General features: G+C 43.2%; 1 protein-coding gene across 1 annotated transcript; it reads right to left on the bottom strand.

The window, feature by feature from the left end:
• Positions 1 to 6,862: 6,862 nt before the first annotated feature.
• On the bottom strand, positions 6,863 to 52,838 carry LOC146801715 (aquaporin-3-like). Its single transcript, XM_085624034.1, has 6 exons — positions 52,589 to 52,838; positions 38,315 to 38,441; positions 27,376 to 27,513; positions 16,631 to 16,749; positions 9,786 to 10,003; positions 6,863 to 7,853 (listed from the first exon to the last, which is right to left on the bottom strand). The coding sequence occupies exons 1-6, from the start codon at positions 52,703 to 52,705 to the stop codon at positions 7,664 to 7,666; spliced, it is 909 nt and encodes a 302-aa protein (XP_085480160.1). The 5' UTR covers positions 52,706 to 52,838; the 3' UTR covers positions 6,863 to 7,663.
• Between the last annotated feature and the right edge of the window lie 19,251 nt (positions 52,839 to 72,089).

The raw sequence follows: 72,089 nt of genomic DNA on the forward strand, positions 1-72,089 counted from the left end.
GGATCTCTGCCGGGTACATAGCTTTGAGTGCCATTCACCGCACTTGCAGGCACCCTCGGGCTGCACATGCTGAAACACGGGATGGCAGACTCCACGGCAGAAGCCATCTGGTCGGTGCAGGTGAACCTTCCTTCTGCCTTTCGCGATGCCTTCACTCGCATTCAAAGCGTGAAGTCACTTGTGTCGGCGTGACCTCACACCTTGCTAAAGTAGGTTTTGGTGAAGCATGAACACAGAAAAAAGACTCACCGCACTTCTGACCTGAAAATAACACCCTTCTAACGCACACACTAACGGTCCATACAATGGGGTTAGGACCCAGGGCTGGCTGAAGATTAGCTAAAGACATGCTTGGCAGTGCAGCTATGCCTCTGGTGTCCATACGGCATGGCGCGCTGCCAAAAATAAACTAACAGCCTTCCGTTCATACCTGTCATTTGCTGAAGTAGACACTCGTCAACGTACCCATAATTATGTTATAAGTGAGCGTCAGCACAAGAATCACTGCCAGAGAGTTCCCAGCAGAACGGTCCATAGTGCGAGTAGCTTGGGACAATGAGCTCGGGGTTCATCATGAACGATGATAAAGTAAACAAGGTGAACGAACAAAGGCAGATGCATGCTGGGGTACGTGTCGGATTAATGAAAATAAGTGTTAAAATATGCACGATATTAGAAAAAAAAGACTAATGCGTTTGACTAAGATAAACAATGGCGTGGCTTGCATGAACAAGCATTGGCCGCACGCGCGCCTCGCGCTTAAAGTTAAAAAAAAAAAAAAAAAAAACAAGTCAGGCGGAGCGTGGCACGCGCTTGGGGGCGGGAGAGCGGACCCTTTGAAGTGCTCCCAAAAGGCGGATTGCATGGCGGCACGATGCGCGTGATTGTGCGCGTGCTAGCCATGCAATCCGCTTTTTGGGAGCACTTTTCAAACCCGCTCTCTATAGTCTCGCTTTGCGATCGCTTACGCGATAGCAAGGTCGAGACCTAAAAAAGGAATGCAGACCAGCAGTCCCCAGGGGTACTGAATGGATACTGACGCAGTAAAGGTTGATGGGAGTGGTAATGAGCGTTCCAACAAAATGGATCTCAGGACTAGTTCCAGTTCTGGGGGTGGTCGTTGTGCAACTCACACTGGAAGAATGGCGTGTATGGTACTTAGTGAATGTGTATACTACACAGTACTTCCACCATGTTATGTATGGTTAAGTGTTTGTTACTCTTATTTCTATGCTTTTTCTATTTTTTTTTATTGAAAATGTTGGATTGTAGGTGATCATGTTTCACCTCTCCCCAAGGACTAAAATATATGACGAGGTAGGTTTATGAATGCTGGGAGAAACGGAGAAGGGGTGTGTGGTGAACGGACTCTGCAAAAGCTGGAGTTATTCTGCAAGAAAAAACTCCATTTACGGAGTCTGCGGTACGCTTTATCCTTAAGGTTACACTATAATACAAAAAAAAAAAAAATTGCATGCGATTTATAAAAAAAAATAAAAAATCTTCACTTTTTTTTTTTTTAAATGGGCCCTTGGCCTACTATATGGCCAAGAAGGGCATAAAACTACTTCTTGCGACATCACTTTCTATGACGTCTGTTATACCTGCTGCTCAGCTGGTGAGAGAATGTCATTGTGACTGGTCTATGATATTTAGTCACCCTCTACCACTATTTTCCTTAGGAAAAGTGCCCCCCTTATAGATATTAAGATAAAGGGGATATTCAAACAAACTATGGTTTCTTGGCGATTCGTGGGATTCAAAAACCTGGTTGGATCTTTGAAGACCGTTTAAAAGTCTGGCTCGAGTTTTGTCGCACTTAAAGCATCCTGCGCTTGTGGCTTGATGGTTTAAGTGGAATGAATTCACGTTGGCTCCTTCCATCACTGTGCTCATTCCAGGGGGGGGCGGCATTCAGGTATATTATCTTCTGTACCCAGAACGAGCCTAGTCCATCGCTACTTGGCACCCAAAATAGGCAACATGACCTGAACAGCAATAGATGCATACATTGTATATGAAATGTTTATGGCACTCCAGTCGGGTGCTTAAAACCATCTGGTCTGTAAATACCATTCTGTGTTTAGGGTCAGATGTAGAACAGAATATGTACAGAGAACAAGTTCACAGAGAAAAGACGTATTGACACAAGGAGGTTAATGCACGTTACTGGGACCAAAATAATTCACTTAGCATAAAGAGTGGTAGTTTCAAACAGATCTAGCCACAATTATTTCTAAAAATGACTTTGCAGGATGTGGCAAATAATAAGTAAACGAAAGCACAATGATAGTGTCCCAAAGCCCCCTATGTATGTAAATACGTATGTATTTATGAGTTTTAAAAACATCTTGCTGGAGAGACATGTAAAGTCTTTAGGACAGACCTAAAAAAAACAAGGGATCTGAATAATAGCCTCCCTGTGCCAGTCTGTCTCCATTTTTTTTTTAAACTTTACATTGGTCGGTAGTCTGAATAATTGATTACAGATACTGGGGCTCGTTCTGTCTTAGAACATTCACTCCCTACGACAGATCAACCAAGTTTGGTCACAGTGCTACTCAGATTGAGACAGGTGTTAAAATGAAATTACCACAGGATGTCTGAAAACGTGCAGGTGTCAGATATGTACATCACATGTTGCATGCTTGGTGCTTGTAGACCTCCCTGCAGTTTCTGATTAGGTGGACCCCAAGCATCTATTGGCCTTTAGAGGGACAGTTCAGGTATGTGTCCGTCCTAACCTGTATCTTAAAAGTACTCGTATGGTGTCGCTTCGGTATCTGGAAGCAAAGCTTATGGTCACTATACAGCAAAATTCAGGAGACAACCATGCCCTACTCAAGGCCAAATATAACAAGCATTTACAATGCAATAGGACTCGCAATGACATTGTTTTGAACTATTGGCACTGAAAATGTTATTCTTTTTTCCTTCGTGAAGCATTAAGTAAGGGCGTTGTAAATGACAATGTCTTTTACCCCCTGTTGACCCCCGCATACAGACATAGAAACCGCACTACAAACGGACACACATGCATATGCTGAGAAACACACGCACCCCGTGAGACAGACACACTAATACACAGAGGCACACTGGTGCACCGAAGCACGTGATCACACACGCAGGCACACTGAGTCACAGGCACACTCAAGCTTTGGGTCTGGCAGACTAGCCGACACACCAGACACTGAGTAGAGGCGCACACATGCTGAGATACGGATCACACGAACACATGAGGCAGAAGCACTCTGAGAGACTCGGGCACGCGGGATCAGCAACGAGGAGACACAGGGTTCACTCAGGTGCGGATCATTTGGGGTCACTGGGACACTGAAGCGAGAGCATCCTGGGGCATAGGGTTGGATAATAAAAAATTAAAAAAAATACAGAGTAACCAGGACATTTGCTCGGTGAGTCAATTCCACACCAAAACACTGTCGCACGCACTCACACAAAAACTCGAACGGTCTGAATACCTGATATGGGAGAGAGTGCGGAGGGGCACGCACTTTGTCATTACCAAAGAAGCTGTTCTTGTATGTGTATACATTGCCAGCATCTCATTTCATAAATCACTTCTTCTTTGAAACTGTGCAAGTGCAACCTAATAACACCCTATCTCCTGTATCCTATTTGTTCAGCCCACCAAACACTGCAGGTAGCCACTAACGCAAACTATTCCAACCATTACATCAGCGCATTTCAGCAGCGAGCGTTACTCAAAGATATAGCCATTACTATTTCTCGGTGGGTTAATGTTCCTATGGTAGAAATCTGTGGCAACCTAAAGCGTACAAGTTCCTACCACGAGGTTATCAAACTCAAGTTTACAGAGATTGTTTTGGACATTTACATGCATAAACCACGCCTCCTATAAAGGATTCTTAGATCCAATTAGCTTTGTAAGGTAAATAAAATAAAGCATTTAGCGAAGATGGGGACCGCGCGAGGGTCTCTGACCTCAGCCTCCCCTAAATAAAAATCCGTATTCCTAGATTTTTGCCCCGAGGTGTGCCCTCAGGGCAGCACTTCACACATATACCCATAATTTATGTTGTTTACAGCAAGTACTACACAGAAACCCACTCAGAAAAACATGGAGTTAAATTTCGAAATGGCTGCGTAACTGTTGGTGCTATATCACACTCACGCAGCATGTTCGTAATAAAAAGGAGCACATGGTGCAGTTACAACCGGATGCTGTTGGGATGCATTCGTACTCGCACCACATCTGATCTGACATACAAAAAGCATTTGCAATGCAATAGGTCTCGCATTTATGCGAGTTTGAGCTATTGGCATTGTAAATGACAATTACTTTTATTTATGTTTTGGTTTTTAAAATGTAAATAAAAGGCCTTGTCATGTACAATGCCAATAGCTCTAAATCTCGCAATCGCGATACCTATTGCATTGCAAATGCTTGTTGTTTCTGGATTCTTTATTGTGTTATCAGTCTTTGGTAGGAGTGAGCTTTACCTGCGAGATGAGCGAGTACTTAAGAGGACCCTGATGTATGCCTAGGACTATGCTGACTAACTGCTGGGGTGGGTGGCGGGGAGACTACAGGGTGCAGATTTCAGAACTTTCCAATTTTCCTCCGTGCTCTCTGGCTGCAGGTTGAGTCTTTGCGCACAGTGTGACCTGCGGCGCACGGCACCAGCCTGTCAAGTCCCCGCCCCCACCACCCTCCTGGTCACCACCGGTACATGTCACCGGAAGGCCCGGTAGCCCTAATTATGATGGTATTGGAGGGAGGGAGGGAGGGAGGGGCAAAGTACTTTCTAGTTACCTTCCGTGCTCTGAATGCAGAGTGAGTCCTTGCACACAGTCTGACTTGCGGCGCACAACATCAGCCAGTGAAGTCCCCGCCCTCCCTCCCAGTCACCACCGGTACATGTCACCAGGAAGCCTGGAAGCCCTTGATGCAGCCAGACTGGTAGAAACACCAGCACTGGCTTGAACCCTCCACGTTAAAAATGGCCCTGCAGCTCCAGAGAGCCCAATGACCACTAGCCCATGTAGAGCCTTAGCGCACCGGCGACCGAGCAATATCACGAGGCGCTGCCCGCGCCTGGCGGCCCCGAAAGAATAGGCTGATTGTTCAAAGCACTCCAAGTGGTCCGACGGGCCTTTCCAAAAGGGAAACTGCCCAGGATGGCGAAGCGGTGATACATGGGGAGGGGGGGGTGGTGGAAGGATCTGAACAGAGCCCAGCAGCTCCGGTGGGTTTGTTGGGGGGCAGGGGTATAATACAGCATGCCCCCTCCGGTCAGAATTAGTGGACTGGACCATGGTTACCAACAGTGAGCCCTTCACTTGCACAGCCGCCTCCAGCCAGCATCTGTCAGCCACGGAAACGGTCAGCCCCCATCTTCCCAAAATTAAAAAGGGGGGTGACTGGCGAGTGGCACATAAGTGTCTGACGTGTATGAGAGGGTAACCAAGGGCTGTTGTCTAGTTTGTTTTGGCCCCAAACTGGGCGCCCGGATGTTCTCACGATGCAGGCTGTGCTGGTTAAAAATATAACAACAATGCTAAAAACGACACAGGGCACAAAGAAGCTGGTTACACGAGGCCAAGAAAAGCACTCTCCCATTAAACCGATTACACAGCATAACATCGCGGGTGACAGGAAAGCGCCGCGGGTTCTTCAGTCAGTGCCTCCAGTCACTATGATTCATTCACTCGGACAGATGCCCTGGGCGGAGAGAGGGCGCTTCTTTAGAACAAGAGTCGCCAAGAGAACAAGCGCTCGCCATCTATTTTCACTCAGCCACTTGTTTATATTTGCATCACGCTTTCACTTTAAGTGAGTGCGATGCAAAAAAAAACAAAAAAAAAACAAAAAAAAAAAAAAAAAACACGGCTGAGTGAAAACAGATGCCCCCCCACTAAAGATAAGAAATTGCTTTGCGACAGCCGCAAAGCAGATGAGCCAGTCCAGATGGGCCAGACGAAGAGGCGGAAACAAAAATACCCCATTTCCAATAGCAGGCCACAGTTTAGCATAAACGGTGACGCAAGCCAATGAAAATGAGGGGAGGGGCTTAGTCTCCTGCTGAAAACCCCTCATCCACAATATCTCTCGCCGAGCGAGCAGCACATGCACCGCAACGCTAGGCGAGACCTAAAAATCAAACACGGACGCAACTTAGAATCGAAGGTCAGGCCAGTGTCTGGAGCTGAAACGTATGCCGCCCAGCTTGGACAATGGACAAATCAAACTGGTGGAAGTCCTCTAAATAAAATACCCCAACACCCTTGAAAGTGCCCTTCCATCAGTGGTAGGGTTTAATACCGATGTCTGTTGCTTTGATGATATCACACCTATCGTTGCATGGTCTCTAATGTTCTTTACTAAAATAACCTTTGAATATGGCGGAGAAACTGCTTCTCTCTGGGGGGTCTACAAGTCGCCTGCAGTAAAAATAAGCTCAGACGGCAAAGATTTAAACCCATGTACTAGCTTTGCCATTATGTTTCGCCCCAATAACCAGGGCCTCCTCCTCCTCAGGGATTATTCACAGAGAATTGGATTACTGGAGTTTAAAAACAACTTCAGTTATGACATGGGTAGACCCACATTGTTGATGCTTATATTATCTCATGTTTTACAGTATACTTTTCATGCTGGACATGGCTCCTAATTTTGTGTTTGTTCATAGTTTTATTCCAGAGTTCTAAACTAACCAAATATTGTGTACTTTGCATTATTTATGTTGGAGCCCAGTGTCATAACTCCATTGCATTAATGCCCGCAAGATATGGTACACTTGCCTTGGAACCTTTCAGTACAATAAAATAATAAAATATAAATATATCATGATTGTGCAAGTCAAATGGGGGAGTCCTTAAATCTTATAATACAAAACATTTTTATTGAGCATATACAAATTAAATACTATATGAGAATCGCATGACAGGAATGCACACAGATACTAAACACTTAAAATGTTAAGAGAAACCGGAGACTGACAGGAACAATTTAAAGGAGAAACTAAAGTGTATGAGGACACCCATTTGTCATTTGCAGCAGACTGTCTTTACACATCACAACCCAATTTCTGCTGCATATACAGATCCACTCTTTATTGAAGCTTGCATGTTTTTTGTAATCTAATGCCTAGAGCAAAGCCGCTTTACTTTGAACTCGTGTCAGAGGGGAGGATATTTTCTTGCGACTGAGTTAGGCAAAAAGGTGGCCTTGTTGCTCCACTGGAGGAAAGCTCAGTAGATAGCTTTATGGTGCCAAAGCTCCAGGCCTACATAAACAAAACAAAACGTGGAAGAGAGGAACATTAAACCACTAGACTGCATTTCAATCCTTAATACCAGGAAAACACTTTTTCGGTAACGCAGGCACCTCAAATTAATGTCAGCAGTGAGGTGGACCCCTTTAAAGTCCCGACAATTCTAAGAATCCCACATATTTTTGAAGACCATAGTGTAATATAGAATTTAATATTTGTACATAAAAAAATACCACACCTCATCACCTCTATGCAATTTTCAGACCTCCCTCACATTTATTCTGGTTAGCAATTCATAAATTGGCAAAGAAGTGGTAGACGCCATGAGCCTCCATTGGATCACACCCATAAGCATCCGGAAGATCCAAATCCAAAGAAAGAACCCGTTCCTTCCTTTCGGAATGCACCTATGCTGCGCTCTGAACAAGTTCATATTGGGGACAACGAGTTGGATGATCAGAACAGTTGTCATCCAGGACCTTTTTTTCGGGATCCAGCGGGTGATGGATTTCCACGAACAGCTCGTAGATAATGGCGCCGATCAGGCCACCCACAAGGGGCCCCAAAACCGGTACCCACCACCAGTGGTTCCCAGCCCTACAAAAAAGCCACATTAATTAGACAGGCACTCTCACTCATTAGGATATGCAAGACAGCTTTTTATAAATGAGGTTAGAATGGTGGAGGGGCAGAGGGAAAGCTTGTGATTGTTCCAATCGAATACTTTATTGCGGCTGAAAAGCACAAAGACATACAAAGCGAGTCACCATACACAGTTTTAAAGCAATAATTCTGTAATCATAAAAGAAGCCTCAATTGGTTTACATTAGCACAACTAATCTAGTCATAGATATCACATGAAGATTGATTTTCTGTGTAGGCGTTCCTCCCCGCATAAGAGGCATACAGTGCTATGTATAACAAACAAAGAAACTACTTTGCAACTCTTACTGGTTTATGGAGGAACCCTACCTGGTTTATGGAGGAACCCTACCGGTACAAACTACCATAGCCCCACCACCCCCCACCCTTAATCCTTATTGCGGCCATTCAGATTCTTGCTAAACACCAACAAATCGAGAATTGAATCATCAAGATGCTTAATGAGTCAACCTACAATTACAATTCTGTAAGTCTAAAGACTTGAAAGACTGACTATAAAAAAATCAATTTCTGGGCACCCCATAAACTTTTTAAAAGAAAAAACGCGTGATGTGTGTGGAGTTCGAATCACAAAAACTAAATCAAACAGGTCCATATAAAAAATGCCTCTGGAAAGCATCAAAGACTAGGTAATGATCCAAAACTCATTTTGCATTACAAAATGTTCTGGGGCTCCTTTGCTTTGGACGGCTGTACTTCTGGCCCCAAATTCTTTTTTTTTAAATGATGTAAGGCAGAATAGTGGGTTTAGTCAGCTCACGTGATTCCCGTACCAAGTTTCTACGGGTTAAGAAGCACTCAGTTACCAGTTTCTCAGAATATTTGTTGCAGATGATCAATTATGCCTTTTTGGCTTACATCGATAAACACGTTTTGGATGTACTACAGCCGGGGAAATAGCACTAGCTTTATAAAACTCTTAATACATCAAACAAGATCAACCTACGTGTTTAAGAAGATTTTTTTTTAGTGGGTGTTCCTAGAGCACAGTAGGATTCTTCAAGGAGAGACCCCCTCCTCCCCCCCCCCCCCCATCTAAGCTTTGCCCGTCTCTCACTTTTGTGGTTCATCCTTGCAAGGATTGTGGTTGTTGCTCGAGTGGTGTTTCCACCGCTCTCAATCAATAGCCAAATTTTTTACAAATCTCTATTTGTTCACTCACCAAATAGGCCAAGGCCAACAGAGTAGGTCTGCCTCTTCCTGTCAGGTGTTACTGGAATCATATCTATATGTAGCCATATTATTACTATATGTAACCTTACTCTTTCACAACCGTTCCAGAATGCTAATCCAAGCCGTTCTGTCCTTTGCACCTTAAGGGTTCAGTACTTGAAATTCAAATATGTATATCCTTCTGTAGACATATAGCTTTATTGTTCTAGTACTTCCAGCATACATACCAAATTTGGCATTAACAAGTGCAAATACATTTCTTCTCTTCGCCTTCAGTATTTACATGCCTGTATATTCAACCCAACGACTAACTTCAAAGGATGTCTATGCCTTCACAGACTTTTCCTCTTGGTGAGAGATCATACTATTTTCTAGTTGGCATCACCCAATAACTGGTGTTACTTTGGGCACAGAGTGTGACTTCTGAAGAGCTCTACTTTAATCTGCACATCCAGACACACGTTGCAGGGATGATCCTCCTAGGAAGAATGCAGCAAGGTGACCTCCATGATAGCATACTTTTTAATAGGGTCCCACTCCAAGAGAAGGTCCATCAGAACAGGTTTCTCCCATGCAGTTATATTGGTCTCTCCCCACTATTAATAGCGCGGCATAGACAGGACATGCAAGTAATACAGCACTTCGAAGAATGGGTAACAGACACTACAGCATCATCTATACACATACTCTTACCTAAACACTTCAATACCCCATCCAGCTATGGCAGTGAAGAGGCGTGGCCCCAGGTCTCTGGCTGGGTTGATGGGATAGCCACAGTTGAATCCCATAGCAAGGCCTACCAGCAACACCATTAGACCAATCACAAATGGCTGCAGTCCTCGTGGGGCAGCACTGTTCCGCTCATCCACCACGGCCAGAATGCAGATCAGCAGAGCAGCCGTAGCAATCACCTGTGCATGTTCAGAAGAGAATGACAAGACTTAGAAATGTTGAGGCACTGCCTCGAGGGCACTATTTGGCACGGTCAGTTTAATGTGTTCCTCTGTCCTCTCCCTATGACTGGTATTAAGCTAGTTGATTTATTTTTCTTAACACATCAACCACAGGAGGGCATCTTGGTGCTGGTCTTCAATTCACCTAATACAAATGGGTTTTAAGATGATAGTACTTATAGAAACAACGATGAGGGTTACTGCTATGTGTGCACCAGAGAGTATAATCTAGTATAATAATATCCTTACTTGCAATTAATGGTCTCCTGCTCACTCCTAGTGGCCCACCGTTAAAGCCACTTAAATAAAGAACATCAAAACTATAATAAAAAGGAGCGGAGTAATGTTACATGTTATAAACAAATGTTGTAGTACAAAATGAATTTGTGTTATGCTTTTATTTCTTATTCTTTATAATTATTTGTGTATTTCCTTCCTAATTGTTTCAATTATTCAAAAGTATTCCAATAAACCTATACATTGGTTTCCATCTTAACCATCACATGTAGAACTGATGCATTGATTCATTTATACCAACAATATTCACAATTATACACTTTGTAATAAATCAATTCAAATAAATGATGCTTAGTATATACAGTTGTACAGCTTAATGCTCAATACAATGCTCAATGTATACAATTATACAGCCAACGCGTTTCGTCCTATCTAGGACATCATCAGGGCTGTAAAAAAAGAAAAGAAAAACATATCAATATACATTGTTCGATATATAAATCCTATCACGATACCTATACAAGGAAGAAATATATCCACAATATACAGAATATACCTATTTGACAATACAAACTTGTTGATCATAATCAGAAATATTCATGTATGATAGAAAGAAACGGCTATTCCTATTCGTTGGTTGACTCCACGGAAGTTAAGAGAACTTAGGCGGACCAGATAGGGAGCTGCTTGAGTCTTCATGTTTAGGTTAGTTTTCTACGGATGTAATAATCATTGCATTACGCCAGATTCAGTACATAGAATAAAAGATAATCACATTGGTGGGGCAACCAACGAATAGGAATAGTCGTTTCTTTAAGTCTGTTCTCCACAGTAGTTAAGAGAACTTAGGCGGACCAGATAGGGAGCTGCTTGAGTCTTCATGTTAATTAAGCATTGAAGTGGGGCACACGGATTGGTTGAGGATCACAGGAAATGGTATCCTGACTCTGTTTAAAACTCGGGATAGTAAAATGGGATTTGATTGGAGGCTTGAATAGGTGGACCAGATAGGAAACAGTTTTAGTGTTATGGCAATGAGGCCTTGAAATCGAAGTTCATGATTGGTGTTTGAATCCTTTAAAAGGGGACTTCAGCGGGCTTATGCTACAGAGCAGGGCTATCGGACCGGCTGTGTGGAACGAGGATATGCTGAAGCAAGGTATGCGTTTAGAATAAGGGCGTTTACTTTACTTTTGGGGGACCAGTGAGAGCGATACTAATTGGGTGCCATTTGGTTTTATTTTCAGATTAATTATTAGCTAAGAGGAGGTTAATCAACAAACTGAAATTACGGGAAGAATAATGGATGTGGAAGTGTCTGGAAAAAAGATGGTGGTTTCTAGCTATTGAGCTGGATTATCGGATCTGATGTGGAATATATGGTGATACATTATTCCAAGGTACGTCATGGTAGTAGGATGTGTTAGCCCATTAATGGTAAAGAATGTAGGATTGGTATCATTGACTTGTCTTTTGTCTTTAGATTAACTAACTGATATACAGAGGTATGGAATGAGATACTGAAATTATTGGCAAGTGCTAGGAAACGAAGAATTGGAAAGAGTACGGAAGGAAATGAGAGCATAGATTTGCAAGGATTGTTTCAAGTAACATTGAGGTGAGAAATAAGCAGTAGGGATGGACTATTAGGAAATACTAATTTAATTTAAAGATTGTACTTTCATGTTTGAAATATAAAGGGGACTATGGGTTATCCTCCTGAATAAAAATATACTGAATGGGTGACAGGCCTTGGATGGGATTATGGACATAATTTCGATAATTAAGGAATAAAGCAACTATTATATTGTTTTCAGTATTGTAAGCAGCTGTTAACACTGTTCTATCATACATGAATATTTCTGATTATGATCAACAAGTTTGTATTGTCAAATAGGTATATTCTGTATATTGTGGATATATTTCTTCCTTATATTAGGTATCGTGATAGGATTTATATATCGAACAATGTATATTGATACGATGTTTTTCTTTTCTTACAGCCCTGATGATGTCCTAGATAGGACGAAACGCGTTGGCTGTATAATTGTATACATTGAGCATTGTATTGAGCATTAAGCTGTACAACTGTATATACTAAGCATCATTTATTTGAATTGATTTATTACAAAGTGTATAATTGTGAATATTGTTGGTATAAATGAATCAATGCATCAGTTCTACATGTGATAGTTAAGATGGAAACCAATGTATAAGTTTATTGGAATACTTTTGAATAATTGAAACAATTAGGAAGGAAATACACAAATAATTATAAAGAATAAGAAATAAAAACAAATAACTCAAATTCATTTTGTACTACAACATTTGTTTATAAATGTAACATTACTCCGCTCCTTTTTATTATACTTTTGGGTTTTAAGATGAAACAGCCTTTAATAAATGAGGCGAGCCCTCGCAGTGAGCTCGTATAGAGGCTGCCTTGCCTTGGAATATAGTTAGTCTGTCCTGAGACCAAACTGACAACGGTATTTTGTGATGATTGGCATATAAATAGATGCAACAAACACATGAAAGGTGATGGGAGGAGTGCTTGCAATTTGTGCAACGACTGTCAATCGCTCGGGGTAGCATTCAAACCAGTTGTTCTTTTGCCGACCACGCCACCCAAGATTACACCCAGCAATATGCAAATAAGGTTTATCATACCAGCTTTGCTATGCTGTAGTTTTTAACTTCCCTTATTTTCAACGTTCTCCTGCCAGGGAATATATAATTTGGATGTCACAGAATGCTAAAATGACAGGGTGCCCCATCTCATATGAAGTCGCTAAGAGAAGGGTTAAAGGAGTGTCTTTAGGACAGCGCCCAGCTATTGGTCTCCAAACTTTATTTCTTCACAATGCAAACATTGGCACTATTTTATTCTTGTGTTTGTCCCTTCCGATTGGTGTTCAAAGGGAAGTTAAATAGGCAAACAGTGTAGAGCAGCTCTTAACGATTCCAGGTAGACACTACTTTATTAACCATATTAGCTTAAAACATTCCCAATTGAACTTCTTCCATACCGATGTGGGACCAGTGGGCTTTGCCAATTGTTGTATAAAAGAAGCCATCAATAAATAGATGAGTGAACTGGGTTGCCCGCAGTTTACAGCCTTCTCTCCCATTGGGAGCTCGGGGGGGTCGTCTCCTGCAGCACATTGACTGCAGTGCATAACTTGGAGCTTCCAATGCCAGTAATACTTATTGATGGGTGCTGCACAAGTGTGTGCATTGGTCTTTAAATTTATTGTAATTTTGTGCCGCATAGCTAATGCAGCATGAATGTAAATCGAATGAGCATCTCGGTTCTTCACAGAGAACATTTATATGTCCTCAAGAGCATCTCCTAGTTGAGGTAATGTATCATATTGTATGCATTGGGGGCCAGTTAAATCCTAAATCCAGAAATGATGGACAACAACATAGCCAAAACATGGACTTGGTAGAGTTGGGTAGGGGGAAAACGGTAAACTCACTGCTGGTCGGTTTATGATGCCAATTTCAATATATGAAATGGGAAATGTGAACATGAGGTTTCTGAACATATTTGCATGTTGTATTTCTCCTAACTGAATGTTTTGCCCAAGCCCAAAAAGAAGTGTATATATGTGTATGTATACATGTAGTTCCGTGGGGATACCAGGATTGAAGCACCATGGACATTGGATTACCTGTTTTATGCAATCCAAATGTGTGTCTGTTATAGCACACATTAGCATGCTGCAATTTAATTCAGTTATGTTCCACTTTTAACAGGACCAGGGGTCATAACAGGATGGTGGTGTCCTAGGTCTTCCACTGAAGGATTAGTGCTTTTAATTAATTATTGTTTATTTCAGGGCTCGTGTTTTATTCACTGTATTTGTGCAGGTTTTTATTATGTATGAATTATAAGTAGGGCAGCACGCATTGAGAGGATTGGCACCGCTTCATGTTATTATTAAACTAGCGCTCCTTCGTGGTCATTAGGACATGCCTCTTCCGTGGGTAGCTCTCTTTTCCAGTTTTTGTACTATTATACTGCAGAAAATTGGTCCTTTTCTTCTTAATCATGTAGCACGGGGTCGTGCGTGACCTGAAATATCATTAAATCAGACCCATACTTACAGACTGGAGTGCATGCTTCTTTTGGAAGTTGGTTTGGTGTTGTAATCATGTGTATACATATATATGTATATACACGCACGCACACACACACACACACATTAAAAACATGTTTAAAATAAAGGTGTTACGGGTTGGTAGATGTAATGAGTAAAAAGTTTAGTGCTCAGGAATGGATGGACTAAAAGGGTAGTAAGATATTTTCAAGTTTAAGGGATAGGTAGGAGAAATGGAAGGGTAGAAAGTGTTTGAGTTTATGGGAGGGTAGAGATCAGGGTTTTTTAGGTTTAAGGAACGGGTAGGGGTAAAGAAGATATAGGGAGGAGTAAAGGAAGTGGTGAGAATTTTTTTAGTTTAAGGGATGGTAAGGGAGAAGCAAGCGATTTTTAGGTTTAATCGATGGGTAGGTGAGTAGCAAGGATTTTTAAGGATGAGGAATGATATATAAAATTCGCTAAAAAACAAAGGTTAAAGTGGCGTTATAGTTAGATGAATAGGCCAGTGACAACATTAAAATTACTAGTAATATTTTATTACCATACACCCCTGCAGCACACAGCCTTCAGCTTCCGGCTGCTTGCCAACCCACTGCCGGGCACAGCCTTTGGCATGTGCTGCATAGAGCTGGCCTTTGGGCCTTTTGGAACTCCATCCCCCAGGGCCTAAACACACATTAAGGAGTGGGGCGTGCAACCTCCCTCTCCGAGCCTGAATTGGCCCCAAGGACCCACATCCCGTTGATGAGTGCCAATAAAAAGGGGAGGAGGCTGCGTGCTCTCCACGCCTTCTTGGGCCCCAATCCACTGGGGCCATAATCTGATGGGGGCCATGCAACCCCTCCTCCCAGAGCCTTATTAGGCAACGGGCACCCCACCCTCTGGGACTAAATGAAATTTAAAATAAAAGAGAGAGGGACCGGTCCCCACCCCTTCCCAAGCCTTCTTGGGCCCCAGGGACACCACCCTGTGGCCAAAATCTAAGGAGAGGACCTTGTTTCTCCCCCCCCCCCCTCCTCCCCCCCAAATAGACTCTGCATGATGCCGGAGCCAGCATTGTTCCCGCCTGGAGGGAGCAGTTGCTTTTAGCATGCTCCATCCAGGCAGGAGCAAATGCGCTTTGTTTACCTGCCAGGAGTATGGGTAGCAAAACAGAAGTCTGCTTGAAGCGGGCGCGCGCATTTTAAAATCTCCCGCCAGCTGGCAACAGACATAGGGGCCTATTAGGAAATTCCGCCTGCCACCCTAGCGGTGCTGGGACTGGGACCGGCCACCAGTGATGCGGCAGTCCCGCACCTGCAATTAGGATGCCACCGTGGCGGTGGCATCATCTATTCCCAGCATTGTGGCGGGCGGTGCTCACAGCACCAGTCGCCACAATGCTGTGGCTGCACTGTGTGCATTTACATGCACAACGTGGCAGGCACTGTGCTGTTCCTGCCACGTCGTCCATGCAAATGCGTGCCCCCACCAACATCCAGGGGGCCCGCAATGGGCCCCCAACTCAGGAATCCGCATGCCTTCCCGTGGCGGCCAAAATTATTTTTCTAAATTAACTATTCATTCTAAACATTAAAATGTATGCCTATACATTTTCTAATTTTAAGAGAAAGAGAAATATTTCACTTTTAGGAGGGAGACAGCAATGGTATCTTTTCAGTACATTTGCTAGAGATACATTTAACACTCAATTAAACTAAATTGGATTTATTTAGATAGGTGGATATTTAAGTTAGTCACCTGGATGGACTGAAAACCAGGCATGAACCTGATCAAAGAAGACTGATTCAAACATCACACATTCTCTATTAATATGTGCAAATTAAAACAAGCAGGGTATACGCATCTAGTGCAGGTCTAAAATTTCACGTTGAACACCCATTCCTCAGTTAAAAGTTACATTAATAACATTTTAATAACGAGCAGAGAATGACATACAATATGGAATATTGAATCAGGAAATAAAAATAGTGGCTGGAAAATTACAAAAAGAAATTAATAACTTTCTTGCTTTTGCATTATATAATCTACATAGGTAGCTCCTGCCAATATTAAAATCATTGTTAGATTTAAAGGCAGTTCCAATTCATTTTGCAGTACTCCCTGCATTAGATCAGGACAGATCTCAGTATTAACTCAAATCGATCAAGGGCCTTCCTCAGGCAAAGTTTACCCCCGAAGCCTTCGGGGATAAACTTCTTCTCATTCCTCGAGAAACACCAATAAACTAAATCATTCTGACCTGGTCTGTAAATCCATTGATAACACTGAGGTGTTCCGAAGGGTAGGATGCAAAGATCCCAGCTGTCGCTTGAGGTCCCGCCACGGTCCAGTTCCCACCACTGTACACATGCAGAGCATCTGGAGAGGAGGGAAAAAAGTAGGGGATCTCAATGCACCATAAAATAAAGTTAGCATTCAGTACTGTGGATACTAAATGACTTCACACCCATATTCGGAAATTAGCTATATAGAGGGAACCTTAACAGGCTCACTATCTGGGGATTTGGCTTTATTAAAAATTTGCTGGTGATAAAAGTTTACTATATCACATTCTGCTGCTCTGACACTCACCATCATATTGACTTGGACTGCGTACCGGATTCACCAGAGACTACAAACTCCAACTCCAATATGGTAACCGTACTGCATTTTATAGGGTGTGGAGCGGTCAGAGTAGGATGACTTTGTGAAAGTAGTACTGTGCTGCCAGAATTTAACAGAGGTGACCACATGATTGTTATTAGAACACACACTTCTCTCTTTTCCTGGCCAGTATGCAAAACCTTTATCTGATGTCCAGTATCACCAAGTCTCTGGACATACTGTGACCGGTGGAGCACAGCTTAAGATTTATTTAGTTTGCATGTAATGTTCAAGGAGGGTTGGAGAGACGAGAAGGTAGGCTAACCTCCTGCATTGGTTTGGTGATAAGGAGCTTAGTATTATCTATTGACAGGAGCTGGAGGAGGGGAATGAGGCTGGAGGGGAACCTTGTTCTGCAGCGAGAGAACTCAAGGAAAACGATGCTTGATCTTTAGAGGTGTGAGTGTTACTTGCCGACTCAGGAATGCATGTTGATGGTAACACTGCTCTATCAAGAGAATTTTCTCAGATGTACACATGCAGCAGAGGATAAACAAATAAAATGATGAAATGGAAATGGCAAAGCTTACCCCGGTCTATAAGGAACATGGGGTTCAATGAACCTCCTAGTGAGCAAATGTGTAAAATCGCAAACTTGTGAGGTGAAACTATTGCCATGTGTAATGGATTAGCATATATACCAGAGCGACTGAGCTAAATACTACAGACAAACAAGTCAAAGACAAGATTGATCCTTTTACTCCATAGACATTTGGTGGGGAGGAAGCGTGAAGGCTTGGAGTAACAGTAGAGGGGTTTGGGGATTCTAGTGTGTAGTCAGTTCATCAGAAAAAAGCGTTTGCTTATGGTGGAGCACTTGCCAAGAGTTGTTCCGCTCGATAACAAAGATATGGTATGGTCATTCTTGTGGTTGAAAGCCTAAATCCATTCTATTTTTTACAAGCACTACCAAATGGTTACTTAAACTTTTGGGGCCCAGGTTGACTACAGCATGCATGCAATGCAAACTCTAAGAGTACCTTCAAAATGCACAATTATACGTCTCTAGGCCAATGTTTGCCTAGTGACATTCTAGAAGATATTCCCCCTACACTGACAGCATAATGCTGGGGCTGAGAAGTGTCTGCACTCACCAGGACACTACACGTAGATTGAGTGGCGTGTGTGGTTGTTCCACGATGCCTGAACTCCACAATATATGCCAGTCAGATGCAACCCATGATCACTACTGACTCTGTGTTCATTACAATTGTGTTATGCAGCTTCACGATCTAGAGGGCCTAATAGGCTTGAGAGTGACCAGAATCCCACATTGAGAGTACGATGGCTCATGGCTCATGGCTCCTCGCTCCTCCTCCAGCACTACTTTGAAAATTTGTGGCAGGCACTGCCACCCAGGTCAACTCACATTAGTTTGGCAGCAGACTGATCATTTTCCTTGTGTTTTGAGAATGCTTTTTGTCCTTTGTGGTATGAGGGAATTGTGGGCCACTGGCTGCATCTTTTGGCTTACTAACAATAGACCAACACCAGGTTTGATGTTTTCGTTGGTTATCACAGAGTGACTGTATGTGCTAGTCCTGAGAAATGCCTCTGAACCCCAAGTTGGGTCACTCCAAGGCAGAAATATGATGACCATTTAAAAGGGAGCATTTTTTCTAGATTGCCCTGAACGTTTAAAAAAAATCTTGGGTGGGTGAGGGTTCTTGCCCTTAAAAAAGCATGTTTCCACAACACTTTCCATAACTAGACGTACTCTTGCGTGTTCAATTAACGAGGGTGCAGTACATTTCTTGTTGGGTTATTTACTCCTAGTATCAGAGGATTGCATATGTTGGTCATTATACCTCCCTCAATTGCAGATCCAAGAGCAGCTCATGGTATAGCACCACATCAAATTCGGGGTTGTTGCAGGGATTCTGCTCAGGAAAAGAACTAGGCTTGGAACCTTATAACAGAGGTCTTCAAACTTTTTTATTCTGCACCCCCACCCCATCCAGTGTAGAAAGAAAATTCGCCGGGCCCCCCTCAAAGTTTTTCACAATTTTTCTATTTAACTAGCAATGTTAAATATGTCTAGACTTATTTAAACATTGCAGCTAAGTTCTGTCACAGTTTTAGAAATGCAAACAAATACATGATTCCCAAACATACTATTTCGGTGAGACAGGCCTTTCTGATGTGTAAAAGTATCCACAGTGTGGTTATTCGAAATGGTAGTGGGGGTATCGGAGAAAATTTGAAGTCCCTGCCCTTTTGACACCTTCTCCCAGCCAGGATTTAAATGACAAAGGATGTTAATGATGGCCCATTACAGACTTACTTACGGCTGCTATTTTTTTTTTTTTTACTCTGAAAACAGCATAATGTTTCTTCTGGCCAGAACCTTTTCGCCCCCCCCCCTTCCCCTGGGATGACTTGAGGCCCCCATAGGGGGGCCCGCCCCCTAGTTTGAAGACATCTGCCTTAGAACATAAGCATGTAGGGACTAAATGACCATACTACCCAAATATCTAATGAGCTCGAGTCCAACTAGCTATAGTACCTCATCTGCTCTCATTACCTTACCAGAGGAACAAGTGAATTGGTACGCCAGAGCACAACACTCTTGACCCTCTCAGGGAACGCTGCAACAGGACACACCCTTTTGCTCCCTCACTGGTACTTGTCCACAATAATATAAACAAGAGACACAAAGAAAGATTAGAATATTTATTCAAACTTTTGTGTCCTAAAATGCACTATTCGTGCCACAATTAAAAAACAAATGCATACTACAAATACTGTTAGCATGGTCAATAAACCATAGGTCATAAAAAGCCCTGTCATATTAGAAGACAGAATATCATAACCCCCCCTCTCTTCTACTGAAGCTAAATGATTATATCTCAAAGATCTCTGGGATTAGTTGTGGAGCCCATACCTTAGCATACATAGATGAACATTCTACATCTCAACTGATGTAGCAATCTCATTTATGACAAAATGTTTGTGCTCACAAGCAGCAGCTGCATGCTCGTGTTATGTCTGATTAGAGAGAAGGGGCATTGTGTTTTTTTAACCTTATCTAGCATGTTCAGACTAAATCCCAGGAAAACAAAAGAATGCAAAAACATGCAGGTTCTATGTGAAAGTACAATGTGGCACAAAGCAAATGTGTCTACATACAAACGTGGGCAAAAGGAAATGGGGCCTACAACGTGCACACTTCGGGGAGCATAGGGGAAAAAAACCCATCTCAGTCACTAACTTGCCGTCCTGGAGCCACGCGTGAGAAAAAGATTCCATCATGGGCGATTGGTGGAATTTGGCCAGAACTCAGAATTACAAGAGTAACGTAGAGTCACCAAAATTCTGCTGGCGGAATAGAATATTTCAACCACCCCAATATCAAACCACTTGCTGTAAACCGAAGAGATGCTGATGGCTGAAACATGTAGCTCTTCCACAGCTGGCCTGTGTGCGTATGTACGAGAGATTTGCTGGCTCACAGCCCCCAAGGCAGCCCACAGTAGGGCCCTGGGATTTTAAACTTAACCTTCTGTAGACCACATGGATTGGTCCTAGGAAGCAGTTTTCAAACTGGGTGGGCGGGAGAGGCGTCTGGCACCTTATCTGAAGAGCCAGGATGGTGCTAAGCTGGCTGAGGAAGCTTCAGTCCATCTCCTTAAGCCACTTTACAAGTGTCACTAAAACCAATAGCATTACTCCAAGGAACTTGGCACCATTTGCTTTTCAAAGGGAACAACTCATTTCAACGAACAAAATGTTAGTTTGAGAAAATGAAAGTAAAAAACATACTTCTTTGCAAAAATGTTAGTCCTAGAGACGTTCCCCCCAGTCCCCCATGTCCAAAATGCATTCAGTTTGTATACCAGATTTATTGGGGGGGGGGGGGGGGCGGTGGTGGGTGGAGAGGAGCAGAATATGTTCCATATCGCACTCTGAAGTGTTTGACTTGGTTGTATTGCTTTACACTACAATAAAATGAAAAGCACAACCGAATACCAGCGTTGCTGTTTCTTGGAGGGATGCTTTAAGCTACGAAACGTTTCAGAGTTTGATTCATTTTAGGAAGGAAGCATTTTAGCAGGGAATTAATTTACACGAGAGGGGCATGAATAAAAGAATTGGCAAGATCATTCGCTTAAGGTGTCCTGCACCACCACCCAGTGGAAGAACTACAAATGACAACTGTGCTGATATAGGATGCGGGTCAATTTGCATGGTTGGAAACCCATACTTTCAAAGAACGCAACTCCTCCAAAATGGCAGAGTACCTACACAACTATCCATCTGCCTCTACCCACTCCCCCACTGCTTAGCAAATTATTATATCATTTATATAGCACTAACAACCCCTAGGTGGGACTCAGTAGTGCTTACCTATGAATACCACGCACAACATGTGTGTTTGCTTGGAAGGATGTTTGTTTTGATCCTATGCATGCATGCCATCCTGCCCGATTCAGGGCAGAGACTACAGATTTCAAGGCTAGTCTCCTGCCTCCTGATTCATGCATGCAAAAACTCGATTCCTCAGCAGGCTTGAGCCAAAAGGGACTGGTCTTATGTGATTCAGCATATGCACCACCAGTAACCTGCTCCTGAAAGGACAGTGCACCATATTTCTGTCAATCTCCATCTGCCTGCCATAGCGCTTTTTTTCATGCTCTTGACAGGTAAGGAAAAACCAAATATCTGCATTTCTGATATCCGATCCAGGAGCAGCAAACTTTCAAGTCCCATACATGCCAAATGACCCGATCCAGGCCTCAAAAGAAGTCTCTGGGAGAAATACATTCTCCCGATTATGCATTTTTTTTTGTAAATCTCCCCCTTTCCTCTTCTAAAATGTTGGCATATTTCTTATTGTTAGAATCCGGGTTCTCTGGTTGGCACAGGTAGGTAGGTACTGGTTACAAGCAGGGAACCTCTAGTCAGGGTAAGGGGTTACACTCCTAAAATAACCCCTGCTCACCCAATAGGTTGCTTCGCGCGAGCAGACAAGGCTTATCTCAGAGCGTTATAGGTTAAGCATTTGTGAACACATACAGTAACCAAGTGACAACACTACAAATGGACACCACACAGGTATTTATATTTAAAAATAAGGATTCTTTATATAGGGTTATCACAAGACCATTAAACGATTAAAAATACACAATACGGTTGCTTAGTTGGTAGAAGATTGCTTAGTTTCTCTTAAGTTCTTAAATGCGACACTTTAAGTCAATGTACCTTAGATGCGACACGCAGGGCAACGAAAGTGTTGCAGCGATGCAGATGCTTTGAAGTTCTTGGTGCAAAAGAAATAAAGACGGGATCTTCCAGATGCGTTACGCTTCTCCGATGTTGCGAGAAGGCTCGACTCGATGCGTCAGCTACAGCGGCGTCACCTTTGGCGAGATGCGACGACAGCGGCCTTGGCAGCGGCACTTTTCTCCGACGTTGCGAGACGCTTCCGCTCGATGCTGCAGCGGCGACACCCCTTCTGCGAGATGCGACGACAGCGGCTCCGACGGCGGCATGCTTCTCCGTGGATGCGAGGCGCTTTTCTGGATGCGGTGCAATGCGACAACTACGATGGCGACACGCTTCTTCGGCGTTGCGAGACACTGCCGGAATGATGCGAGACACCTCCGCTCGATGCGATGCTGCAGCGGCGACACTCTCTGCGAGATGCGACGGCAACAGCTCCGACGGCGGCACGCTTCTCTTCCTTGCGTCGCGCTTCCAGCTCCTTGCGACACGCAGTCCCTCAGAAGGCCCAACAACAGCAGCAGGCACTTCCAAAAGACTCTGGGGAGCTGGGGGTGAAGTCCACTGGTCCTGGGACTTCGTTCAGGGGGCAAGCTCAGTCCAAGCTCTTGGAGATCTTTTTAAAGCACAGGTTGAAGCAAAGTCTTCAGTAGTCTTACTCCTCTCCTTCAGCAGCAAGGCAACCACTGCAGGCCAATCCCCCAGGTCATGGACAGTACTCCTCCTACAGCTTTCCCAGTTCCTTCTCCTCTGGCAGAGGTTCTTCTTGTTTCAGCAGGATCTAATTTCTTGGGAGCAGGGTCCCAATACTTATACCCCTAATTCCTTTGTTCCTCTGGGGTAGAGGGGCCTTTGCCCAGTCCAAACCAGTTCTTGAGCACTCTGACATGACTCTGCCTTTCTATTCAGGGTGCAGGGCAGAGATATCAGCCACTCCACAGGGGGTGGAGCCAGCATTGTGGTAGCAGAGCACAACCCTATTCAGAGCCCAGGTGAACTCCTCCCACCCATCTGGCTGCCAATCTTCCTATTCACCACCAGGCTACCTAGCCCTGCCCCTCTGGATTTCCCCAGCCCTGTCACTCACACAACCAGACAGGCAGATACACATCATAGCAGAGGCGGGCTGAAATGGTCAGGCAAGCAAATACCAACTTTCTAAAAGTGGTATTTGCAAACACAGAATATTAAAATAAACTTTACTAAAATATGTATTTTATTATTCTGAGTTCAGGCATACTAAACTCGAATTTCTACCATGTTCCCTGGGTCTGTTAGGATCATAGAATGTAACAATTCTAGCAGCCCATTCTGGCCTATGGAGAACAGGTAGCCTTACAATAGTGAAAAACGAAAATGGCTGTAATTCACTATTAGGACATGCCACACACATCAGGGCTTGTCCTACCTTATGCTTACAATGCACCCTGCCCTTGGGCCTACCATAGGGGTGACTAATATGAAGTTAAGGGAAGGTTTAGGGACTGGGAAGTGGGTGCACTTGCCCAGTCAGCATGACAGTACCAGACTGCACGCAGGTTCTGCAATGGCAGACCTTAGACACATTTTACTAGGCCGCTTCTGTGGGTGGCACAACCAGTGCTGCAAGCCCACCAGCAGCATTTGTATTTACAAGCCCTGGGCACTCTTGGTGCACTTTACTGGGGTCTGACAGTAAACCAAATAAGCCAATCATGGAATCCAACCAACATATACATTTTACATAGGGAGAGCATATGCACTTTAGCACTGAACAGCAGTGGTAAAGTGCCCAGAGTCATAAAACAGCCAACAACAGGTCAGAGAAAATACAGGAGGAAGGCAAATATTTCAGGGATGACCCTGCAAAAAGGGCCAAGTCCAACACTTATCTGGGAAGTGTTTCCATGGAGGTGTAACCACAGAGGTGCAGTAATTGTGTTAATAGATGCAGAGCATAGCACTGTGTCGGATGATGAGGCGTAAGAGACAAACATGCAGTTTTACGTCTTTCATTATGCAGTTAACTTTGAACAGCTCTGCAGGTCTCTTTATGGTAGTCCATATGATATAGTCTGCTTAACTGGTTATTGCACTGGGTTGTCCACTCGCGGTCCCGAGCTGGCATGGTTGGAGAGAGAAATTGAGAAATCTTTTAGGATCTACATTTATCTTCATCCCATATTTGAGTGTCTATGTGAAATGTAAACAGGTGGTCAGATTGTATAGATATTTGGGACCTGCAGTGAATGGACTATATGGAAGACCTCCAAATTTGTCCAGTAATGTGGGACAGAGCTCTCCAGTTATTCCATACATATTCATTTGGTGAAATTTTTTGGGGCTGTTCAGTGTTGGTGATGGACAACCTCATGGCAGATATCTTATGTGAATATAATCGGTATAAGTTACAATTTGTTGCCGACTGCTGCAGGTTATGGTTTTAGTATTATTGTGGGCAATAGCGGTTATATGTGGAAGAACAGGATTATTTAATGCCACGGCAAACCACAGGCCGACCCTTTTATGCATAACTGCATCATGAAAGCAGTTTGCAATTTGTAGGTTGCAAGTGGAGGATTGCGCTGATGGGTGCAATGTTTTTCTGAGCTCTGTTTCCAGGGTGCAGTTATCTAGAAAACAGCCATGTTTCCATCGGTTTTCAGAAGTGTATATGCTCCTGGGTGCTTCTAATGCCGACATGGAGTTCCAGAACTTAGCGGCTTGTCCTGAGAAAGCAGTGCCTCCTACATTTTTATTATGTTAAGGTGGTATGATTAGTGGTGCAAACCAAGAGCACAGTGTTTTGTTTGTATTGCTTGAATTTAACTTGTAGGTTTAACAATCCTTTGCCTTGGGAGGCTCTGGACAATGCATAGTGCCTTGAACGTTGCCCATCAGCTATAGGTAGCCAGTGGAGCAGTTGCAGGACTGGAGTTATGCGTTCGCTTACATGTAGTTGGAGAAAAAGCCTTGCAGCAGCATTTTGGAGGAGTTGTATTTTGTATACAATTAATGCAGGTGCGGCAAGGTATATGCTGTTGCCATAGTCAAGCTCAGAGGTTACAACCCGGAGGATGGCTTGCAGTTTATGTGAGCATGAAAGGTACGGGAAGATGTGAAGTAATGTTTTCATTGTACAGAAGGCAGTCTTTGGATTCTGACCTACTCTTGATACCTCACGCTAACAACATTACACAGTTATTCATAGATTTTTTTTCCCCTGATGTTGATGGAAGGGCTCCAAGCTCCCTAGGCCATATGGTGGTAGGCTGATAGTTTTACCATTCTCCACATGTCATAATCTGTGTCTTTGCTGTATTGAACTTTAAATGGTTACTTATCGTCCATGCATTTATGGCATAAAGGCAGTCGTCGAGTTTTGATTCGTAGAAGTCTTCAGTGCGGTCCATTTTTTAAATGATTAGGTGTCATTTGCAAAGTTGTATCAGGTGAGGTTGAATGAGTTAATCAGATTTGGTAAGCGGGATAGGCAGATGTTGAATAGGGGGGATTGGATGGGCCCCTGAGGAACGCCATAGGTTTGTGTGTTTGGAAGTTATGTGAAAGGAGGTAGGGAGACAACACTTTGAGATTAGAAGCAATCAATTTTAAAGGATTGTCATGAACTCCGATACTGTGAAGTCTTTGCAGTGGTGTGTGGTGATAGACATTGTCAAATGTAGCTGATAAATCCAGAACTCAAACAGGCGTTCAAAAGTAAACATTCTTTCATAACTGCAAAATACATTTTAAAATGAATTACTGTCTGAACACAAAGTCTCTTCAATACACAAGCAGTAACAGTGAAGGTGTCTCTGCAGAGTTCAAACACATTCATTTATCTGACAGCTTGCAGGCCTTTCTTATATTAATGAGGCTATTACATAACCCAGATGTCCCAAAACTACTCAACACCCTTAATCCTTCACTCTTCTGTGCACCTCAGACCTCCCAAGGCTCCTCAAACTATATACTGTAGTATGTACCTTCTAAGAATCTATAGCCCCGCTGAACTCCTCAGAAAAAACATTTGTACTGCAATCACCTCACAACCCACTGAGCCATATTTGAGTGAAATGTATGTCTCATGGGACAATCAGTCCCATGAGACATTAAAGGGATAGTTCGTGGAACCCCAACCCTCTTTCATCAAGTAATAACTCGCTCAAGAATACCAGATCAAGGAATACATTTTAAAGATAGATTTGAAAAATCAAAACCATAGTCTAGTGAACACAATATGAATTGTATCCAAAATTAAGACAAAATGGCATCAGCAGCATTCACTAAAAGCACGAATACATTTATAGCAATTCCTCCCAGTTTCTGCTACTTCTAAGCACCAAGTTAAATCTAGCACAGCAGATACTCAAACCTATTTTGAGTTTGATGGCTCATGCCTGTTTAAATAGAGCTATTCTTGCCGTTCAAAGCCAGCAGCACTGAAATTCAGCAGGTAAAAAGGCAAAGGCTATGTGTATCCCCAGCAGCCTGACACCAGAGTCTCAATACATTTTGACCAGGCCTGTCCCAGTGTCACCTGGTGTGAAGGGTTCCTCTATGACCCTTCTCTCATTTTACTTGCTTTTTATACTATGATTTCATGGTTAGAGAAAATCTCAAAATAAGCAATCAGAGTGGTGTGATGACTTTTCACTTATTTTTAATCTGCAAGACGTATTCTGTTGAACAAGAGTTAACAAGACACAGTTATCAACCGTCTAGAAATACTTCAGAAATCAGTAACAAATAATGCAAGACCGCACAGCCTGCACTTAAATAAAATACTGGGAATATAATCAAACAATACTTGATTATCATGTGGAACATAACATAAGTTACATGTACTTTCTATTATTCAGATACTCACTTTTGGTTGGTTGACACCTGTAACCTATGCAGGGCAATACTCAGAAGAGAAAAGACAACATTCACCATAATAGATTCTGCACATCTTACAATGGAAAAAGTAATGTTAACTTCAGCATTTTTATCTATTTTTGTTCCTCCACTGTCTCCACCATGCTAGATACTGGGTAACTTTTATGTGAAAGGGGAAAGAGCTTCAGGCATTCACACCATGTTCATGCTACACAAGAAAGAAATAAGGTCGGCCTTGTACAGGATTTCACTTACCAAAGTAAAGCGCAAAGACAATAGCTGCTCCAAAAAAGGCCCCCAGGAATTGAGCAAGGCAGTAGACAAGCATCAGCTTAAAAGTCATCCTTCTCAGCAGGAACATGGCGAGGGACACTGCCGGGTTCAGGTGAGCACCTGCATGTGTGCAACTAACAATTCAGTGCCAGGTCATGGTACAGGAACTAACAAGAGACTAATGAGTAAAACATAAAATCCAATAGCTCAATTGTTTGATTTTACATTTTAACAAATGCCTGGAAACAAAGCCAGACTCCAAGGCAAATACAAAATAATTGACATGCTAAGAAAATCGAATCAATTTGGTACACCGCCCTTTTTTAGGTTTTGCTACAAACTGCTTTATTGCCTGAGAGAGCTCATATTACCAGTAATTATGACAAGCATTATCAAAAACAACATTTCAGGCTTTTAATTGAAAAAGCAAGTCGGACCCATTGTTTTGGCACAGCTTGCTCTTACTAAGTGTAGTCCCACTAGCTACTGTTTCCACCCTCCCTACCAGGGGCGGTTCCTCCTAATGGGCAGAGGAGTGTGGCCCCACCTGCTGCGAGCACAGCAGGTAAGCACAGATTAATAAAAAGCCCATTTACATTTAATTATTCTGTGTGCTGCCTGCCCGTGTTACAGCGTGATTGTGATGGTGGGGGCAGGACAGATTTCTCTGGATTGCAGGATGACATGGCAGACGCCGAGTGCACATGACAGTTTGGCTGGCTGTCTATAGCCGGCCAATCTGACATGCGCACTTCAGAGCATGCAATCCCAGCGATGTAAAACAGTTGTGGGATTGCAGGCACAGGCCCCCAGCTTTAAAATAAGTGCCGAGTTAGTCTGCTCCAACCAATCTTGGAGCTGCTTAGTGGTTGGATTTACTGCAGGAAGTTAATCAGCCTCCTACCCTTTCCAGCTCGTCCGGGAGAGACACCAGCAAGCAGCATCTCCGTGACTTTTTTCAGCATCTCACCGATTTTAAAATATTGCCCCTGAAGTAATGTTTCTGCACGTTCCACAGTTCCAATTTCAAATGTAATTGGATTTCAGACCCTCTGATCCACAACGGCTCACTTTTAGGACACACATCGCCCAGCAGTTCAAGCTCTATATGTTCATAATTTGAGACACAGGGAGGCCCTCATTCAGGATTCGGACGAGCCCTGTTTTGCGACCTCAGTCGTCCCACATTGCGAGGACGTGCCTACTTTGAACACCAAACAGGTTGGTTTATGGTCCACTCCAAAACGCTACTCCCTGTAGACTTAAAACGTGACATGGAACATTCCGCCAATAAGGAGCTAATTATTCATTTGCCATCCAATATACCCACACGTTTTACCCCCAAAAAGCTGTAGCAGCTGGACCGCTTTATGCCCATGATTTGTGGCACTTCATGCACCCCCACCCAAACAACCTGATCAGTCTCCCGTTGAGAATAACTAGTGGCCAGATTTATGTGGGTCCCCACTGCAGTCCATAGAGATGCTTGGCATGGCTCCACAATACCATGGGAAGGACTCAGAACAAGAAGTGTCCACTGGCAGGGGGCCCTTACTGCACTCTAAAAATAGCACCCGACCTTCGAATTTTCTACTAAAAACAGCTATCCCACTGAGTGGACACGGTTAGAACGGTCACCTTTTAAAGTTGACCTCTGAGGGCTAAGCCTTCCCTGGGGTTGGAGGGGAATGAGGGTTGCACATTTCTGAGAATGAAGCTCCCTGCAACAGAGAGACGCCCTGACTAAACACAGCCATCTCTCTTTACTATATATTTAAAAACTCTGCACTGAGTGTATAATAAGCTAGTAGCTGCTAATCCTGGAACTCAGATTACTCATTGGTGCCACCTTAAGTGAAGTGTGAAACATGAAGTGGAGAGCTACTGTGGGACCCAAAACGTAAGCAGCCTATGGGGGAGGGGGCTATCCAGAGATCAGAGTGTCCCTCTTATTAACGGTCGCCTTCTGCAACACAGAACCCCAGGAGCGAGACCAGGACAGGACGATTGGCAGAGTGGATCTGCATGCCCCTTGTAGGGAGTGGGAGGCTGGGCAGCAGGTATCAAAGGAGGGTGCCCCTGACCAAGGGCCCCCACTAGTCGCAGGCACTCCAAAGTCGAGGCGCAAAAAACAAAGCACGGATGGCTTCCAAGATGATGCGCTCATCATATGACCTCTGCACAAAATGCATTAGCAGAGACACTTTTATTATTTTAAATGTCGTTAAACGAAGGACATGGGGGTGGGGTGGGGGGGAATTTGTGAATGAGTTGACTCCCTCAGAAGAGGAACTTCGCATAGGTACGTGGAAATGAAGTCGGCTCTGGGTAAAAGGCGGGTGAGGATAGGGGTGGTCTCAAGTGTAACAGAAGGAGTCACTCCTCACTCAAGAGCCAGAAGGAGAAGAGAAGACAGAGAGGAAATGGTGGGCAGGATAGAGGGAAGTCCAGGGGCTAGAGATGGGTAAAGGAGGCGCAGGGCACATGGTAGTAGATGGGTAGACTGAAGTGGAGCCCTCGGGAAGAGGGAGAGGCTCGTAAGCTAAGCGAGGCAAGGATGAGAACTACAGGTCCAGGTTAGTAGGTGACAGCGGTGTCCCTCTGAAGAGGAAGAAGGTGTGGAGCAGGTGCGTGCTAGACGAATGTCTTTGGTGTGAACTTCTGGGCTCTTCCCTGAACTTCACCTTATAGACTCTTCCACAGAGGAATTCTAAGTCAATTACATCCCCTGGCACAGTCACATAAACCCCACTCCACCAGTGAGCACAAAACCATCCACAGAAGCACCTGTGGAGTATTCCACACTCTGGATTTGGTCTTATACACAGGGCACAGGTGCTGCTCTGGCCCCAGACACCTGTCACAAGGTAGCGCAACTTTATATAGTACCAAACCAGCACCTACGGATGGCTCACCGGATGCTTACTTCGGATGGGAGCGCCAGGTTTCATTTTAAAAGCACCTACTTTTGCGTTCGTGGCCTCCAGCACTTTTCAGGCAACAAAAAAAGGTCAACATAATTCTGTGATTAATGTTCTTCCTGGATAGAGATTAGAGTTTTGTCTACTGAAAGTTTTGACTCATGGTAAGATAGCGCAGAGGGTTAATATGCCAGCTGCATAGAACGTGCACCATGCAGATCACAAATTGCATATAAGCTAAATAGGTCAGTGGGTTACTGCTTGTGTCAGAGAAATCGATGGAATAAGCTGAATGCAAACTGCAAGGTATAGATTAGAGCGTTATGATTGTTGCCCCTTGAACCTGCTCCCAGGCAGGTCGCTCCTCACGCCGCACAGCACCACCTGTGTGTCGCTGCCCTGAGCCCGCTGCTGCCTCCTGTTGATGGTTCGAGAATGCGCTCGCTCTGCCCCTTACTCTGTTAGCCCTGCCTTGATTGTGCCCTCTGCTCTTGCATTGTTGTTTTTCACCTGTATTCTTTTTTTCTGTACTGTTGCTCTGTTATTGTGCCCTTTGCCCTTTTTTGCCTTCTGTATACCCCCCGCCCTTCCCTCTCGTTTTTCCTGCCGCTGAGTCCCCTGCGGCCCAGCCCCCCTGATCGCCCATTCGCTGCCCCGCTCCCGCCTCCCAGCTGCTCCTCCCTCCCACTTCCCCTTACATGGTGTCACGCCTAGGGCAAGCCTGTCTGCGCCTGGACCGCGCCCAGCGACAGACCCCCTGGCCCCGGCGAACGCCACCAGACGCCGCCAACGCCCTCCACACACTCAACACCAGACGACCGCACACCTGTTTCCTGGCTGCACCGAAGCACACCAAAGGACCATTCGCCTGCCGGAGCTGCAACTTCACCAGCCTCCGAGCCGCCACACCGCCCACCGTGACAGGACACAACCACCACCTCAGATGCATACTACTGAACACCCGCTCCGCACACAAACATGCCGTCGAACTCTGGGACCTGCTCGACACATCCTCCCCAGATGCCTACTTCCTGACAGAGACCTGGATGAACGCCTCCTCGGCACCCGACATCGCCATAGCCATCCCGGACGGCTACAAGATCTCCCACAGGGACCGCACTAACGGAATAGGAGGTGGAATCGCCATCATCCACAAGAACACCCTCAGGGTCTCGACCAGCACAGACGACACCCTCAGCACCGCCGAACACCTGCACTTCCAGATCCACACCGATCCCAACACCACCCTCAGAGGAACTCTCGTCTACAGACCCCCCTGGACCCTGAACTCAGTTCAGCGACTCCATCACCGACTTAGTCAGCACGCACACCCTCGCCTCCGCAGACTACATCCTCCTCGGAGACCTGAACTTCCACCTCGAGAACGACACGAACTCCACCACCCTGATTGACAACCTCGGACTCAGACAGCTCGTCACAACACCCACCCACTCTGCAGGCCACATGCTTGATCCCATCTTCTCTGCAAGCCCCCACGTCACCTTCAGCCACACCACCGAACTCCACTGGACCGACCATCGCTGCATCCACTTCACCTTCCGGAAACCCACCACACACCACTGCACTCAACAGATCCCCCGCCGCAGCTGGAGCAAAATCACCGAACACCAGCTAAACACCACCCTCGCCCGGAGCCCACCCCACCAACGCCAACACCGCCGCCTGCAACCTCAGGCATTGGATCGACAACTGCGCCAGCACCCTCGCCCCGATCAAGAAACCCTCCAACAGACACACTAACAAGAAAGCCAGCTGGTTCACCGCAGACCTCCAGGCCTCCAAGCAAACCTGCCGTACACTAGAAAAGAAATGGCACTGCGAACAGACGCCGGACAGCTACGCAGCCCACAAGAACGCCATCCGTAGACACCATCTCCTCATCAGATCCGCCAAAAGGGCCTCCTTCAAGGATCGACTCGACAACAACGCTTACAACAGCAAAGAGCTCTTCAACATCGTGAAGGAACTCTCCAACGCCAGCTCCAACACCAACGACATCCCACCATTGCAAGACCTGTGCGACTCCCTTGCCACCTTCTTCCATCGCAAGATCACCGACATCCACAACAGCTTCAACAACCTGACCGCCCGACACCCACTGACATCTCAGACCCCGCGGCCACCACTCACATCGATCCCCTGCTCACCTGGACCCACATAATCAACAACGACACCATCAAAATCATGAACACCATCCACTCCGGCTCTCCATCAGACCCATGACCACACCACATCTTCTACAAAGCCAGCGCCACCATCGCACCCCATCTCCTCAAGGCCATCAACATCTCCTGCGAGACCACGACCTTTCAGGAGAGCTGGAAGCACGCCAAGATCAACGCCTTACTCAAGAAACCCAAGGCAGACCCGAGGGACCTCAAGAACTTCCGGCCCATCTCCCTGCTCCCGTTCCCACCGAAGGTCATCGAGAAGACCGTCAGACAGCTGACCCGCTACCTCAAGGAGAACAACATCCTGGACCCGTCCTAGTCCGGATTTCGCACCAACCACAGCACCAAGACTACCCTCATCGCCGCCACCGATGACATCAGGGCCCTGCTGGACAATGGCAAAACCACGGCCCTCATCCTCCTGGACCCATCATCCACCTTCGACACGGTCTGCCACCGCACCCTACACACGCGCCTCCACAATGCAGGGATCCGAGACAAGGCTCTGGAATGGACCACCTCCTTCCTCTCCGGCAGAACTTAGAGCGTCCGCCTTCCCCCTTTCCGTTCCGAAGCCTCCGAGATCATTTGCAGCGTACCCAAAGGATCCTCCCTCAGCCCGACACCGTTCAACATCTACATGGCACCGCTCGCCCACGTCGCCCAACCTCAACATTATCCCCTACGCCGACGACACCCAACTGATCCTCTCCCCCACCAAGCACCCCCTCACAGCCAAAGCCAACCTCCATGAAGGAATGAAAGCAGTCGCCGAGTGGATGAAGAACAGCCGTCTAAAGCTGAACTCGGACATGACAGAAGTCCTCATCCTCGGCTCCACTCCCTCAGCCTGGGACGACTCCTGGTGGCCCTCCGCACTGGGAGCAGCACTGACACCCACCGACCACGCACGCAAACTGGGGTTCATCCTGGACTCAACACTCTCCATGAACAAGCAAGTCAACGCCGTCTCGTCATCCTGCTTCCGCATGCTCCGCAAGATCTACAGGTGGATCCCCACCGAAACAAGAAGAACGGTCATCCAGGCCCTCGTCAGCAGCAGGCTGGACTAAGGAAACGCCCTCTACACAGGAGCCTCGGCCAAACTCCTGAAACTACTACAACACATACAGAACGCCTCTGCACGCCTGATCCTTGACATCCCTCGCCACAGCCACATCACACCACACCTGAGAGACCTGCACTGGCTTCCCGTCAAGATGATCACCTTCAAGCTCCTCACCCACGCACACAAAGCGCTCCACAACATCAGACCGGCATACCTCAGACGACTCACCTTCTACACCCCGAACTGACAGCTCCGCTGACCTCGCCCACTCCACTGTCCCCCGCATCCGAAGACCGACCACCGGGGACAGATCGTTCTCCCACCTCACCGCCAAAGCCTGGAACACTCTCCCCATCCTTCTACGGCAGACCCAGGAACTACCAACCTTCAGGAGGCTCCACAAGACCTGGCTATTTGAGCAGTAGCAACCCCCCCCCCTTCCACCGTGCTGCCTTGAGACCCTCAGGGGTGAGTAGTGCGCTCAACAAATGTCTTGAATGATTGATTGATTGCCCAAGTCTTTCATGATCCTAATGCTGAAAAATTGTTAATTTGGGTAGAAATCAATTTTTATTATTAAAGAGAACACCCAACCATGCTTCTCCACAGCTAAGACTCTTAAACTATACTGCCTAACCGTATGAATGACTCCTACACCTTGTAGTCCTCTAACATTTCCTATACACGGATTTACCCATTTAAGTTTCATTGCCTCTGTATGCATGTGTGATGTAAAGTTCTCAACACTCTATACTGGTATGAGTGGCACTATAAAGTCAATCAAATGAATCTACAAGAGAATGGGTATGAAGACTTGAGGGGCACTGTTAATGGGTGGTTGTAAGGGAATCTGTGGCGGTGGTGGTCACTGAGGCGCACCAACAAACATTGCCGCACCAGGAGCCACCAGCACTAAAGCCGGCCCTGCCAGCACCAGACAGGCTACGACACAGCCCGGGATTCCCCTGCCGGCGAGCCATGCCAATCTGCCCACAACCTAACTCCACCCCCGATAATACCAATCCAGCACCACGACTCATGAAAATGAGTGCATTTTAAAGCATGTAAAAGAACTCGCCCATCTAAAGAGAGCGTATGTGTTTGAGTTAACGCACATAACATTAAGAAATCAGCACCTGTTGGTCACAACACATCAGTCTACAATGGCTAAGACAGCCCTTCTGGCATTGCCCTATTCCCGGACAGGCTGCCCAAGAGGGACTGTCACTTTCAGGCTCGGAGATTTACAGTGTAAAACTGCTTGCTCGTTCCCACGTGTCGCCTTGGAGTGCTTCAGGAGCACCGCGAGTGGCATTAGATTAACAGGGCACCAGTTAAGCTGGGCACCAGTTAAGCTGCACCAGTTAAGCTGGGGTAGTGCCAGTAGATTTTTTGGCAGGCTTGGGAGTCTGAAAATACACTTTCACACCCCCACCCGCTGAAACCCCCTTATGACGGTCGGGCTGGTTTGCTACTCTTGCTTGCCTGGGAGCACTCATCCCACACTTTTATGCCCCAGCACTTTCAAATGTCACCAGCCGCCACTGCTCCCTACTTGCCAAAACATGAGGCTAGAGAAGTGGATATTGTGTAATTTCTATGGTAATCTGAAAGGACATAAAATACTCATGCAAATTGTAGACAGGATGATGAATGTAGTACAATGGTGATGCTCCTAAAACCATTAGGACTCTTGATCGTGTGGAGGAACACATCCGTCAGGGTGATCGTTTAACACAACACTTCAACAAACCCAGAACTCTGGTTCTAAAATGAGAAGATGGTGAAGCTAAAAGACACATGGACAATTCCAGATAAAAGAAAACCAAGAAGTGGCTGCTGTCTTAAAGTAATTGTAGAAAGGTTAAGTTATCCTGTACTGGAGATAAATAACAGCAGACCGCATCGAGGGGGAGAGAGACAGACATGGCCCAGTTTCACAATCACAGAAGCAGGCAGACTTCACTGGAAAATCCAGGACCCAAAATTGGTCATGTGAATAAGTTAGTCCTTACGTCGTGGCAATGTGGCATGACCTCCATGTTGCAATGGGAGAAACTCCAAATGGAAGTCCAACTGATACCCCTGTAGTCCTCAGGTAATAGCCTGTTAAAAAGACGTGTAGGTACTTTGGCAACTACAGGTGTCCTCAGCACGCCTCAGTCTGACCCACTACCAAAGGATCCCCAGGATGCTCTGGGGAAGCCCTGCAATTCACATTTGCTGCCTCTGCTCTCCCTCCAACATCACATTGTGCGCACCACTAAATGTAGCACAAACAAAAAGCAACCAAAAGTGTGGCTTCAGCCGCGTGTCATATGCAACACACACAACCTCCCCCCCCCTTTACACAACCAAGTAATGTACATAGAGTCAGTATCCATAATCCACATGGAGGGGGGGGGGGGGTCATAGTTCTCATTTTCAGAAGGTTTTAAGGATATACTTTCCTAGACAGTTGAGAATGAAGGATCAGGGCAGGCTGATAATGTTGAAATGCAGTGAATGCCACATGGACAATGCCACAGTGACTGTTACAGGAGGCTCTTTGAAGTACTTTGGCCAATCTCATCCAGGTCTGGGAAAGCCACCATACCTTTAGGATGGTGTGAATAAAAGTCTCTTTAAGAGCGGTAATGGCTACATTTCAGTTTGTCAAGAGCTCCCTGTTTGGGCTGTGTAATGACAACATATAATTTTGTATGTTCTGCTTCTTTTCGACATTCAGAAAGGCAAGAACTAGCTGAAGTCGTCATTTTAGATGCTATGAAAACTTTTGACAGTTTCTTTCTCGAGATTGTGAACAAAAAGTCCTATTCTCATTCAGCAACACTGTTGACAGAAATGTATCCATACAATTGCAAACCCAGAGAGAGCATCTGGGAATGGGCAGACAGTGAATAAAATGAATGTTATTACTTCAGAGTAGAGGATGCAAATTATACAATTGTTGGAATTGATGATTCGACAAAAGGATTACCTAATGTATCCAGAATTCTTAGTGAGGTATTGATCACAGCATGAGCAGCCAACTGTGGACAACCAATCCAAATCATAACAAATGACTGAACTGATACTTTGTGGGCATAAACTGAGTTTAGAAGTATAATTGCTCCCGTGGAGGAGTGAGGGCTGCTGGCTATCATTTTCAATTTCCCTGCCTGGCATACTGTTGGACAACTTCGATTTCTTATACCTATTCCATTTGGAACTGAACTTTCAAACTGACTCAACCTACACTTTACCGGCTGGACAAGTGTGCAGGTATAACTCTTTGGCTGAAGAGTTATGGACACAATCCTGTGACTCCTTACATTTCTTCACTGCATATTTGGTTTGTATAACCCAAATGCTGAATTTGATATTTGCCATGTTCTCTTTTTTTTTTTATTCCCTAGGTGATCAGCAAATGTTACCTGTCTTTATTAATGTTGTGTACTACTTGAACTAAATGATTTCATTAACTAAATATTTAATTGTGATTTGTGTTTCTTGGCCATTGAAACGGAGGCATAGGTAAATGATATTCATGAGCAATATTATCGTTTGAGTCATTATTTGGCGTGAATTATTTTGTTGACTAATTACCCATGGAAATTTAAAGGTTTAGGGGCATATGTATGAAGCCCATTTCCCGTTCACAGATGAGCCGATTCTCAGAATTGACCCGTTTGCGAATGGGAAAAAGCCTTTTGGGATGTATCATCCCAAAAGGCCCTCGCAAAATAGGGAGTCGCAAAATTGGCGATTCCCTATTTTGCGAAAGCATTTAAAGGAATCGCAAATTGTGATTCCTTAAATGTGATGTAAAAAGCATCCAAATTACATAATCGCAAATTACCACCAACTTCAAGTTGGTGGTAATTTGCGATATCTTTGAAAAATGCCAAAATGTGCATTTTTCAAAGTGCCATGTGGCGCTCATACATGCCTTTAGGGCATGTATGTGTGCCACATGTGCACACATGCTCATTTCAGGGGTGCATCAGGGTGTGCTTATGACACCCTTGAAATTGCATTCGCAAATGGGAACTCGCAAGTTGCGAATGTCTTCCCATTCATTCCTATGGGCCTGTAGGCCCATAGAAATTAATGGGAAGCCATTCCTTAATTGAGACTCACAATTTGCAACTTGCAATTAAGGAATGCCAAGGAATCGCAAAATATTTGCGAATTTTTTATTACATCTCGTTTTGCGATTCTCAAACAGCGATTCTCCCCCCCAAAAAAACGCTATTTGAGAATCGCAAATACAGTATTTGATACTTATGCCCCTTAATTGTTTATGCATGAGGCTGGCATTTTCTCATTCCAGGTCCTCATAAGGATTTGCCTCTTATTTTTCTTTATATCCAAGTCCCATTTGAGACATTAGAAGGCTACACCTACCCTGCGGTACAGGATAATGTGGTGATTGGGAAAGAACAAAAACTCTTGCAAGGAGGTCACCTTGCAGAATACAATCAGGTTAGGGCTTCATGTTGTCCCCACTTAGACCAGATAAGGGGAAAGTTGTGTGGTATTTTTGCATTTTGATACCACAGATACGTACCACCCTAAATATTAAATACAAACATGCAAGTGGCAGAGCAATTACCTATTTTATTGCCAAGCCACGTTCCCTTCAGACAAGTTTAACAACATCATAAGCAGCTAATCAATAATAAAGTGCATCTCACATGAATTGAACATTTTCTCTGTCACATCCACATATCTATCAATTTTTTTAATATTTTTACCTGATACTCCAGCACATACGTAAGCTCCCGCAGTGACTGCATATCCAAACGCCATGTTGACACTGAGGAACTGTGCTTTGGCAAAGCCACTCAACTCCATCTGCGCCACTGACCCACAGCCAAACAGCTTTGGAAAGTGGAGAAAATAAAATAAAAATAACACCAATGGAGCTTACTGCATAGTACAGTACTTGCAAATGTCTTAGAAGTGCAGAAATTACTTTAAAGATTTTTCTTATTGCAAGAAACCAGACTATTAAACTATTGTGGTGGGGGTGGGCACAGTCTTAATGGTACAAGTGTCTAAGCTCCTATAAATTAAAACCATGTTTATTTGACGAGTCTCTGCATAACCCTTTGTAACATGGCACAAGCAGCACAGACAGAGAAAATATCAACTGGTTCTATAAGAAATTGGGTAATTAGTTGAGCAGGATGTGAGGCCTATGAAATAGGTCCACAATTTCTTCTTGCTGGAAACCCAGCACTCCATTGTAGCGCTTGACTCTCAGGGTAGCGAAGCAGAGCAGTCCAAGGGCTACTCAAGCAAGGTAGTGTGAGCTAGTTATTACCATTTGCTGGCACACATAATAACACTCAAAAAATGATTGTCCCGTAAGTGAGTGCTTTTATTTGAAGGAAAAGTATATTAATTACACACACACTTCTAAATACTATGCATTAATTTACAAGTATATACATTCGGCAGATAGAAATGTCTGGTGATGTTCTGAAATCGCATTTGACAACTAATGGGTCATGACCCTCAAAAGCAAAGTGTCTCTCCCCCATGTATACCAGATGGAACATTACAATATAGGGGTAACACCTCAAATAAAGCAGGCCTATTGGCTTTGGACATCACATCAATATATAAAGCAAGCCTACTGACTTGGTCAAGAGACCTCCACAATAAAGAAACATTGATCACATGATGTCACTGAAACCAATAAGCAGGTTTAATGTATTCATTATTAATAATAAAGCTTTAAAATGTTAATTTAAAAAACTTTCAGCATTCTGTCAGATAAACATTTAAAAACTCAACATAACATGTGTCCGAGACATTCTTTTACACATTTAGGCCACATAGCATGCAACCATAGCACCAACCACTAGATCAACAATACTAGGCTGCAAAAACAAAACAATCCAGCCTTAGGAGCGTTATAATGAAAGGATGAAAAGCCAAGGGGTCATGAATGAATTTCAGGACCTGAGAAACTTAGGATCAATTTAAAAAAAGCAACTGGTGTGGGACGGCAGGAGCTGCTTTCGCCACAACACTCCTTAAATTCATTGGTCTAAGCACTGGTCTTGCCGAGGCTAGATTATGGCAGCGCTACGCTCTGTGGCCGTCCCAAATTCACCCTGGCTCCACTAAGGTCAGCACTGAACGTTGCGGCCCGACTAATTACTGGTACAAAACGAAATGAGTACATTTCACCAGTCCTAAAGTCTCTTAAATGGCTGCCCTAGGAAGCTCAAATCCAGTTTAAGATTATCGTTCTAGCGCACAAAGCCCTGCACGACAACACACCCAGGTACCCAACACAAAAGCTTGAATTGTCACGTGGCGAGAGAGCTTCAAGAAGCGCTAACAACTTCCTTCTGAAACGACGTATCATGAATAAAAAGAGAACTTGTCGTCGAGCCTTCTCAGGTACTGCACCAAAGATCTGGAACTCTCTTCCACCGGAACTGCGCAGAATATCATCAATTACTGCTTTCAAACTTGAAGCCAAAAGCTTCCTAATGAACAAATGTTTACCTTAATTTGGGCAATGTGCATTCGCGCACCACCACTGATCCTACAACAGGTGTTGAATGACCCTACATTCATGTTACCATCATGTGCTCTCTGCTTCTCTCGGACGTAAGGTGTGCCCCCCCCCCGTAGCAGCCTGTTATTGACCTGTTAATCACATTACACGCTGTGTACCATTTGTTTGCGATTATTGTGACTATAACTGTTTGGTATTCTTATCCGATATCGTACTGGAGTTTTATTCTCCCTCTCTTCTCGCTGTGTATCATTTGTCTACGATTGTTGCGACTACAACTGTTTGGCATTCTTATTTGATATTGTTACTGGAGTATTACTCTCCCATCCTTCTGTAAAGCGCACGGATATCCTTCTGGATCTGGTTCGCGCTATATAAAACTTAAAAAATATTGGTGTTGTCTGCCATCCTTTGGCCACCAGAGGAAACCATTCAAATGGTGTTGCTGCTGTCTTAGTCCAGGTTCAAAGTCTTGCTCTCCTACATGTTCTGGGATGCCACTTATATGTGCAGGTTTTCCAGGGGGGGGGGGGGGGGGGGGGGGGTAATCAGGGGGCGGTTCGTTCACCCTTTGCCTAACTTTTCCTGGGTTTGGTGCCAGCCCTGCTAGTGATACAAAAAGTGTGTGTCAGGTCTGTGTGTATGTGGGGGGAAGTCCCTCTGAAATACAATCAGGACAGGGCGTTTATCAAAACGATTGGTTTACAGATTTCAGTATTGCCGAAATTAAACAACGTTACTGCCTGGAAAAGTTTACTAGAATCTATATAGTGGGAAAAAATTCCATTTTTTCTGGGTAGACAGTAAACAAGCCACTCCGCCCCTTGCATGTCCTCTCCTAGAGGGAATTACTCCACCCTCCAACGAAAAATAATACTTTCCTACGAATAAATTCTCTACACACCAAGTCTCTTGGAGACAAATCACATTAGCCTCTAGTGTGTGTAGGAATTGTAATTTTTCAGGGCTATTGTTTAATCCAGCGACATTCCACGATATTATTTTCAAATCGTTGCTAAAGACGAGAATATGGTTTAGGATTATTATTAGGTTTGCTCGACAAAACGCCGGGCAACCAATACCATTGAGGATTCTCTTCAGCAGCGTTTCTTTGGGTAGGGAAGGAACGGGAACTTTTATATGTCACATGACCTGCATTTTTAGAAATACAGATTTTTAGGTCTTCAATTTCAGCAGGGCGATCTATGCTATCAGAGATAGCCTGGTTTAACGGGAGCTTATTTACAAATCTTCCGGATTGGGATTTCTCTAGGAAAGGCATAACATCAATCCCTCTACTTTGAAAGCCTTCTGACCGTTGAAGGATATGATTTACAATAAGTCTGGAATAAAACCTTACCCTCGTTAAAATCCCAACCTCTGTTTTCACGATCGTTACTACATCTATATCGTTAGTTTGTCAGGGCCCAATTCCTCCCCAGCCATTCTGTCAGTAATGCCCACTCCCCCAATACTTAGGCCTAGGGCTTTAAGTGGGATGAAAAAAAACTCGGGGTCTCCAAGGGGCGTGGCCAATGTAATTAAGGCCATGGCTTAATAACACGTAAGCTAAACATCCATGCTTAGCATTATGTGCCGCCGGACTGTTATTTTGTTGTTTCTGTCATTGCATCCAGATATATGATACAACATCAAATCTACAACAAGTCAGGACTATTTGCTTTGTCAATGGTTGTTAGTTGCATTGGATAAATAAGCAGCAACTATGGCTTGTATATAATATTGAAAAAGATCCACTTAAAGCCCTGGTGACACCATGACAATGTTGCTGCTCCTGAGTTTCAAAAAGAGAAGGGAAATCCAGAGAGAAAATGACTCTTTAAAGGATTCCCCTTCAACGCTCACCTGGCATGACGTCATGCCGTAACTTCTCCACTAGTGAGAAGTGAGCAGTGTGAGTACGCGCACAGCGATGTGCCTGCTGTCACAGCAGTCCAGAGGAAAAATGGACCGCCTATGCCAGGGCACAAAACAGAGCCCGATAGAGACCCGTTTCGAGGCCTCCTTTGAAAAACTTCCAGTGCTCAGCACCGGTGAGACCCGGCCCACTTAAAGCCCTGTTTAGGCCCTTCTCTGCATGGCCTAGCTCCAATATATTTTTCCCAGTGGGAGAGCCATCTCCATTCGAGGCAGCTGGAAACTCCCAGAAACTTGACCAGGAAAATGCCAACTTTCTAAAATAATTGTAATTCATACCTCACCATTAAAGATTTCTTTAAGATTCAAAAAAGGAGCGGAAGAATTATTTTTCTGGCTGCTACCAATCAGAATTTAGGGTCAGATGTATAAAGGATTTGTCTGGTCGAAAGCGAGTCAATTCACATAATCGGGCCATTTGCGTCCAGAAAAATGCATTTTCAAATGTACAAACTGCGATTTGATAACTGGTTACCAAATCGCATTTTGTATTTGTGATTCGGTATTTTGAGGAAGAGTGTTTAGGGCGTACCTTTCAAAACACTGAATCAGTATGGTATATACACTACTGTTTTGCAACGGAATTCTGGTTGCAAAACAGTAATATTTTATCACTAGTTTTGTAACTAGTGACAAGCCATTCGCAAAGGGTAAGGGGTCCCGAAAGGACCCCCTTCCCTTTTGAGAACGTAAATAAAACATTTTAAGAGCAGGCAGTGGTCCCACGGACCAATGCCTACGCTTAAAAAAATGAAACTTCAAGCAGACCCCCAGGATATTGGGTCATGGACACTGTTCTTAATAAGCTGTGCGCATGTGCGCACGCTCACCTCTGTTACCCGGAGCGCGCAGTGCTGTGTGTGGAGCGCGCACACACACAGCACATCCCAGGAAACACCAGTTTTTCACGCCACTCGCTTTTTAAAAGAAGCGGCGCGAAAAACGGGTGTTTCCTGGTTGCGGAGGGCGGCAGAATAGACCAAGTCCAACAAAAGACGAGGGAGCAGCAGTTAAGTCTTGCGGCAGCCTGTGGGCACTTGCTTTCTTCTTTTGAAGGAGGAGCCTGGCTGCGGGGCATAATGTGTTCTTTTGTTTAAGTATTCATGTTAATTGCAGCGCCGTCACGAGCTGCGATTAACATGAATACTTTAAACAAATGCACATAATCTGCCCACAGCCGCTAAGTGTGTTGATGGCCAATACCTACACAGGCTCATACTTACAATGTGACTGAATGCAGAGTACGGTACGGGGAACAGTATAGATTCCAGCCTCATTGTCTGGCTGCCGTCAGCAGCACTAAAATTCCCAGATAAAAATTATAAACACATAAACAGGATCCTTGGTGGAATGTTTAGGTTTTGCATTCCCTCGAGAGCGCTTCGAAAAGTACACGTAGCCGGATGCGAGGTCTTTGTGCTTACAGATGAATATAATTTAATGCTAAAAAAATCAGCGATGCAGAATCTATAGCGTTGGCTGCATAAGAAGATTAATTGGCAGAAGGCCCGCTTGAAACTGGTATTAGATACATCTCGGGTTGAAACTAAGGACAAGTGCATCACAGCGCAAACCTGGAGGGATCCGTACTTGCAGCTTGCACTCGGACACTGGAAATAATCAAATGCGCACTAACGCTGCTTGGAGCAGGGTGACATGTCACAGCAGACAATAGCAGAGGCGAAGACTCGTTTAGGGGCCAATGTCAGAGAGCAGACCCCCAAAAAGAGACATTTATAGTGGAGGAATGCAGGGTCAGAAAATAGAACGGAAAATAGGCCTGGGCACAAAATAAAAGTACCCCTATTAGAGAATTAGATATCTAGCTTATTTGAGATACCAAAAGACAACCATAACAAAAAACGGATTCCTACCCCCCTCCCAACACACACACCTCTATCACCAGCCAACACTCGACATTTCCTTCTACCCCAGGAAATTAAACCTCGTGTATTAAAAAAAAAATGCCAAAGCATGTGTCTGTGCTGGGTCTGAAAGCTAGGTCTGCATCACAAATGATCGCGCTAGTATAGGTTTCATACAGTCTGTGATCTCAGTTTACATTAGGGTAGATTTCTTTTTGGACATGTTAAGGAGATGTAGGGTAATGCAGAAGCATACCGTAGTGGTCTGCTGTGTCTTCAGCATTGCCTCTGAATGTCACAGTCCATGATTTTCTGCTACCTGTGTTTTCTAGTTACTTGTGGAATAGGTGACGTTGTGGTTCCTTCCACATTGCTGTAAAGAAGGGGAATAGCACAGAGCCCAATATAGACCCTTGAATGTCTGAAATCCCCTGGATTTTGACTGGTCGACTCTTGACTCTCTGGTCAGATCTTTCCTTGTGCAAATGATCTTCCATTTTGAATGCCCACTGTCAGTTGTTTGAAGCCAGAAGTGTACAGGAGATATAATTAAGTGTATATGCCCATGCAATATCTCTAACATTTTGAGCAATTAATTGTTTAACAGTTTTCTCCATTTTAAGTTATTTTGACCATTGCCTATCACAGGCTTTCTGGTTTGAAGATGCTGTGGCTCATAAGGGGCCGAACGGTCTTTTGCGGTCTCAAATTTCACATCATCCATTTCTTAGTGACGCAAGTAATTTGATAAGGCCCCTCCGTTTGAGTCCGATGGAAGCATGTGGTGTGTTCCAGAAAATCATCAGGAGAAAGTAAAATGTTGAAATAATTATTCAAGTTCTGCACTGTCATATTTTTGTGCTATTTGCCCTCTTATTTTCTCACTTTGTAATCAGCCTGGGATGAGCAATAAACTTTGTTACATTTGTTGTACATTCACTTGTGTTAATCAATTTTCAGCACTATGCTTGTATTCCATACAATTTGTCAGTTTGATTGCAGTCTGTTTTTTACTGTCATTTTCAATGGCATACTGGTCTCCAATATGTTATTTTGTTTATATTACAATCGCTCTGCTATATGTAGAGCAGATTTCTGCATCCCAAAAATCCAAATAGGGTTTTAATGTTAATGAGATGCAAGGAGTTCTAGAACTAAATATGAATTCTGTCGAGAGTACAATGGTTTTAGGTCGAGCATGGGCAGCTCATGCGCTGCTCTGCGAGGCCTGCTGTATTGGAGTATGGAATTGAAGCCCCGCCCACTCTCTGCCCGTATGTGTCATTTTCTTGTCATTGTCCTCCTTGTTAAATGCTGGCTTCTGATTGCGTAATAGGCTTGTTAGTCCCTCCTTAGTACTGCCTTGTCTTCATTTGTAACCTCCAATGAGGACTGGCCCTTTTACTTCAGTTGTTACACAGCTCGTCTTATTTAGTCTGTAAAGCACACACCGTCTTTGTAGACTTGCTGAATTTCTCTTCTTAATAGAGCTGGGCTGCGGGGTGATTGTGTGACTGTGTGACTTGGTTGAAGTTTTCTTGTTAATTGCAGCTCCAGACGGGAGCTGCAATTAACCTGAAAACTTTAACAAGGCCCACAATCACCCGCCAGCTGCGCTCTATTAAGAAAATATATGCAGCAACTCTACAAACATGGTGTGCAAAGCACATGCCCCGTTTGTAGACTTGCTGAATTTCTCTTCTTAATAGAGCGCACTGCGGGGTGATTGACACTTTTGAAACTTTTCTGTGCTTGTCATCCAGATGTATGATACAACAAGTAACATCATACCTGCAACATGTTGGACTATTGGCTTTGTAAGTGGTTGCTAGTTGCATAAGATAAATAAGCAGCAACTATGGCTTTCATATAATATTGAAAACGCTTCCACTTAAAGCCCTGGTGACACCACCACAATGTTGCTGCTCCTGAGTTTCAAAAAGAGAAGGGAAGCAAGTGTTAGTGGAGAGAATATTCCTGACAGATAGATCAGTCATTTACACACTTGCAGCTGCCATCTGCTCAGCCCTGCATCTAGGCAAGATTAAAAATCTTGGCAAGGCCTAACCAGCCTTCCACCCTTCTTAGTTCGTTCAGGTGAGCACGGTTACATAGAGCAAGCGTTTAGAAATGACAAGATGGCGAAAAAGGCTCCTTATAGAACCCCCCAATGTTGATATGCAGAGACGCTACTTCTGCAGCATTGCCATACCACACTGGCTGTCTTCTCTGACATATATTTTGTCCTTTTTTCTTCCACTCCCCAGCTGCTCTCGCCGCACACGCGTGGTCTGGTTCCTGGTGCACAAAGCCATGGCTGCAGCACACAGAGACCCTACACTGCCGCACACAGAGGAAAAAAATTAGATGGAACATAGGTCATGGATTAGCAAATTTTGCCGGACAAATATGGAAATTTTGAAGTATTTTTGCGACACTTTTGCTATTCTGCATAAAAAATGCTGCCCTGGGTCTGCCGCGTGGGCCGGGGCGGCAGGCTCTGGATTTAATAAAAAAATATTTCCCCATGAGTCCAAAACCTAATACACAAAATCGCCCCCAGTGCCCTTGGCCTGCGGGCCCGAAACTGCAAATAAACAAAATACCCCACTGGATGCCCTGTGGATGGTGGGATCGAAACTACATAAAAAGGTAATAGCCCACTGGGCCCGCCGAGTGCCCCTGGGGCCCCTAGATTCCGTTTTTAAAATATTGCCCCCTGGGCCTTCCGCGTGCCCTAATAATTAAAAAAAATTAAATGCCCTGTGGGCCGCCACGTTTCCCCATGGGCAGCGGATCAAAAGCTTGATAAAAATCAATCCTCCCTTAGTCCCGCCACCCACGGGGCACCACGAGGACATTCATTTTAGGTTGAGCCTAGCGGCAGCTCGCATGCGCTGCCAGGCTTGCTGTAGTGGGGTATGCTGCGGAAGTCTTGTCCACTCTCAGCCCATATTTGTCATTGGCTTTGTGTCATTGTCCTTCGAAAATGCTGGCTTTTGATTATTAGGCTGGTTAGTCCCGCCTTGTCTCCTTTTGTTAACGCCATAAAGGGCTGGACCTTTTACTTGGCTTGTTACACGGTGGGCTTTATCTGGTGGGTAAGCACTATTTTGATAATGGACACTGATGGGGACAATGGTGGCTGCAGCGCTATGTGCTCTTAATTGTATGCTTTTTACTTTAATGAGCGCGGCGCCAACTTTAGGGACACAGCGCTCACTTTAATCATTTATATTTAACATTCATGTTGAGCGCGGTGTCCACTTCTGGGACACCAAGCTCTGTTTAATTTTTTTTTTTTAAATCTTTCTTAATGAGTGCAATGCCCGACTCAGGGACACCACGCTCTTTTTTAAGTTTACCACTGAGCGCGGCGCCCGCTTCAGGACACCGCGCCTAGTGTTAAAGTTAAAAAATAAATAAACCGAGTGCGGTGTCCTTAAAGCGGCGCCGCGCTCAGTTTTAAACTTATTTGTAATGCAATAGGTCTTGCATTTACGCGAGTTTAAAATATTGGCATTGTAAATGACAATGCATTTTATTTAGGTTTTAAAAAACTGAAATAATAGGCAGTCATTTACAATGCCAATAGCTTAAACTCGCGTAAATGCATGACCTATTGCATTGCAAATGCTTGTTTTATCTAGTTTGGGGCTGCTCAGGGGTAATGCGGAGGGCCCAGATTTTGCGGGCACTTTTGTAAAAAGTGCTGGCTTTTTACTAAACTACCTATTGTGCAGTTGGGGGGGTAATAAAAAAAAATGTAATCGTTAAATCCTTGAGGGTCTGCTCAAGGTTTAATTTTCTTTTTAAATGCATCCAGTTTTCCTTTATGGAAAGCAGGCAGCATACTTTTTTTTTTTGAAGGACTTCTTTATTAGGACGCAATCACAGACATGGTGGTCTGCTGACCTCAGCACCCCACCATCCCTGTGATTCCTTATGGGTCGCAAACAGCGACCTGCCGCATTAATATTCGGTTTGTGACCCACAAGAAATCCGTAAATGAAACTCCAAGTTTTATGAATTAGGAATAACGAGTTTTTAATCGTAATTCTGAGAGAGTCTGTTAGGAAAAGGGAATTCCTGATGTTGATACATCTCGCCCTTGGCCTTTAAGAAGTCTATGAATGTAGCCCAATGATTCCCAGGGTCAGCAGACAGCCTCTCTACACTGGAAATCGTTTTTAGGGCCATTTCATTCTAAGGACATGTTCTGCTTTAATTTCTACATGCCCTCGTTTTTAATATCTACACCCTGCCTTTGTGGGCAACTTATTGATATTATAAAGGAAGATTTAGACTGGTCAAAAGAGGTTTTTTGACAAGTCTAATTTGCAGTTTAAACTGCCATGGGCAGGTTACCCGTGTGCAGCTACCAAGCTGTGCATAACAGTAGTCTCATGTTCAGCCTTCACCAGTGTTCATGGGTAACCAGCCCGCTTACCCTTACCGAAGTAGGGTCACAGCGGCCTCGTCTTAAAAGGCGGACACCAGTGATAAACATGTGTAGTCCAATTTACCATGACATTACAGGCACTGAGAACTGTGTATGGAGACTTACCCATCATAAAAAGTTCAAAACCGGATGATCAAAATGCAAAAAATTCTGCAGTAATAAATGGGCAGAACCCATTTGCAACAGATACATATAAAATATTACAAAAACATCAAACATTTAGGAAATAAGTAAGCGAAAGTTCCAAAACTAACTTAGTTTGAAAAAAAAAAAAAAAAAAAAAAAAAGCACAAAAGTGAAGGATGAAATGCACACGAATCAGATGTAGGAATCGAGAGTTACTACTCAAAAATTCAATTTAAAAATCAGCAGGGCCTGGTTGGTTTGCTCAAAAGCACCATTAAAGATACTATTTTCAATGAGATGCAGTTGCCCAAGTCTCCAGACCTTCCCCTCTCCAGTCTCAGGCGGGGAGCTCCCCTCTCCAGTCTCAGGCGGGGAGCTCCAACAACAAGGAGGCACTCTTAGTCAGGGCTGAGAACCCATTGTCTGTGTCAGTTTGCAAGAGGTTATCTGTCTTAGGCTTGGAGCTGGCTTCACCTCCAGCGGTTTGGGGCACAGCTGGAGACAGTGCCTCCACCATCTTTGGCAAGGGAGGACTAGAATTCTTTGAGTAAGAAGGTACTCTTCTGGTCATCCCTGTGACTTTAAAGCAGTTTTATGAAGGTGAAGTAAGCTCTAATTAGTAGAAGGTCTTTGGTGGAGAGTTTACAATAATCTGAAGCAAAGTTTATGGGGTAATATTTGAATGGCAAGTCAGTCAGGTTGATGATGTACCCCATGTACTATGGTCTTATAAGTAAATGTACCAAATGGGAATAGGGCAATATTACCATGTTTAAAGGGAGAGCACAAGCATGTTGCCACTGGCTAGCACGGGTAAAGAGTGCAAAGTCATTTTGCCCACAAAAACGGTTTCAGTAAAAGCAGGCAAAAATCTGAGGGAAAAGAAGGCAAACAAGCATTTGCAATGCAATAGGTCTCGCCTTTGGGACCTCATATGTATTTAGCTATGCAGCACATTAGCCTGGGTGCTGAAACATCTTCTGTTCTTTAACATGGAGGGAAGGGAAGCACCAAACTGCATGACATGCCAGGCATGGGAACACATGGAGAGAAATATTGCCTTTCAGCTGGAAATGGTATAGTCCAAAGCTCTGTTTTTAATATAAAATCAGGGCCGTTGGTGGTCATATCACTGAAAATCCAAGACTTGAAAAAAATTGTATTGTCTACGGGTGCTCGTTGAAGACAATTTCTATGGACTGGAATATAGAGATTTCTTACGTGATTCTGGTATTTTACTGAACTCTGCTGGTTGTTTTCTTTCAGGAAAGTTAACTATAGACAGTTGCAAGAATTTTTTTTTAAAAACAAAGTCCCTCAGCAGAAAGCAATTCTGGTATTTTACTGACCTCTACTGGTCGTTTTCTATCAAGACAGTTAAATTGTGGCAGCTGAACAGAAGAAAAAGGTCTCTAAGCGGAAGCAGACAAGTCCTAGGGATGATTCCCAGAGCCCACAAAGTACATACACATATAAGAATATAATAAGTATATACTAAAGTATATACAAGAGGTCTCGAATTGCTGACCTAAAACACCTGGGGGTGGTGGCACCAAAGATGGTAATTTCCAAATGTATAAAAAAAAAAAAACACACACACACCCACCCCTCCCTGGTCACCACAAAAGGTGCAGATGAGTGTATGTGCCTGTGTGACGTGTATGCCCACACAATACAAGGAGCAGAATGAATTAAATACTTGGCGGGTACCAGCACCATGTTTGTTTCCCCGCGGCTGGCATCATATTAGCGTGCATGATGGTGGCAATTCGTGGAATACTGTTGTCAGCCATGGCACTGGTTTGTAAAACATGGAACACAATATGTCCCTTGGTTGACAGTAGCACATGATAAAATTACATAGTGTTTAAGCCCTAAACATTTATTCAATAAGTAGCTCGGACTTTAGACTAAACAGTGTTTTATCATGGAAACTTAACATTTTTATTTGCGAAATTTAGTCAATTTTTGCAAAACTAAACGCTTGTATTTGATAATAAATTGTGTATTTTCACGAACTGAAAAGCTGATGTCCGGGAACCGCATCATTGTGTTTCCAAATGTATATTCACAGCGGATATTTGAGTTCTCACTGTAGGGTCTGAAGCCTTAGTAAGTTGCTTGTCCGCTCTCCGAACTTGTAACATCGAAGTAACTTCTACAACAGATCTATAAAAGCACCTGTAAAACCCAGGCACGTTAGGGCGGCTGAGGACAGATTGTGAGGTTTGCTTGGAAGCGGCAGCATAAAAAAAAACTAATTCAACAGTGTAGAAAGATCGTATGAGGAATGAGAGGTTTATGAAAATACATTTTATATGTTCGATGCATCAGCTACGTATTTTGGACTTTTTGGGGACAATTTTTGTAAAGTACATTTTTTTAGGGAATCGAGAACATCAGGTTTTCTTACTACGACAAATAGTTGAATATTTTATTAATATTAATTCCCCAACCTGAACTTATGGTATTTCAGTAAATGTATGTGAATATTGAGCTGCAAAATGCACTATTTTAAATTTTAAAAAAAACACACACACCATCTCAGATGGCATCCTAGCCCTTTCGCCAATTTGCCTGGAATAGGTCAGACTGGCTTGCGACTGCAACATGACATCGTAAATCCCTCTATATGAACAGTTTTTTAAAATATTTAGGTAAATGGAAGCTTCAAACTCATTAGACAAATAGATTAAGTTGATAAATAAAATGGCTTCCAGTGCTCTTTACAACGAGGCACCTTCCGGTCCGCTTCAAATGGGGAATGTCAGCAAAACATTAAAACAATCCTGACAACGACAAGCGAGGATAAATGGATTACCGACGCAGACGCCTAAAACAACAGGGTGAACGGGAGCGACGGCCAGGGCACCGTCTTTACGCGGAAACCACGGCTTCCCTCGTTTTCTACACCTGAGGGACATGTTAGGCGCTTTCTATACAATTTTTTGACATTTTGAAAATTTAGAAGCAAATTTTCCAATTCTGCCACGAAGCAGGAATGGCCCGGCCAGGGGAGCAGAGCGGGAGTGACCGCTTTTAACACAGATACTAGGCCGGGCTGAACAGATTGAATTAATTTATTGTACAATTACTTAAAAGCATTACAAAAATTACACTTCATGATAAAAAATCCTCAGTCATAAAATGTTTCAATACACATTACTGATACAATAAAAAGAATCCCAGAATATATTAAAATCAATTATTTAACCAAAGGTCCATACAGGGGCGCATTGCTTGTACCCGAGCAGACACCATCATAGCAAGTATACAGGGGAGCGACCAGCCCGGCTATTCATCCTTCCAGAGTCGGCGGTCTAGACTGGAACCGCACCTTGCGAGCACTTGTTCGCTGGTAGGTGTGGAAAGAAGCAAAGTAGAGTACTGGGCAAACGTACACCAAATGGGCCCAGAAATACTGAGGTGTGACGGTGGAGACAATGTGGGAGAGAGGCCATTGACGTCAGGATTAAGGAACAGTGGAGCGCAGTTTGGATGGACTTTTCTCGTTGTCAGTTGTCCAAGAAGCGTCATTGTGGTTTTTCAACATAGGTTCTGCCGACTTCACATACTTTAGCGGAAACAAATATATACTCCTGCTCCTTTCCTCCCCCCCCCCCCTACTTTGGAATTATGGTCATTTTAAGATTAATTTATACCAGCACCGAGGAAAAGTACAACTCTGCAGGAACGGCGCATTTAAACGAAAAAAAAGCGCGTACTTCCATAAGTCCGGCATTTTTAATATTTCTGTTTTGGTGATGTACTGTCAAATTATAAAGGGGAAGAGTTTGTATACTACCCAAACACTCTAGAAGGCACCGTTCCCGTGAGTGTTTTCCTATACATAAATTAGAATTTAAAACTGCAAGTAATAGATAATGTCTTTATTATAATAATCCGCAATGGAGTCGTTTATCTACTACCACCTATTTGTTTAAAACCCCTTAAAAAAAAAAAAACTATAACAAAAACAAAAACACATTTTTAAATTTAATTCAGGGAGCATGTGTTTCCTTCCGATACGAACCCTTCACTACTCCTCGTTATCTTTGATCTTTCGTTAAAACAATGTACGTGATAGAGTTTTACTTACAATTAAAATGAAGGTCCCCAAAAACTCTGCCAGCCCGCAGCGCACATGGACGTTTTCGGTTCTAAACTTAAACTTGGCGGCTTTCAGCAGGGCGTCGAGGCTGTCCGTATTCACCATGGCCGAGAACGCGGTATTTAAAGTTGAAAGTCGTGTCTCCGTCCCGGGAGCCAGGCCGCTGAGTCTAGGCGCTCTCTCCAAATCTGACTTGTTTAGCTTCCGTCCCAATGGTGTTAGCTTGTTGTGATTGGCTAGCGAAGGGGGCGGAGCTACGGAGGAAAGTGACAAAAACATAGGGATGGAAGCGAGGGGCTGGGGTAAAGAGGCGGAGCCAGAGGGAGGTAACATGGAAGACATCTGAGAGTAGGTAGAGTGGCAGGGAGGATGAAGAGTGAAGACAGTTTGGGAGAAACGTCTGGGAGCAGTTGGGTGAAGACGGGGGGGGGAGGAGGGAACAAAAGGGCCATGGGGGCGACCTAAAAGGTTTGGCAAGGAAAAAGGCAGCGGGGTTCCCTTGTCTCAAGTGAATAGAGATATTTTGTTGTTGCCAGAGTGCTCCTGCTGGTCCACCATGTAAGGTTTTAAATGTGAAAGCGTCCCTGGCCTTGTAGATAGCATCTCGTTGCATTATGGGACTTGTAGTTTTACTTCTGGAAAACAAAGATGTGGAAGTGGAAGAAAGTCAGCTTAAATATGGGGTAATGTGGCTGTAGGGCATAGGGCCTGGAGAACCGATGGAGGCCCGATGGGAGGTTGGAACCTTGCACTCCTCTAACATCTATCTAGGATAATTTAATCTGCTGTGGGGCTGGAACAGTTTTAGGAATGACGGTGCTTCCGTTAATGTTGGATTTAACCCAGATCTCTTGACTGGGGGTGAATGTTTTGATTTGTTCTGCATTCCGCCCATCAACTGTGTGTCTTTTGCCGTTAATGTTACATCACTGACGTCAAGGGGTTGTGAAAAACCCAAGTATTACAAAAAGCTTAGTAAATAAGCTATATCCATTCGGCAGAGTAATAGTCGGCAAATAGTGCTTATACAATGGTGCATTTTGGAACAAATTCCCCCTAGGTTCATGAGTACAGAATTATGTGTTTGTGCCCTGATTCTTACACAGAGCACGCTTTCCATTGAAATGGCCACTAAATGTGCTTCAGTCATGCAGTAGTACCACTAAACCAATGTGGCACTCAAACAATAACATCCAGAAACAGGATTTCTATGCATATTTATCATTTATGCATTGCACAAGTAAATTATCTTGGTTTGTTTGTGTTTAGAAATGGGATCTCTCGTTGGCAGTGGTTTGCACCCTGTCCAAGTAGGGACCCTCACTCTCGTCAGTGTGAGGGAGTCACACAGTTAAGATAACCGCTGCTCACCCCCTTCGTAGCTTGGCATGAGCTGTCAGGCTTATCTCAGAGGCAATGTGTAAATAATTTGTATATATACACAGTAACACAGTGAAAACAATACAAAATGAGTCCACACCACTTTAGAAAACCAGACAATATTTATTTGAATAAAACAAGACAAAAATGAAAAAAATCCAACGCACACAAGTCAAAATATCACTTTCCAAAGATTAAGCAAGTTTATTCTATGCGTTTGTTTTAGCACAAAGTACCTTAGATACGTCAAAAATCAAAGGCAGGAGAGGTGTGAGGCGCTGGAAAAGCAAAGCGATGCATAGGTTCTTTACTGTACAGGGGAGGTGATGCGTCGGGTCCTTATTGACAGAGGAGGGGTTGTGTTGGTTCTTTACTGCTACGCAGGGGAGGCAGGGCTGGACTGGCCGTAGCGGGCACCGGGCAATCCCACGGTGCGCCGCATGGGTGGGGGCCGGTTTTGGGCCCCTGGGGGCCGTTTTTGTTACAGGGCCGCTTTTGCAGCATAGCTGCAAAATCGGCCCTGTAACAAAATCGGCCGAAAACCGGCCTGGGCAAAGAGCTCGGCGGCACCCCCAACCCCCCGCGAGGGGGGGGGGGGGGACGGGCGGCCGAGCACTTTGCCAGGGCCGGTTTTGGTTCCCAGTCCGGCCCTGAGGGGAGGTGATGCGTCGGTTTCATACTGGAAGGGGAGGTGATGTGTAGGCTGCCGGATATTCGGCCTTGGTTCTTTACTGCAGTGCCGTGTCGATGAAGAATCGGTTCCTAGGGACGATCCATCGAAAATCCAGAAGCGCTGCTTCCATGCAACAGCTGCGATGCTCCTGCATCGATTTTCCTGCCGTGGAGCAGGTGCTGCGTTGATTTCCCAGTTGGGAGCCGATGCTGCTTCAAAGTCGGAGCGGTTGTCACGGACGTTGATGACACAGTACTCGGGACTAAAGCTGCTGCAGTTTTTCCAATGCACTGCAGCAGCGAGCTGGAGCATGTGGTGGAAGCCATGGTCAATGCGACTATCAGGAACCACACTTTGGGGCAGGCACCGTGATGCGGTGATCTCCTGCAGCGATGCATCAAAAAACAGGTGCTGGGAGTCGATGTGTGGATTTTATCCTTTAGATCACCAGATTCTACTTCCCAGGGCCCAGGAACTGGGTTTGGCCCCACTTGGCAAGTCAGGACTCTCAGCAGAAGAGCCCTGGCACTGGCAGGTGAAGTCGCTAATGGCCCTGAGACTTCATAACAGGAGACAAGCCCACATAAGCCCGTGGAGAACCTTGAAAGCAGGATGTAGAAAGCAAAGTCCAGCCCTTTCACTCCCGGACAGAAGCAGCAAGCAGAAGGCCAGCACAACAAAGCAACAGGCAGAGTGGCAGTCCCTCCTACAGCATCCTGGCAGAATGTCCTTAGTCCAGAAGTGTTCTGATTTTGGGGTGTTAGAAGTCTAGTACTTATTCCCCTTTCTGACTTTGAAGCAGGAAAACATCAAAGGAAAGTCATTGTAGTGCACAAGACCCCGCCTTTTCCTGACACTACAAGGAGGTAGAAGCAGCTTTGTGCGAGGACAGGCACAGCCCTATTAAGGTGTCAGTGACAACTCCTCCCACCAATCTAGCTCAAGAAGGCCCATCAGCCTGGTGATAACCCATCAGGATATGCAGGCACACCTCAGCTCCCTTTGTGTGATTGTCTTGAGTGAATGTACCAGAGCCCAACTGTCATCCTAACCCAGACGTGGATTCTATAGACAGGCAGAGGCAGAGACTGGTTAAGCAAGATAATGCCTACTTTCTAAAAGTGGCATTTTCAAACACGCAATTTAAAAACTAACTTCAACAAAATATAGACTTTTTAATTGTGAGTTGAGAGACACAAAACTCAAAATCTCTGTCTGCTCCCAATGGGAAATTACACTTTAAAGATATTTCAAGGCAATCCACATGTTAGCCTATGGGAGAGATGGTCCTTGCAATAGTGAAATACGAAATTGGCAGTATCTCACTATTAATACATGTAAAACACCACACAAGTACATGCCCTACCTTTTTAAATTCACTGCGCCATGCCCATGGGGCTGCCTTCGGCCTACCATAGGCATGACTTAAAAGGGAAGGGTTGGGTCTGGCAGTGGGTGTGCTGGAGCGGGTAGTACAAAATGTTGTATACCCCCATTTCTGCATATTTAAATTAATTCGAATAATCTATTTATTGTAATATTATTAATCTGTTTGAAGTGATAACTCACCAATTATATTAATGAAAGAATTACACGTGGGATTTGTATTTGCATGGCTAAACTAACTGTATACTAATATATGTACGCATACTAATGGTAGAAAATTAGAATATTGCATGATATATGTTGCTTTTGTGACGTAATTGTAAGTTGCACCAGATGACATCGTTGGGTGAATATAAACACTTTGAATGTAGCTATCATGCTAGATAATTACTTACATATAGGGGAATTAGTGAGGGTTTAACATTTTATTAGCCATTTCAATGTTTTAATTACGTTTTGTGTTTGTTTTGCTTAAGTTGACCATTTGGGCCTAAGAAAAGATGGCTGACTGAGACACACAACGTGACTACTACCGTTTCACGAGGTTTCGGGTGAAGTGCGCCTGCGCCACCGCCAACAACAAGTGGCCTCGTCCTGACCCCAGACAAGATGTACCCATCAAGGTCACACTGGGAGAATCGCCAAATTCATGAAACATAGGACTGTCTTTAAAACCGGAACCAGCAAGTGTGATGACTTAACCTAACAGACTATGTGAGAACTTTACCAAATGTCCCCAAACCAGCCAATCAGGACTGCCTAAAACTGATTTTTGTTACATTTTGATGTTAGTTTCATTATAAAAGTTGGTAGACAAAGCGAATTAGGAGGATCGTTTTTCTTCCTTAGATTGACAGACCCTGAGAGCGGAACTTTTCTTTTCCCTGATGTTATGCTGACGGAGAGGACGGTGACACTGCTGGACAACTGTTATCCTGAATCTTTGAAAGACTGAATTGCTGCCTGACTTGATGATTTAAAGACTTTTCCACGACTAGATTGACTTAGAGGACGTCTAATAGCCAGATTAGGTAAATATGATGTTCTGTGATTTGGTTTATGACTTATTGAAACTGAAATTGATTAGATAAACAAAATTATTATTCTAACGAACAAATGTGTTGGGTGATTTATTTAGAGAAATTAGAATAAGATTGAATGTATATTAAAGAATTGTGTCACCAAATATCCAAAATCAACTAACTGATTCATCGATTAAATGGAGGGAATATCTCAGGGTTCTGAGTTTAATAAAGGTACTTAATGTAGGTTCAGGTAAATTAGGTTCCTTAGTTGAAAAGGTATTCCTTTCATGTCAGCGTTTGGACAATTGATCTCTCCTGTGAGAACGGATCAATGAAGTATGAGTGTTGGTGTTATGCGCCCCACCAATGAATGTATTGAGTGAATGTGCTAGTGTAATATTTGATCTGTGACGAAGGGAGGATTTAAAATTCCACACTGCATCAATTTTTCTGGTAGCAGTATGATGGTTTTTATTGTTTTGGTTTGGTGAATATAGCTTGTAAATCGCTTATTGATTATTGGTTATTGATTGATATTGGTTTATGTACTAACACTCTATGTTGAGTCGCGTCAAGTTCTATGTTGTTTGCACGGCTTCTGGGATGTAGGAAGTCGGAAGTTTGTAACGATTCCGTAGTAGAGCAGAGGTAAGCGCTGCTCTCGGGAAAGACGGAATTGTTGTTGCCCTGTAAGTACAAATGGGAAACGCGTAACGATTGAAGTTGCACAACGCATTATCTGGGTTCGATCCGGTGACATCGTCGCGTGTTGCCATTAGAAATTATCTCCTGTATGAAAGAAGTGTATGGCAGCGAAGGTCACCTGTGAAGTTTTGGTCTTAGGTACCAGGAGTCCAAATGGCATTCCGATAACGCTTATCACTAGAAAGGTAATAGGTGCTCCGTAAGCTTGTTAGAAGGGTAAAGTAGAGGGAAGTGCTACTTTATCAACGTATGTCATAATTCTGTAGTAGGACAGACTGTTCGCTGTTCTCGGGAAAGACAGGATTCTGTGTGAATGTACTACATTTTCCTGTGTGAAAGTGCGTGAATGTGAAGGCATTCGGGTTATTTGTGAAACTCTAGTTTTATTTCTCAGGAGCATTGGGTCTCCAACCAAGTGTCTTAAATCTGGAGAAACGGTTAGATAATGCTTTTTAGAAGGGTAAGGTAGAGGGATGTGCTATTTTATCAACGGAAGTAACGATTCCGTAGTAGGGCAGAGGTAAGCGCTGCTCTCGGGAAAGATGGAATTCTCGTGAGAAAGGTCTATTGCAATTCCTTGGTTAGCGAAGCGGACAATGGTGGTGTTTTTGTGTTGTTACTAACAGAATTGTAAATTTGAAACAAAACTTACAGAGTGAATTTTGTAAAGGAGGGTTAGACACGAGCAGGAGCTGCGGCAGCGGCTGCCGACATCAGAACGACCGCGCTGGGATTGGCCAGTCAGTCGGAAACGTAGAACGCTCCTGATTGGTGCGTTAGTGTGAGTCGCGCTGGGATTGGAGAATTACAGAGTGACGTAGACGCTCCGGATTGGTGCGTTAGTGTGAGTCGTGCTACAATTGGACAGAAAAGCGGTACGGTCAAGAGGAGAAACTAGAGATACACGAAAAGGCAGAAAAGATGTATTACGACCCCCCAGAAAAGGAGAAGAAGTCCTGGTTTGGTAGAATGAAAAAGTGGTTTAAGAAGGACAAACCGATTGTAACTAGGGAAGGACAATTACTTCCTCCACCGAAAAACCCTGCATCCTTTATGGTTGCGAAATATGGATATCACACCTGCATTTGGTTAGACAATTGGGTCAAGTATACTGAGAATGACGGAGTTTTGGCTTTTCCAGAACATGGTTCATTTAATTTGGCAGTTTTGAGAAATTTAAGAGAGAAAATGATGAATTTGGAACCAAGACCTAGACCAACACAATTTGAAGCATTGACAGAATGGGAAAATGAGATGCATGACTGAGAAAAACAGAGAAGTGGCGGAAGGTATAGCTACATGTTTGGTAGGTCATACGGACATGAGAATCATGATGATCGAATGAGAAGGTGGTGTAATGCGAGTAGGACTGAGGGTTTGTTTCCCATAAGAACTGCAGGAGAAAATGAAGGAAGAAAATGCACAGAAAAGAGACATAATGTGGAAACGAGAGGGAATGAAGTGAATGAATCAGAGGACGATGTTCTTGATGACATGTTCTATAAAAATCCACCCCCATATCGGCCAGAACCAGAAATATTAACACCAAGTGCCCCAATGAAAGAAACTTTACGAATCATAAAATCGGAACCAGAGTTCCAGGATTTGGGAAAAAACAATTCCATTAGAGAGGTAGAAAGGAAGTCCGGAAGTAGAATAAATGGTGAAAATTCAGCAGAACTAGCAAAGACAACCAGAATTAACAGAGAAAATAAGAGAATTAACCAAAAATCTTGAAGCTGTTCCAGTAACGATAGGTCCAGTAATGCCTATTTTTGATAAACAAAAAGATGGCGAACATTGTTTAATGGTCCCTTATAAAAGCAATATACAGGTTGAACAGCCAAAACTGAGTCGAAATGACAATCCATGGAGACAGACAATGAGCATGATTGAACCAAATGTTTCAAATAATCCGTTTGTAGGCCAGAATTGTGCAGAAAGACGTATAACAACAGTGGAGTCAATATTAGAAACACAAAAGGATTCTGGACAAGTTAATGTAGAAAAGTCAGTAGGACCATCTACAGAGGAATTAAGTAAATGGTTGAGAAGCTTCCAGAAGAAAGACAAAGAATCTCAGTCAATAGATGTGGCCAAACTACGAATGGTACTGGAAGAGTTAATAGTAGGAACTATCCCTATGGAGAAATTAAAAACCTACCAGGATGAGGAGTTGTTATTTCTGTGTAAAAGCATAATTTGGAGAGCAAAAAGTCTCCAAGAAAGATTAGAAGAAGTAGCAAATGAAATGGGTATAGATATTGAAAAGGTAAAAGCCCTACAGAAACCATTTCGAATAGATTTCACTGAAAAGGACATTGACAATATGAATACCACAGGTCGAATGAGTCAGATTAAGGAAATAATTATGTTATTGAGAAAATGGGGAGATGTGGACAAATGGAAGAGTAGATGGTATCGAAAACGAGATGATGCTTCAGATAAAACCTTCTGAGCTTTCCCTGTTAGAGAAAAAGAGAAGGTAGTAACAGAATGCCCTATGAGAGAAATTCCAGGAGGAAGATATGTACATGTCCCATGGACTAGGCAAGATATTTTGTCATTCACAAATGACTTCCCTCGACTATGTGAAAAACCCGTCGAGTGGTATAGACAGGTAGACAGATTTGTGAAATTGTCCAAAGTATTTTGGATCGATCTAAACAGCCTGTTTGACATAATAGTACCAGAAGACCTATGGACAGAGTGTAAAATAATGATAGATTGGCCAACACAAGAATACCCAAGGGATCCAAAAGCAGGGGTTCCAGACCCCGAGGTAATGAAGAAATATGAACAGGTTATTGCCTTTCTGAAAAATAAGGTTCCACCTAAAGAGACAGATTGGGTAAAAATTGACAGAACACATCAGGAAAGCAAAGAGTCAGTACATGCATATTATGAGAGGCTGATCTTGGCCTTTAAACAGTTTAGTGGAGATGAAAATCTGAGTGAAAAGTATCTAAGTCATTTTGTATACAGGTTCGTATATGGTCTTCGTCCAGAAATTAGTGAGATGATAAAACAACATACTGTAGATTGGCAGAATAAGAAAATAGACGAAGTACTGAGACATGCCAAATATTTCAGTGACGAGATTGAAGCTAAACAGCGAAAATTGAAAGAAAAGGCTATGTGGGCACAAGTGAAAGGAGCAGAGAGACAGGAAGCTCAATTAGCAGAACAAACGAATAATACAGGATCAAGACAAAAATTCAGTCCTGGGAAAGGTAAAGGAAATATAGAGGAAGCTAAGAAGAAATTCCCGTGTCATAATTGCGGTAAGATAGGGCATTGGAAATCCGAGTGTAAATTTCCCCCAAGTACTAACGATGAAAATGCATCATTGAATCCACAGGTGCAGAATGAGGTGAGTGGTCAACCGCAGCGACAGCAGCAGGTTGTTACCCAACAGAATCAGGTGCCATAACCGCCTTTTCCACAGAGCAAAAATTCCCAGAGGTATAGTAGTGAAACAGGATTCTACAACGGAGAATAGGTAGACCAGTCAGGCCCATTTGTAGATGGAAAGATTAATGATGAAAGCATTACTTTCCTAGTTGATACTGGTGCTACTTGATCAACAGTCAGATCAGCTGATGTTAAGAATCTTCCTCTCTCGGATGAAATGATCCAAGTAGTTGGTGTAACCAATAGGCAGATTAAAACTTACCTTACAGACCCAGTGAAGGTTAGCATAGGGAAATTTTCTGAAATGCACCGCTTTGTCGTGTGCGATACCAGTCCTGTGAATCTGTTAGGTAGAGATTTGCTGTGCAAAATGAACTGCACTATATTTTGTACCCCGGATGGAATAGCATTTGAAACCCCAGATGAAGATGTGCTGTATAAAATGACAATGACAAACAGGGAAAATAAGGTTATTGAAACCTATGCTGTATTTAACCCTGATGAATTACCTAAAGAATTAAAACAATCTGTTAAGGCAGAAGTTTGGCATTTCACAGGAGAAGATGTGGGATTAATGAGAAATGTAGATCCAGTAAAAATAACCGTAAAAGGAGGAGTAAGTTATCCAAATGTCCCTCAATATAAATTGACACCTGAAATAATTGAAGGAGTGACTCCTGTGATTGAAAAAATGATAAAACAAGGTATTTTGAGAGAAATAATGAGTAGTCCATGTAATTCACCAATAATGGGACTGAAAAAGCCTAGTGGGAAGTTCAGGATAGTACAAGATCTGAGAAAGATAAACAAAATTGTTGTGTCATGTTGTCCCATTGTACCAAATCCATCTGTGATTTTATATCAGATTCCCCATGATGCAGAATGGTATACAGTAATTGATCTATGCCATGCTTTCTTTTCCATCCCATTGCACCATGACAGTCAGCAAATTTTTGCATTTCGTTTCGGCAAGCGTATTTTGGCTTGGTGCCGAATTCCACAGGGGTATACAGAAAGTCCCCCGATATTTAATCAGCTATTGAAGAAGTCTTTGGAAAGTCTAGAAATGCCCGAAAATTCAGTATTAGTCCAGTACATCGACGACCTTCTGGTGGCATTGAAAACCCGTGAGGCTTGTGAACTTGAGACAATAGCATTGTTGAATCATTTGGCAGATGGAGGACTTAAAGTGTCACCGTCAAAATTACAATTTTGCAAGAAAGAAGTACAATATTTAGGACATCACATTGAAAAAGGACTGAGAAAAATAACGATAGATAGAATCAGGATCATAAAAAGAATGAGTGCACCCATGACCCAAAGAGAGGTGAGAATGTTTTTGGGAATGGTTGGATATTGTCGTCAATGGATTAGCAATTTTTCGTTAATTGCAAAACCTTTTGTGCGATTGACAAGAAGTGATGTGAAAGATCCCATTGATTTGACCAAAGAAGAATTGGCAGCATTCAAAAGATTGAGAGATAGGTTGTGTGAAGCACCTCCATTAGGTATGCCTGACTATGAAAAGGAGTTTGAGAGAGAGAAATGGATGTGCGCTCTCTGTGCTAATACAGAAGCATGGAAAACTGAGGAGACCAATTGCATATTTTTCATCAATGTTGGACCCAGTAGCTGTAGCCTTACCTGGGTGTTTGAAAGCAGTAGCTGCTACATGCCGAAGTTTGGAACTGAGTGAGGGAATTGTGATGGGATATCCTGTGAAAGTGTTTGTACCTCATGATGTGGCAATCCTTTTAACAAGGAGTCGCACTCAGTATATGATGCATAGTCGGCTGACTAAGTATGAGAAAGTTATATTAGGTGCCACGAATGTAAGTCTTGTGAGATGTTTGAATGTGAATCCTTCAACATTACTGCCTGATGCTGAGAATGTGGAAGTCAGAGATGAAGCAGATCATGACTGTCTGGATGTACTTGATTTCTGTACAAAACCTCGACCTGACATAAAAGATGTACCCTTACCAGAAAGGGATTTTGTTCTGTTTGTGGACGGATCTTGTTTGAGAACAAATAATGGAATGCTAAGTGCAGCCTATGCGGTATGTACGGTTACAGCAGTGATGGAAGCATCATATCTGAAAGGAGTAAAATCGGCACAAGTAGCTGAACTTGTCGCTTTGACTAGAGCATGTAAGATTGGAAAGAGTGTGAGAGTGACTGTGATGACTGACAGCCAGCTTGGATTCGGAGTCGTACATGACTTTGGTCAAATATGGCTGCAGAGAGGCTTTTTGACATCGAGTGGAACTCCCATTAAGAATTCTGAAGTGGTTGGAAAATTGCTTGAGGTGATACAGTTGCCTAGGCACTTGGCTGTTGTGAAGTGTGCCGCCCTTAGTCAAAGTGGTGATTATATCGCCACTGGCAACAAATACGCGAATGACATGGCACAATACTGTGCACAAAATCAGAATTCCATTAATCGGGCTACGGAAAGAGAGGTGATTTCTTGCTCTTTGATGTTTACTAACACTATGGGAAGAAGTAAGACAATTGCAGGAAGAGGCAGGAGAAGAGGATATGAAGCAGTGGGTAAAAGCAGGATGTGCACCCAGAGAGAAAGATCATGTGTGGGTCTATCGAGATGGAAGACCAGTCATGCCTGATAGCATGATGTCTGCCATGGCACGGATGTATCATGGACAGGGACACATAGGGAGAGATGCTATGGTCAGGTAATTTAAGCAAATCTGGTATAATGCAAAATTCAGACTTGTTGCAGAAAGTCTTTGTCAGCGATGTCTAATATGTCAGCAATACAATCCAGGAAGAAAGACAGTAGTGAGTCTAGGAACAATAGGTCGAGAAGGAGGGCCTTTTACCAGAATGCAAGTGGATTTCATTGAAATGCCTCCCTGTAACAAACTGAGGTATGTTTTGGTTATGGTCTGTTTGTTTTCTAGATGGGTAGAAGCATTACCAACCAGAAGAAATGATGGGATGACAGTGGCAAAATTACTTTTGAGGGAATTCATCCCTAGATTTGGGTTCCCAGTGACAATTGAATCAGACCGAGGAGGACATTTTCATAATGAGATCATAAAACTGATTTGTGAAGCATTGAATGTACAACAAAAACTACATTGTGCCTACCGACCAGAGGCTTCTGGTGTGGTGGAACAGATGAATGGTACTATGAAAAACAGGATAGGGAAAATGTGTTTAGCCACAGGTATGAAATGGCCTGATGTCTTGCCTCTGGTAATCATGACGATTAGATCAATTCCAGATAGAACTACAGAGTTAAGCCCCCATGAAATCGTCATGGGACGAGCCATGCGGCACGTGTTTATACCAGTCAACAAGCTGATGACTATAACTGATGACATGGTGTTGGAATACAGTAAAAGCCTGGCTGACACAGTTCATTCTGTGTTTCATCAGGTTGGAGCGGATGCCACACCCTTGAAAAGAAGCCAGCCCATGATCTAAGCCCAGGGGACTGGGTGAGAATAAAAGTACACAGAAGAAGAAACTGTTTGGTCCCGAGGTGGGGAAAACCAAGACAAGTCATTTTGACCACAACAACAGCTGTAAAGTGTGCTGGATTGAAAAACTGGATCCATGCAAGCCATACATTGAGAATTCCGAATCCAGTAGACGACAAGGAGAAGGAGTATTTTGATGAATCAGAATCCAGTACTGAGTCAGATGACGAAGAGCCAAAGACAAAAGAAAACCCTGAAAGGGGGGAAGCAGAACAAAGTCTAACACATGTTCCAAGAAGTATTTCCCTGAGAAGAAGGTTGCAGATTTCTGATACCAGTTCAGACTCAGAGACTGAACAAGGAGCGAAGTGTTCAAAGGAAAAACGAGGGAAAACCAAAGAAAAAGACTGTGAAGAGATATTAAAAGAGATTCATGAGAAGGAAGTACCAGACGAAATATTGAGAGAAATTCCACCAGAAACAACACGTTTAGATGGACAGGTGCCAGATACAGAGAGAGAGGGAAAGAATATTGCGGAAGACCGCCGAGGAGGTGTAGGGAACTCCAACATCCAGTTAGAAACAGGGACAAGTAGTCAGCAGGAAGATTGCGTGACTGAGATTCGAGGAGGGACAGAAGTAGGGAAAACTAAAGAAGTGGTGGAAAAAGAAACTGTTGAAAGTAAAAAGCAAGTTGAAACAGAGTCAGAAGAAAGCGAAGATGAAATACCTGAAGGTCGAGTTCTAAGAAAGAGAGCTTGGAGAACTGAAAAGAATGATAAAGGAAGTAGAAAAAGATGATGTTTGGCCGAATAAATAAAAAGTTTGAGATACCGACTGACACGACTAAGTTCACCAAGAGCTGAACCGGTGAATGAAGTAACAAGTCAGGTGAAATCAAAAGACGAAGAAACCACTGAAATTAAAGAGTGCAAAAGAACCAGAAAACCTAACCAGAAGTATAAATCACCAGAATGGACGTATGTGGCCCTGCCTGAAGTAAAAGAAGAGGCAGATAGCCAAAGAAATCCAGAGGTGGTTGTACCGGAAGTGGTTGAGGAAGACGAAGAATCGGAAATCCTGAGAGTCATCTTGCCCGATATTGGAGAAGAAGCGGATGTTCAGGGCATTCTGTATACTGATCACGAAGGAAAAGTGAAAAATGATGAAATGCCAAACTGAATGAGACAAGAAAACAACTGATAGAAAGACAATAAAATACCGAAAAAGACAAAAACTGGTAGAACCAAGTAGGTGCTTAGAGCCTTGGGTTAGAAAACTAGTTGTGAAGTGGAAGAGGCTAAGTCAAAAGACACAGTCCATTTTAGCAAAGATGGCAAACATAGATAGTAGAAAAGGTAGATGCAAATGTTTGAAGAGATGGTGTAAAATGTGTTGTTGTTGTACAGGATTATTAATGCTTCTATGGAATGTACTTGCTCTCCTGATCTCACTTAAAGTTACTATAGATACATTAGAAGGACATAGTGAAAACATAACTAATATAGGGAAGATTCAAAAAGTGGTTCCGACTAGAATAGATAAAAACTATTTATATAAAGACAGGTCTATAACTAATTTTTCTAATAATGTGTTTTCGAAATTGTTGTATGAATATGTAAAAACAATGGATGTAAGGGACTGCTATGTCTGTATACAGTTACCTGCTTCTGTATCAGAGGGAGTGACTTATCATCACCTTCCAGTAACTTATTGAATAACATGTAGTATAATAGCTAGTTTATTTTATCAGACAGGAAAATTAGAATTTTATTTTTCAGATGTAGGTACTATATTTTCACAAGTACCGTCAATTAACAAGTTAAATAAAGTAAAACCTGCAAAGGTGTTAGGTGAATTTTTCCTAGAGACTAAAGAACTAACATTAGAATACATATTTAAAAACAATTTGACTTGCAGTTTAAAGAAAGAGGAAAGGACATTTTTAGATATGGTTGAAGAAAGGAGACTGAAAATGCAAAGAAAGGCTTCAGAAAAAAAGGCTGTGAAAACAGTATGGGATGTAGAGATGGAAAAACACTTAAAAGGGGAGACAAGTCCAACTATGGCTTTAGATTGGCCTCAGAAAGGGAAATTTTGTATTAGAAGGAATCAAACTGCATATGATAATTATTATGTAGGGAATAGCGAGTGCCATGATACATACCGAATCATGGGTGGATGGGGATTTAAAGGTGGAAAAGATCCAGTTTTTCCTGGACTATATTTTATTTGTGGGAACAGGGCATATTATCGTTAGCCAGACCATTGGTATGGCACATGTTATGTAGGTCTGGTTTTTCCAAAGATTTTTCACATGGATAGAGGAGAAGATGGTGTACATAACGTAGGTAGTAATTTAGTACGTAGTAAGAGAGAATCTTGGGCAGAAATTGTAGGTGATATTTTTGGAGCATTGATACTGGCAGTGGGAATATCTCTGAATGCAAACAAAATTAGAAGACTTTCAACAGTAGTGGATCGCTTGTCAACAAGCACTGCTGGAGGATTTTTATTGGTAAACACTGAAATGGTTGCCATGCGTGCTATGGTAATGTAAAATCGACTTGCCCATGATATCTTATTGGCAAAAGAGGGTGGAGTCTGTGGAATGCTGAAAGTTCAACATTGTTGTACTTACATTCCTGACGAAAGTAAAGATTTGAAAAATTATATTAAAAATATTACAGAATTGCATGACGAAATTGCACCACTGGAGGTTGAAGGTATATGGGAAAGGATTGGAAGGAAGGTATCAGCTATTAAAAATTTCTTAGTAAACTTAGGTAGTACCTTTTTAGGTAAGATATTATTTCCATTAACATGTGTGATTTTTATAGTATTAATGATAAGATTAGGGTGTATCTGTTGTAAAAAGAATAAAAACCCGAAAAAGTCAAAAAGAGAAAATTTAAGGAGAAAAGACATAAAACAAGAGAGAATTTGATGAGATAGAATTGGAGGAAATTAAGGAGAGTATGTACAAATCTGAATAATCTATTAATTGTAATATTATTAATCTGTTTGAAGTGATAACTCACCAATTATATTAATGAAAGAATTACACGTGGGATTTGCATTTGCATGGCTAAACTAACTGTATACTAATATATGTAGGCATACTAATGGTAGAAAATTAGAATATTGCATGATATATGTTGCTTTTGTGACGTAATTGTAAGTTGCACCAGATGACATCGTTGGGTGAATATAAACGCTTTGAATGTTGCTATCATGCTAGATAATTACTTACACATAGGGGAATTAGTGAGGGTTTAACATTTTATTAGCCATTTCAATGTTTTAATTATGTTTTGTGTTGTTTTGCTTAACTTGACCATTTGGGCCTAAGAAAAGATGGCTGACTGAGACACACGACGTGACTACTACCGTTTCACGAGGTTTCGAGTGAAGTGCGCCTGTGCCACCGCCAACAACAAGTGGCCTCGTCCTGACCCCAGACAAGATGTACCCATCAAGGTCACATTGGGAGAATCGCCAAATTCACGAAACAAAGGACTGTCTTTAAAATTGGAACCAGCAAGTGTAATGACTTAACCTAACAGACTATGTGAGAACTTTACCGAATGACCCCAAACCAGCCAATCAGGACTGCCTAAAACTAATTTTTTTTACTTTTTGACGTTAGTTTCATCATTAAAGTTGGTAGACAAAGCGAATTAGGAGGATCGTTTTTCTTCCTTAGATTGACAGACCCTGAGAGCGGAACTTTTCTTTTCCCTGACATTATGCTGACGGAGAGGATGGTGACACTGCTGGACAGCTGTTATCCTGAATCTTTGAAAGACTGAATTGCTGCCTGTCTTGATGATTTAAAGACTTTTCCACGACTAGATTGACTTAGAGGACGTCTAATAGCCAGATCAGGTAAATATGATGTTCGGTGATTTCGTTTATGACTTATTGAAACTGAAATTGATTGATAAACAAAATTATTTTTCTAACGAACAAATGTGTCGGGTGATTTATTTAGAGAACTTAGAATAACAATTGAATGTAGAATTGTGTCACCAAATATCCAAAATCAACTAACTGATTCATCGATTAAATGGAGGGAATATCTCGAGGTTCTGAGTTTAATAAAGGTACTTAATGTAGGTTCAGGTAAATTAGGTTCCTTAGTTGAAAAGGTATTCCTTTCATGTCAGCGTTTGGTCAATTTATCTCTCCCGTGAGAACGGATCAATGAAGTATGAGTGTTGGTGTTATGGGCCCCACCAATAAATGTATTGAGTGAATGTGCTAGTGTAATATTTGATCTGTGACGAAGGGAGGATTTAAAAATTCCACGCTGCATCAGGTGCACTGGCCACGTCAAAGTCAGTTTAAAACTGCACTCATAGACATGGCAATGGCAGGTCTGAGACAGGCTTGCAGGGCTACTCATGAGGATGGCACAATCAGTGCTGCAGGCCCACTAGTAGTATTTGATTTACAGGCCCTGGCGTACTTTACTAAAGACTTAGACAGAGAGCACTGATTAGCAGTGGTAAAGTGCCCAGAGTCCTAAAAGCAACACAAATAGGTCAGGAAAAATAGGAAGAAGAAGGCAAAAGGTTTGGGGATAACCCTGCAAAAAGGGCCAGGTCCAACAGTCTGGTTCGTATTAAAATCATTGCTTCCATCAGACCTCAGATTTACAAAAAAGTGCCTCATTTGCAGGTTTCTTGCTGCTGATAGAGTGTGAAACAGATGTAAAGTTAATTTACAAATATTTACATTTTGTTGTGTGTTAGAAAACAGTTGACATTCAGGACTTTTCCTTTCATACTCCCTTAACCCCAGCAGAATTTCCACAATTCCCTCACTTTGCACTCAAGGAAAGGAAAAGTAACGCCAATCTTTATGTAAACTAAGCAGCAGTTTGTCATTAGACATCGCGTGGCACTTGACCAGAAGGTAAAAAACAAACCTAAAGGTCTCTTTATTGCTCATTCCTCCATCTGAACTTCTAATTCTGAATGTGAAAGGGAGATGGAGTTGGTAGGATTTAAACTTAGACAAAGTCCCGTTGGTCAATACTGGTGTTACATCCCTGTTATTGCTGTTTTAATTATATGTTGCCCTTCTAACTGGGTTGTGTATTTTCATTTATGGCACATGTCTTACAGTTACTGTGACATCACTTGGAATGTCACTACCATGGTTGTTTGGCTGAACTACTGCTGGAGAAGTACTGTGCTCTGCCTACATTAAACTATTTAATTACTTGGATTCTCAGCTCATGATTGGAAACTTTACACTGGCGATGAAGGACAACGTACCTGCTACTTTCTTGAGCACAGGAGCGGTACTTTACATTTTGGGATTGATTTAATTTATTCATTTGACCTGGAATTGAAGCTTGTCGTGAATGATCTGGCAATATCATCCACCACCGTGTTTTTATCGTTTCTCTACGAGACTCTGGAACATTTTTATTTAATTTTAAACAATTTCACCTATTTTGACAACATTGGCATCATTTGAATACCTGTTTAAGGTATTGTTGGAGTTGTTGGAGTTGAAGCGCTTAACGCGCGCACCGTGATTGTTTCTCGCTTCCTGTTGCTGAGTCCCCATCAAGGCGCCTGGAACGCATTCATCGTCATCACGCTAGATCGCGTTGGAAGGAACTTCATTGGTCCGGGTGTGTTTCCGTGGATACACACCACAACAAACCAATATCCAGTAAACGCATCTCTCGTCATCACGCTAGATCGCGTTGGAAGGAACTTCATTGGTCCGGTGCGTTTCCGTGGATACGCACCACAACAAACTGATATCCAATAAACGTGTCTCTCGTCATCACGCTTGATCGCGCTAAACACGGTCTTCTCCGGTTTGCGTTTCCGTGGATACGCACCACAACAAATTGGGATATTAAAAACGCACGGAGAAAGACAATCTTTCGCGTTTTGGATACAACTTAAAAGAAATATATTTTCTTGCGCGTCGTTAAGAAAGACTTCTTGGGTGCATTTCGCTGATCTGCACAGCTCCTACTTTTCAATTGCAAAGAGGTATTTCTAATAACTAATGTTGTGTTTCAGTACACATCGCTGATGTGCACAGCTTTTCACCATCCTGGACAAGACTAATTTTACATCAATATCGTATATGATTGTGCACATCACTAATACACACAGTTTCTTTGGGGTTATTAGACCATACTAGTTTTGAAAGTGTGTTATTACGTACCACTCATTAAGAATATACTACATTTCACTTCTTCTACTTTATCTGTATTCAATCTTTGTAACGTCAGAATTAGACAACATGCAGTTTGACCCACCTTCAAAATTTTTGCAGTCTAAAGGTGATCCTCCTATTCCATGGTGTAGGTGGAAAGAGGAATTTTTAACGTACATGAAAGCAATTGATTGTGAGACAGTGGGTAATGAAAGAAAAAGTATTTTTTTACATTGTTTAGGTTCGGAGGGGCAAGCTGTTTTTAGGACATTACCTGTTGCACACGGAGAATTTAGTACTTTTGAGGAAGCACTTATGCGTATGGAAACTAGATTTAAACCCACGACTAGCATACCACTCAATAGGTATACATTTTATACTAGGGCTCAAAAGGAATTTGAAACATTTGATGATTTTTTAACTGGGCTTAGGAGTCTAGTAGTCTCTTGTAATTTTCGTCATCTTGCTGACGAAATGATTAGAGATCAAATTATTGTGAATGTAAGAAGTAAGAAAACACAAGAGCAGTTATGGATATTAGGTAACCCAAACTTACATGACACTATAGCAACTGCAAAAGCCTTTGAACAATCTGATAAATGGAGGAAATCTATTGATGATGTTAACTCCAAAGGGGACAGTAATAAATGTACAGACGAAGTTTGTGTTGTTAAAAATACTTCTTTTGCTAAGACGCATCAACCAGGAGTTAAGGACATCAGAAATGTTGTATGTTTTAGATGTGGAAGTACTAGTCATGTTGCGTCTTTTAAGTTGTGTCCTGCCATAGGAAAAGAATGTATAAAATGTAGTAGGATAGGACATTTTGCTAAAGCGTGCAGAGATGACCGGAGAAGAACCATTGATACTCGTAAAAACGTCAATTTTCTGGGCAGTGATGTTTCTACTGTGAGGGGTTTCAACCACTCTGAGGGAAATCAAGATGGTGAAAAAGGGATTGTTGTTTCTTTTGTGGATGTGTGCTCCTTGGGTGATAGCCTAAGTTCGCCTAAATGCCAAAATTAAGTTTTTAAATGAGATTCTAGAATTTATGGCAGATTCAGGGTCACTTTGGACTATTATTACCAAACTTTACTTCAATGAGAAATTTGGTAGTGTCATGTCTGTTTAGGATTGATTGCCTCCTGACATTATAGCCCAAAGTTTTGATGGATCAGTAATTGATTTTGAAGGTTATGTTGCTTCTGAAGTAGAATTTAAATGGAGGTCTGCTTTTATAAAAATTTATATTGCTAAAAAAGGCG

The sequence above is a fragment of the Triturus cristatus genome, chromosome 8 (assembly GCF_964204655.1).
Source record: "Triturus cristatus chromosome 8, aTriCri1.1, whole genome shotgun sequence".
Classification (NCBI taxonomy): domain Eukaryota; kingdom Metazoa; phylum Chordata; class Amphibia; order Caudata; family Salamandridae; genus Triturus; species Triturus cristatus.

Bases quoted from the DNA above. Each gene is read 5' to 3' on its own strand.
- LOC146801715 (XM_085624034.1), bottom strand. From the start codon at position 52,705: ATGGTGAATACGGACAGCCTCGACGCCCTGCTGAAAGCCGCCAAGTTT. The intron at 38,442-52,588 runs GTAAGTAAAACT...CACTTTCCAAAG, and splicing joins TGGGGACCTTCATTTTAATT to CTGTTTGGCTGTGGGTCAGT. The intron at 10,004-16,630 runs GTCAGAATGATT...GAACATGCACAG, and splicing joins TCAATGGATTTACAGACCAG to GTGATTGCTACGGCTGCTCT.